Source organism: Apteryx rowi, unplaced genomic scaffold (assembly GCF_003343035.1).
Source record: "Apteryx rowi isolate R43461 unplaced genomic scaffold, aptRow1 scaffold_149, whole genome shotgun sequence".
Taxonomy (NCBI): Eukaryota; Metazoa; Chordata; class Aves; order Apterygiformes; family Apterygidae; genus Apteryx; species Apteryx rowi.
This window is the reverse complement of record NW_020447741.1, coordinates 1,298,414-1,370,502: the sequence shown is the minus strand read 5'-3', so window position 1 is coordinate 1,370,502 and position 72,089 is coordinate 1,298,414. Positions and strand designations below refer to the sequence as shown.

General features: G+C 37.5%; 1 protein-coding gene and 1 long non-coding RNA gene across 10 annotated transcripts; one reads left to right on the top strand and one right to left on the bottom strand.

Moving 5' to 3' along the window:
* Positions 1-14,236: 14,236 nt before the first annotated feature.
* RBBP8 (RB binding protein 8, endonuclease) lies at positions 14,237-52,755 on the bottom strand. Of its 8 annotated transcripts, none has more exons than XM_026058622.1 (22): positions 52,672-52,751; positions 50,934-51,069; positions 50,474-50,673; positions 49,746-49,852; positions 49,140-49,363; positions 43,763-43,805; positions 39,174-39,269; positions 37,300-37,412; positions 35,904-35,979; positions 32,551-32,720; positions 30,778-30,879; positions 29,576-29,673; positions 28,790-28,917; positions 26,937-27,822; positions 26,718-26,844; positions 25,480-25,580; positions 24,658-24,772; positions 23,558-23,728; positions 22,855-22,924; positions 21,746-21,842; positions 17,047-17,188; positions 14,237-14,457 (listed from the first exon to the last, which is right to left on the bottom strand). In XM_026058622.1, exons 5-22 carry the CDS (start codon positions 49,249-49,251, stop codon positions 14,360-14,362), a joined length of 2,745 nt encoding a protein of 914 aa, XP_025914407.1. In that variant the 5' UTR covers positions 49,252-49,363; positions 49,746-49,852; positions 50,474-50,673; positions 50,934-51,069; positions 52,672-52,751; the 3' UTR covers positions 14,237-14,359. The 8 variants fall into 8 exon arrangements, with proteins under 8 accessions (XP_025914407.1, XP_025914410.1, XP_025914408.1 ...); XM_026058625.1 differs by lacking the exon at positions 52,672-52,751 and adding an exon at positions 52,137-52,225; XM_026058623.1 differs by lacking the exon at positions 49,746-49,852.
* Positions 52,756-52,818: 63 nt separating this feature from the next.
* Positions 52,819-65,516, top strand: LOC112962471. Of its 2 annotated transcripts, XR_003252311.1 has the most exons (4): positions 52,819-52,974; positions 53,508-53,551; positions 63,332-63,533; positions 64,387-65,516. It is a non-coding gene; the product is annotated as an uncharacterized LOC112962471 (long non-coding RNA). The 2 variants fall into 2 exon arrangements; XR_003252312.1 differs by lacking the exon at positions 64,387-65,516 and having other exon boundaries at positions 63,332-64,111.
* The last annotated feature ends 6,573 nt before the right edge of the window (positions 65,517-72,089 follow it).

The following is a 72,089-nucleotide window of genomic DNA, read 5'->3' as shown; positions in this document are numbered from 1 at the left end:
GCAGCTCAAGCACAGAGGACACTATACACACCTGATTTCACCCAGATCTTTCCACCACCTTAGTGTCTTTTCTACACTTGAGTAGTCATTGGCACTGGAGCAGGACTGAGTCCTATAGAAATGCCTCTGGGTCCCAGCTCTGCAACGTGCAAAGCAGATGGGAGTCTGTGTTTGGTCCCTTCTTGCTGAGACGGATCTCCGCACCTTGACCCCACACGGGGAACAGAGCCTGGGCTCACCTCATACACACAGCCAAGGGAGCCAGCAGCGACAGCTTAATCTAGCAGAAGTTTGCAGTGCAGTAGAAGCCTAATCAGGGCAGTGCAGTACATGTGTGATTTTCTGATTTGCGTGCTTGCCCTTACTGCGACAACTGATGCTCATTTTCACATGCTGTCAAACGTTCAGTGCTGTTAAACTTTGGGAAGAGGAATCAGTGGTTTAGGGCATGGATTTCTTCTTTGTTACCTCCCATTTCCCAGCTGATCTAATCCTTTGGGCTCTGCAACTTTACCCTATGGAGGAGGGGTAACATTGGAGGTGTCCCAGGAGTCCAGGCTACTTTCTCCTCTTTGGTCACCTTGGAAGCTGTATGTGCCTGCCTATCTCTGTACAGCACCTTTTTTCCTTCCCTCCCTGGTCTCCTGTGAGCCACAGACCCCATGTTCATGGTGGCTCTGCTGTGTTAGGGAACTTATCTGAGGAGTGCAAATTGCAAGCCTCGTTGGGGGGAGAAATGAGGGACCATGAGACTTTTCCTTTCCTCATTCCTAGTGAAGAGAAACCATGCAAGGTAAAAGTGCTCTGGCTTCAGGGACGGGACCAGGGATGTGGGCACAAGCCAGAGCTCTGTGGAGATGGGCATCTTGGAAAAAGGCAGCAGTGGGCTGAGTTGTGTATAGCACTGCAGAAGGGGGCAAAAGACTTATAACACGGTGGGACTGGCATCTGACAGTGTTGTTCTCGGCTGTGAGTGTTTCTATATTGTACTACCTTGGAACTGGTGTATTACCCAATCTTACTGCATTACGACATTCAGATTGCTATGTTCCTTCAAGATTTAATCGTTTGCTCATCATGAGGCTTTTGGGTGCAATTAAATCCTACCTCACATCCTTCTGGGAGCAGGAAATATCAGTGGGGCTGAAAAGTGGTCTCCGCTTAGGGACAGTCAAGTTGAGATGTGCTCTATGGTCCTACTTGTACAGGTCTCAGATGCAGAAGGTGTTCCTGCTTTGCAGTAGCGATGGCCACACTTGCGTGTGGGCAGATAGATGTTAGTGCGATGTGATGCAAACAGAGATGGATGCCTGGCCCCCATCCCACGAGCAGGGATCTGACTGAGGGAGCTTTCTGCCTGCGGAAACACCTGCAGGAGCAGGAGCAAACAGGAGATGACAATACAGAGAAAGAGGAGGCCCAGTGATGTTGGCTGCTCAGCTTGAAACATCACCAGGTAAACCCCAAGCTTGTCAGCAAGCACACCTCCAAAGTGGCCTACCAGAAGTGAATTGTTTATTACCTCCTTTTTTTTTTTAATTTTGCCATCCCCTAATTTTCTCTCATGGAATGCATTAGAAATCAGGATACCATACCCTTCTTCTCCCCTAGGGCTGCAGCTGAACTGCTCAGTACAGGAGTATGTCACAGCCACAGCTGTGAGTGCATCTCCCAGTGACAGCACTGCCAATGCATAGCATAAAAAAAGGTTCGGAAAGTTAATTTACAGGGGATGTGGAGAGTGTGGCTAGCTCTTCACACTTACTGGTGCTTGCAGAATGAAAATGGCTCATCTGGGACCAAAAGGCAGACAAATGAATTAGGCTGAACTAGTTGCATGGTGTAATTTGTTTTCCTGGTGAAAGGATATGAGCATCACCTGTAATGTTTGCCATCTCTGCTCACTCAGTCAGTGGATCGGTTGCCTACCCTGACAGTCATCCTAGGGTGTGCTGAGATGATGTTTCCACTTGATATGACGTCTCAGGCATTTTAAAGGATCTGAGGAATTTTAAAGGGTTTGCATGCTTTCCATCTCTCTGCTTTCCCAGGAAGATTTTTCCTGCGCTTGTTTATGGCTTTGATACTCAGAGCAAACAGATGCTTGTTTAGAAACAGGTCAAAGTTCCTGGACTTGTAGGAAATACAGTCGTCTGCCCTATTTTCCACTGTTTAGTACCCAAAGCTAAGCATGTAAGCTGTCCCCGTGAATAACCTGAGCAGCTCCCCCATTCAGGGCACAGCCTCGTTGCTCATGCTGAGAAATCTCTCGCATGGCATAAGCAGTAGGAGACCATCTGTGCAAGAGCTGTAGAAGCTTATGTAAATATTGCTGCTTTGGAGCTGTCATTTAGAAGGTCCTGGGCTAAATGATTTATTAGTATGCTCAGCACTGAAGCTGAGAGGGTTCTTCTCAGGTTGGCTTTTATCACTGACACCTCCTTATGGGGTCTCACTTACTGGAAAATTCCTAGTAAGTGGATAGTGGCAGGGATCTGCAGCCCCAGGTCACGTAACTGATGAACTGGTGCAGAAGTTGTGTAACCCTTGCAGCATGAGCAAACGAAACCCACAGGCATGGTCATCCTGGAGGCCTGGCCCGAGCTAAATCTGATGGGAAAAGTTCCAGCGTTCACACTCACTGCAACTCAAAGTTTCTCGCTCCATAATTTCTTTCTATTATTTCTGCATAGGAGCTGTTAGAGGTTGTCAGCATAGCAATCAGGAGTGACTTCCCCCTTTCCAGCTCTCTGAAGAGCACGGCTCCGGCAGGAGCCAGGCCGGGGGCTCATGTCTCTGACGGGGTTACTGGGATGTCCCCGCCACCGTTGTGCCTCTGTGCTCCTCTGCATGTGTGGAGATGAGCCTCGTAGCACATAGCCTAACAATATTAGATCTGCAGTGTGGAAACCTTCTTGACCTCCCAGGTCATTGTGGGGTCTTTGCATGCTTTTGCTTAAATAGAAGCAGGATTTTACACCACCTTTTGATTGTAGGGGCTAAAGCTTTAGCAATGCAACAACTGTGGGCTTGGTGATGAGATCATGACCCTTGAAAGAACTACAGCAGTGAAAATGGGAAAGTGGATTGGTTTGAAAATTCAAATATCTAAATGCACAAACAAAAGTAGAAAGAGAAAGAGCTTGAAAGAGCTGTCAGTAGGGCAGGAAAGTCTTGAAGAAATTTCATACATGTAAATTTATCAAACCTCCTTGATACAGTTATACACAGACCACTTCTGAGCAATAAATGAGTCTCTACAACCTCAAAGCTTTAAAAAATTAAATAGGCTAGTGAGTGGGCTCATCTACTAGAACAGCTCACAAATCCTCCCTGGAAAACTCTTCCCTGTGGCATCAGTCATAATAAAAGAACTTTAGATCTTTTATGATGTATCTTTTTTCCCTTTCATAAGTATGACAGATCTGAAGAACTGCAGATAGTCTGTGCGAGGTCTGCAGGGACAACAACCACTGAAATAATCACAATATTTTTTTTTTTTACCTTTTGTTCCTGTTATTTTTCTACTTGTGTGATTTATTCTTGATTAGTATGTAGCATAAATATATTTAAAAAATGTAGCTCCCTCAGCCTAACTAGTAAAAAAATACAGAAGAAGAGGCAACTAAGGTTTAAAATATAGCAAGACAATTTGAAACATTTGATTCAACAGTCACCAAACCTTTATTGTGTGGTGGCTCAAGGGACACCACTATAGTTGGGGTTAATCCAGATTAGTCAGTTTTGAAATTGGCTATAGAACAGGACAGGATCTTACAAGAGGATTTTGCCCATCCTTATATTAATGTGCTCCTAAAATTCTGGGGAATTGGTGAATATTTTCCCAAAAGATGCCCTCAGTATTGCTTGCCCTCTGCCAGTGACCCAACCTAGAGCCCAGCTTTTTGAAATGAGATGGGAATTACAGCRCCTTGCTTTTTAATTGCTCGGCTTCATCATCTTTCAGAGCACCTTGAGTCTTGTACCCTTTGAAACAAAATCCCCTTTTGGAAGCATTTCAAGTTATCTACCAAAAGCCTGAATCCGGAATTGTGAGATATGGGGAATTGTTGAGGAAAATATTTTACCAAGGAGAAAGCAGCCAATGGCCTTGGACAGGCAATCCCATGCAGTAACACAGGCTACAGATATTAGTTTTGTTCCTGAAAAGGTCTGTAAGTGCAGGACTTGGGAGAGTTGACTAGATTTGGAAGAAGCGTGCAAGCTTCAGGGGATGTGAAAGATATTAAACTATGATGGTTTATTTATAAATTACCTGACTCTTCGTAGATCGTGAATATGCCACAGAAGTATTTGCGAGTCCGGGGATCAATTCTAGTAGGTTCAGCTGACAAAATCCAGTGCGGCAGGCAGCGCGGCGGGCAGAAATGAGGGAACAGACGCCCTAAAACATGGCCCTCCTGGGAGACTGTTACTTCGCAAGTGCCAACAGCACTGCTGGCTTCATGTTGTCCTTTCACTTTTGGGAAGTTTTGGGTCCCCGATGTCCCCAGCTGTGCCCGGGAGCAGCTTGGGTCAGTGTGGGTGAGCATCAATGGGACTSGGCTGGTTTGTCTCCTTGCAGGTTTCCCTTCTGGGCTCCTTGAATTTGGGAGTAGACAGTGATGAAGGGACTTAGTTAACACGCTCTTTAAGGARAACAGGGTGGTAACTCTGGGCAGCAAATTAAAACAATAGAAAAAAAAGACCATTTGATTTTGGGAGACTAGAGCAAATCATGTAACTGTACATTGAAGGGAGTTTCCCCTAACAGAATGATTCAGTGCTTATTGCAGCTCGTGGGTCTCTTTGCCCAGTGCAAAAATGGTGATTGTGGATTATGGGGACATGGGTGAGAGCCCCTAGAGTAGGTCAAGTCAAGCTTACACAACCATTTGGAAAATTCATTTGCAATCTCTTGGTAATAAATGGCTTAATTCCTAGTGTTCATTTTCTCATGTCCTTCCTAATTCAATCTCAGGGTAAACAGATTCTTCAGAAGTTTTCTTCTGAGCAAGCCCATGAAATCCTTTTTTATATATACTGAATTGGAAACAGTTTTCTTCACAAGGGGAAATATATTTTTAAACACTTTCAGTGCTAGTTCATATTTGCTTTAAGGAATATAAATACCATTATAAATGAATCCCTTTCTGTGGGGAAATATATATATATGCAGTAATTTTAAACAGCTGGCACAGCCTGGAGACCATCAATATTGTATACAGAAAAATCTTTTGAAAAGTATTGATCACTTCAGTCAATCAATTATGACATCTCAGTTTACATAATGCTACAGCAGAACTGTATGGTCACTTAACAGCTTGACAAAATTTTCACAGAAGTCTTCCTTATTTTTTCTGTAGAGAGAAAGAGCCACAACAAAGTCATGATGAATGCAGTCGTGGTGCGTCTTGTCAGCAAGCACCACTAAGCCAAGGCTCCCCCTCAATGATGCTCTCCGGTAACTAAGGAAGGAAATGTAGGAGATCAGACGTACAGGCAATTCTTTTCTCTGGGATGGATAACACCTTTCAAGAGTCACTAAGAAAATACTCTGTGTCAATACTCAGCGGTTGAGAAATGAAAGATTTTTTTGTTTAAACTCCCCTTTAACAGTTAACTCTTTCAACACAGGTTTGAGAAGAAGAGAATTATATTTCTGACAATTTCATGTGATTTTCCTCTGTAGACTGAGAGAGAAGTGGCAGGAAGTATGGTTAAAACCTTTTTATATTTCTTTTTTTCCTGCTTAAGTGTCAAATTATTAGGACTAGATGTCAAAAGTTCCATTGGTTTGTCTGAATGATCTGCCAATCATTTAATAATTTATTAACTATTATTAGAGTGCATTGGCAGGCTAGCAAACTGAAAAGTATTCAGTTGATAACCAGTAAGCAACACACCCAAGAAATGCCTATAGAGAGCACAGTGATTTGAGAGAGGATGTCAGGATGAGTTTGAGTTTCTTGTCTGCTTCTATTAATTTGTCAGTAATGATATAAACTGAATTGCGTTAGGACAGACTGAAATCCTTCAGCAAATTTAATATTTCAAAAATTATTTTTTAGATGTAATTTTGTGGAAAATTTTGACTTTTTATTCCAAAGTGGAATGCTAATATAATTAGAGCGACTGGATGTTCCCATGGAATAGAACTAGTAAAGTGACATTTCTGATTTGCTTCTGATTAGGACCAGTGTCTTGGTTCTTATTATATTCATCGTTACATGTGTGTGATAGAGTACCTGTGATTTTGCAAACTGACTTAAGTGAAAGTAAACTTGAATTAAAATATTTATCTCTTCTAAGACATCTGTTCAAAATTAAAAGAGTTTCAGCTCATTATCTGATACATGTTATCCAAGATACTGCTAGCATTTTTTTCATTTTATGCTTCTTTTCAATTGCAACTTAAATTCCCATGCTCTCTGAAATAGTTAGTCATTAGGAATGTCATTACAAAGACTGTATTTAATCTCTCTATCTTTTCCCACAACTGATTTACCCAAGGGTACAAGTAAAGCACATGTAACAGATTCCCAAAGGTCCGAAAATTATCATTTATTCCCCATCTAGCTTTTTTTCAATCTCACTTCATTTAACACCATTCTAAAAAGACTCATTGGATTGGCAATTTTGACTGTGAGGTACTGGGTAGCGTCTACCACCCCATGGATTTAAGCTGAAAAATGGAACTGGATTTTGTCTCCTCTGCTTCGTGTTTCAAGTGTGCCTGATCCACACTGTAGTTTCCTGTCTGTGTCTACAGCCTTTGGAGTACACACATATAATGTTCTTTTCTCTTCTATTAGTATGCTATTTTCTAGAGCCATCTCCATAGGAAAACACTGACTAAATATAAACAATGTGAGCTAAGGTATTAAGTCAGTGAAAATGAATTTATTCAAAACAGTAATTACCTAACTGTAAATAATTTGGGCTGAATTTGAAATAGGTAAAAAAATCAAAGACTCAACTGATTTCTATTCCAAAATTTAAAGTCCTATGGTAAGAACATCAAGGATGTCCTATGTAGACTACTGAGAAATAAGGAGATGAAAAAAGGGAGTTCTCCTGCATTTACAAATCTTGGTTAAAATGATATTCATTCTCATAAAGTAGTTGAAATGTATTGATATCTTTCATCACCACATCAAAGTGAGAAGAAGGGTGGTGGAATAGAGGTAGACCCAGCACTCTTCCCATCATTACTTTTGGAGATATTTTGCTCATTTTTTTTATGTGAATGTCTCTTATGTACCACCTGATTGTATTTAAGTCTTATATCGTACATTGTCTGGCTCCAAACATAGCCACTTATTAGTGTAGAAAGCATTTACAAAATGAGAGTGTTCTGATCTGGTAGGATATTCTATTTTAAGGACATGTCTTTATGGTAAATACATGCTTTTAGCTTAAATCAGCTTTCCCTTCTGTAATGAAAAACTTCTCTCCCATGACTCCCTCGAGCTCCAAATAATTTGCATAACTGGATGTTAAAAAGGAGCCTGGCCTGTAAATTAAACTCTGATAGCCTTGTTCACCCTGCAGCAGGAATGCAGAAAAAAACCACCCATGGCCAAATGGTCCTCAAATGTCCTTCTCAAAATTCCTATTTGGCAGGGGTGTCTCCCACAATAGTCACTGCTGGGGGAGACCTTTCTGTCCTTCAGCAGAGAATTGCAGAGCCTCTCTTCACAGCGAATGTCATGGAGTACGTCCCAGCCATCTGGGAGCCCATGTGGTACTGCTGTGATGATGTTTGTACCTAAAGCAGGTACCCCGGATGCCAAATATCTAGCCATAAGAGTATCTTAGAGATATGCTAAAGAGGAGAGGTAGACCTCTCCTCTATTAAGTTACCTTTTAAATGGACCTCTTAAATAGGCCTCTCCTCTATATTAAAAAGGGTGGGAGAAGGAAGACACATTGCAACCCAAGAAAAATCTCATATTTATATGATCATCAAGGGGAAAAGAGATTTATCTGTATTTATAGCAGCTGTAATTTCAAACTTCATGGTCAAAAAGCATTGTGTATTTTTATATTACATCCTTGTTCTAAAACATAGTGCTCACACAACCGTGAAGTTCAACCCAAGCTATGCTGACACACCACTTTGTAATCTGTATAACAATTCACAGAAGACAACACTGTTTATATTGTCTACAGCACATCATTTTTCCATGTGCTGGACACACAGGAAGACAAATTGTCCTCCAAGACTGCACGCAAAGTGCAGACGAGAAACAAGAGGAATTCTGGCGCTTTGCATTTCTTTTTATCCCATGAAACTGTTCTAAAGGGGCATMAAGCAGCTCCAGTCCATCTTCCCTCAAGCTGAACTTTGGGCTTATTTCTGCACTGTCTTGCTGCCTCCCTTGGGTAGTCAGCTGTTCATATGTGTACACAGAGACTGCTTATGTTAATTTTATACTCATTCTGTGCAGGAGCAAGGCAAAGAGTGAATCTGTTCAGACCGAGCAGTCTGTCTGTACTAGTACCTGCAAAAGAAAGGTATCATGGTTCCTTCTTCCAAATTTTCCATAACTGATTTGTTCAAATACAACATAAACCCTTTCTTTGAGGACTGGGGCTGAGGAGGTCAGGCTGATTTTATTACTGATTATTTCTAAGAAGAAGAGTCCACTGATACCCCATGATGTATCTACGGCTAGCACCTCACCACCATCTTCTCTCTCTGCTCTTCTCATTTTACAAAAAAAATAATTTTGTTCTCTTGTACCCTGTTTTTTGACAGAAGTTTCCATTAATCAGCAGGCAGACATTGTCTTTCTGCTTTATTAAGGACATGCCATGAATTCTTCCTGCTTGAGAAAGGCAAAGCTCAAAACACAACTAATTAAAAGTCAAGATGGCCTTGTGGGCAGTAAAGGAAATGTGGCCTGCCTATGGACTTTTGAATAATAATCCATCTAACTCGTGCTCCAAGCAGCCCAAGAAACACCGCTTATGAAGAAGAGCTTGCTTTTGGGGCTGAGACCTGTTCGTGGGTAGGACAGATAGTGCCCTGCACATGCTTAAGTTGTCAGTTGCCATCTTTATGTTCTTGGGAACGACCAGCTTCAGATCTGTACCATCCTCGGGCCCATACCAGTATCTTAATGTCACAAACTTGAATATATGCTAAGAATAACTAATAACACAGAGGCGACACTCTCTGTACTCCAGAAGAAGCTTTGGTGAAACTGCAGATCCAAGTTAAGAAAAGATGACTTCCAGAAACCACTTCAACCCATTCCAATGGGTGCAGTTTTTTATGACGTCAAATAGATCGTTTTTTTAGATATTATTGTCTCTTTGGGGATCATTACTCTGACAGATTCTAGTAAACAGAGGTGGGATGAGGCTATTATGTGAAGGTCAAGTCTTTAAATCCCAGTCATTGCTAATGTGGTAGCATTATATACCTATATATAATTCATATTCAAATTAATATATAATTCATTTAATTGGGTTTTAAAAAGATGCACAGATCCTAGCATTAATTACCCAAAGTTTTTCCTTAATTCATAAAGGCAACAGACAGACACATCTGAATCCGAATTCATTGTCACAGGCAACAACAGGAAACTAAAGGATAGTTGCAGCTGTCCTGGTTGGAGACACAGAGAGACAGACAGACACGTGGCAGGTATGACTCAACAGGTACTGCTATTCAAAGATTTCCATTTGCATGCTTCTACCATCCTAATACACTTGAAGAAATGTTTCCCCCTCTCTCAACTTATGAGTATTTAAACAATTAGCTCATAAACACTGTCCCAGTCTCCTCCAGATATACGTTAACCCACTTTAGCTTGCAGTTTATACCTGGAATTCCCTTTCTTGTGTTCACTGCTTACAGCTCACCATGAGGAACATGGTTCACCCCTCCAACCGTGGAGCTGACTGGGATGACAAAGTGCTGCCATTGAATAAAGAGGGCCAGGATGGCCAATGCTCCTTCTGACAGTAACAGTCTTTAAGTTAACCTTTAGCGGACTTTCTTTACTTGGGTTTGACTGGCTCTCTTTCTTCCTCCTTTTCATCTGGGCAAAAAATATACATTATTGCAAGGATATGATAAAAATATAGGCAAGCTGCAGTTAGAAATTGCAATTAGAAATCATTGCAATCAGAAATTTGTAACTGAATTTCTAAAATCTATTAATTTCAGCTTTATTTTTGTACATAAAAAGTTTCTCGGACTTCTAGTATTTCTTTAGGAATTTCTCTTTAAAAAGGAAATCATAGTCTATCTCATCTATTCTCTTTCTGTTCTTGTTTCTGTATGATTTTTTAAATTGTCTGATCTTTTAYGTGTCAAGATGAAATCTGGTTCTGAGTAGTGAAATATTTTTTGTGGCAGTAGAACAAGATCTTAGAAAAAGATCTAAATTTTTAAAGGTCACTGAAGTCAAAAAATTGGCTAACTGAAGTGGAAATAGTTCTTATGCTGTATTACTTGTAAAAACAGTTACTTACTGCCCTCTAGTGGAGTAGTACTATCCTCACAGACACTAACTGCCTTTCAAAAATATGTGTATAGATAATTCATTTGACGGTAGGCTGTTCACATTTATGTACTGAGAACCTCTGCAGATTCTCTTTTGTATTTTTCATTTGAAACAGTAGCGAACACTGGAGTAAGTAGAAGTTACTATCAAATGGCAGAGCCTAAATAATGGTACATTTCAACAATTCAAGCGTTGCAGCAACACAGCTGGGGCACAGGCTACTTGCTGCCCATTTGGTGACAGAACTCTTAACCTATTTGTAGGCTGACAGATGCAGACCAAAAATTGGGGTGCATCACATGTCAAAAGTGAAATGATATCTCAAATAGTAAGATTCTCTAGCAAATGTACTGTGGAATTTTGGCAATATCAAGAACCTAATGAAGCTAAGTATGGCCACGCTGAGAGAGACATACTGAAACACAGATACTTCCTCCACGATACTCTCCCGGCTTCCAGTAAACTAAACTTTAGGCACTCCTGAGTCAGAGATAGTATCCTTAGCACATCCTTGATGACTTCTTTCTGCCATATATTTATATGTTTTTTAACTTGCCTAAGCTTTTGGTATCCATAATATCCTGCAGCAGTTCCGTGGTATAACCCATGGGTGGATTATGCAGGAAAAGGCTCTGTTTTGCTTCTAATTGAACCTGCTACCTGAAGTCCCTTAGTGAGCAATCCTTCCATTTACTGTTTCCACATTTCATGACTATCATCTATCATAACCCTCTCCTGTGCCTCCTTTTCAGACTGATTCTTACCTTCTGCTTTGCAAAACCTCCCCTCTGGCACTCTTTTCTATATTCTATATTTTAGTCCTATTGGTGTCTCTTTTACAGTGAATAATTTAGCCAACTTTCCTACTTTGTCCTCCAACCCTTCTCAAAACACTTATAAAACAGGTTGAATACAACAGGTCCTAGGAGAATTCCACTATAATTTCCTCCCACTGTGGCGATTTGACTGTACCTATTCCCCCTCCCTGCCCCCCCAGTCCTTTAAGTAGGCATAACCTATGAGAGGACCTTTCTTTTTATACCATGACATGCTGGCTCTACTACAAGCATCAGACAAACCACTCTTGGACACCTTTGAAGACTCCAAAAGTCTAGAGGCATGACTTGCCTTCAAAAAGTCATGTTGACTCTTCCCCTTGTATTTATCCATATGTCTGCAAATCTTGTTTAATAAGAGTTAGCTCACCATTTCCAATGCTCCATAAAACTAATCAGGCTGAAGCTCCGCCAAGCTCCTTGGAGTCCTTTTTAAAAGCTGATGGAAGAATTGTCACTTTCTACTCCTTGAACATCAAGGCTGTTTTAAGCAACAAGGTCCAGGCTATAGTTAGGTTAGCAGTTTCCTTCTGACTTTTGAATCCCAGGGAATACCTTCCAGTACCAGCAGCTTTGCTGACACTCATCTCATTGACCTTTTCTGCCATTTCAGTTTGCAACAGCTCCCCTGACCCTCCCTGCAAAGAAAAGTTCTTAAGCACTTCTGTAATGAACATCAGTTTAAAAATTCCAACTTTTCTTGACGCCTTATCTTGAAATGTTCCCATTACATTTTGCTCATTTACTCTACCAACTCAATGTAAGGTTTGCTATTTCTGATACTTTTAAGAGGAGGATTTATAATTAATTCTAATTCTTTAGGAAACTCTTCCTCTCCCAGGTGTATACGTATAACCTRCTTTATAATGGATTTTACATTTGATGTGTTCACAATGCATCTCTACTTTCCTTCTGTGGGCCTAAATGCTACTTTTTAAAGGCTTTCTTTACTTAAATGCAGCCTCCAGCCTATTTTATTTGTCACTTTACAGTCTTTTTTTGGTGGATATACATTTATTCAGAGCATCTCATTGTTGCTTTTTAGCAGTGTGCAAGATACCTGCAAGAATTTTACCTTTTTGGCAGCCAGGTTTCTAATTTTCAGGAAACCAGGATTACCTTTGCATTTGTTCTTTAATTAATTGCCCCGAGAAACAGACATTTACAGTGGCTAAACATTTAGTGTCAGCATGCTTCAGTATACATGGAAGCAACTGAAGATTTCTGTCATTATTTGGCTTTCTGCCTGTGCTATTCCTTAGGATACTCATATGAAATGCTAAAGGAAATCAATAGCCTAAGCAGAGAGGATGGTGGCAATGACTAGTGATATACCTTCTGTTTTTCTGCAAAGCCTATGATCCTAAGAGGATTTTGTATTACTTAGTGGTACAGTTAAATTAGCCTAAGGTTTTTTTTAAAGCATATGCAAAAACCTCTCCTCCAGCATAGCCTACTGTCACTTAAGTACATATTTTTTTAATATGTATGTGAAATGTGAAAATGTTTGTATACTTTATATTATTTTGGTTTAAGTCACTTAAATAGTTGCCTGCTTTATGATCTCTGTTTAAACAGAATTCTCATTGGTTGAGACTCTCCCTGGCTACACACTGCTTGAACATATTATTCTATTCCTACATATAAGGATAAAGAGTTTTATTACTTCATGCTTTGGAGGATACAGCAGCCTAAAACGTATGCTTTTGCACCAGGATCAGAGTGGCAGGATTAAACTGGAGGACTAAAGAAAAATCATGCCCCCAGGCATACTGGTGGAAAAAGAGGTAGGAAAAAGGGGGGGGGGGGRAAAACAGAAGTGGAAAAGTTTCCTACAAACACTATACATAAAAAAGCATATTACATTATACCCTCACAGCGTTATTTTGTAATAATAAGAGTTCCTGAAAATGGTCTTGCTTTTCATTTAATTAAGCCTTTTCATATCACCAAAAAAGCACAGAGTGGACCTGCTGTGAAGGAGAACAGCTTGAACTTTCAAGAAAGCTGGGCCTTACCTGGGATTACTTCTTTCAAATATCTTCTAACAATCTTTGGCCTGCCTGTGTAAAAGCATTGCCCTGCCCGGTCATGCTGTATGTTCTTACTATCCATATGCCAGYAGGAAACTACCTATACTTCTCCTTGCTACCATGAACTCATTAAAAATGCCTCTAGAGAATGCCTTGTAATCTAGTGGACAGCACTGGTCATCACCTAGTAAAACCCCAAGCATAGCCGTCATCCAGATTTAAAAGAAAATGCTTATTTCCATATCAATAAATGACACATAGTAACTGAATACAAATAGATCCAAAATTAAAAAAAAAAAAAAGAAAAAAAGGAAAAAAATGGATATTCTAATTTAAATGCTGAGTAAAATGTGGTGCTACATATTTAACACCAAAAGTTTAAGAAAGACGCTTAGACTGAATGATTTTTATACCTCCAAACTATTAACAGTTGATACCTTTCATATTAAATACATTTTTATTACAAGTAGGTATAACAATTACTGCCAAGAGAGGAAGGCTATATATATATATATATATATATATATATAAAAATCCAGTGCAAAATGCAAGCACCCTACAAAATCTGCATTTCTGTTCCCATTGACAGGCAACATTTAGACCTTGCATGAGCAACTGTGATCTTGGGGACTTCAAAGCAGTTACTCACTGACACAAAGTTTAGATAGGAATTGCTAGAATTTAGCTGTTGACTTCAAAGAAAGAAAAATGGGAGACTCACTGTCTGACAGGTGCAAAAATCAATATGAAATGTATTAATAAAAATATGAAACAAACATACATTAAATAGTTTTGCTTCCTGGTACATACTTCAGATTTTCAAAAGAATTTTATAAAATTTACGTACTTAATGAAATGATTTATTGTTGTAGAAAACAAAGTTCTTTATTTCAAGTTTATATTAACTATAAATATCTAAGGACAGGAAGGATATCCCTCAGGTTGGCGTGCTGTATTTCTCCATCACTTATGTCTTCTGTTCTTTGCCTTTTGGAGAAAACATTACAGCATAAGGCTGCCGTCTCTTTGGACGCTGACAGGGAGCAAGGTCCTCTTTAATGTATCCTTAAAAGAATGAGAGCAAATCTGATGTAAGAAATACAACATAGAAACACACAACTTCTGTTTCATTTTTTTATTTACTCTCAAAAAAAATTTGACTTTTTTTTTTTCTTTTGGCAAATGGTTCTCACTTGAGAAAAAGTTAGAGATACCAGGGTGCATTAGACAGAATCTATCATAAATGAAAATATTTAGTTGCTTTCCAGTAAATGACTGCATAGTAATGCAACACAAACAAATAATATTGAAGCTACAGAGGAGAAGAGAGACTATGAACTGTTCATCTAGTCAAAGCAAAATTGCATGTTTCATTCTTTACTATAAAAGATTTTCTAAGAGTAAAAAATATAAAATTACTGCAAGCTGAGTTGCTTAATAAAAATCACTTCCTAAAATGTATTCTCTAGTCTTTCACAGGAAGCTTTAGGCACATGTGCCTTATGGGTCTAAATAATACAGCCCTCTGTTTTAAGAACATTCTTTCTTTATTAAAGACTCTGTCCATCTGGAAAAAGCCAAACAGTAACCTACAACTCAAACACACCTTGAACTGCTCTCTGATAAGAAAAATGTGTAGAAAATTTCCATAACATGCTCAACTTAGCTAACACTGACAGTAAGCAGAAATTTTATGCAAATCAGTTACAGCATCTGGCTTTTGTCAAATCCTTACTGTTTATCAGTGCTAACATCTGCTGAAGTAAGAATAGTAGAGTTGTACTTCATAGTTGGAAAAGAGCTTTCTGTTCAACTCTCAATTATTTAAAATACAATTGCTTCAAGATACCATTAAGAGACAGAAAATACATCCCCTGCACCCCACTATTTCTGAGTGAGAACTGCAATTGCTTGTCATGCTGTATGTACATCTTCCCTCTCTGTTTTCTGATTTCTTGTTGTACTCTTGTATAATATGGCCTTTGCCAAGAGAGGGGAGATCTAAAGTCTGCCTCTGATATCCTGCTGAGGACTGCAAACAACCCAACAGCTGTTGCTTTAGCAGAACAATGAGGCAGCTATGACACTAGTTTTAACAAGGTTGCAAGCAGATTCCAGACGGGTGGTAACAATCTCCCTAACAGGTTATCTTTATCCCTTGAAGTTATAAATGGACATGGCTTGTTCAGACCAGCTTTCTCATTGGCTGCAACGGGAAAAGGCAACCAGGCTGGAAAAGGAAGTACTGTGATTTGGTCTTCTTGGAAGGGATAATGATCAAGTTCCAGAGAAGGCTCCAGGGTGTTGAGATTTCTCCCTCTCTATCTTGTTGTCTAAGGTGAAGAAGTAATGGATTAGAAATCCTTAATCAAGCCCTGCCTAACTGCATACACAAGAGAGAAAACAGGTAACTCACTGAGGAAGTGGCAGTTCAGCAGCACTCCTGTGGTGCAGGCTAGCTGGATGGAAGGATTTCATTTTCCACACATGGTTCCAGGCAGAATTTAAGGCAAAGAACGAACCATTTCCTGCAGCCTAACCAAGCCCAAGGGTGCTTAACAGCCTAGTAACTAGCGTAAACCCTTGCAGCGGATATTTAATGAAGGGGAACTTAACTAAGGCTTCAACAGGAAATCTGACCCCCACAATGGGAAAGGCTTAAAATTCTGAATCCCATGTTTGAAATGCTTTTATTCCTTGGAACCACAGGTTCAAATTTAAATGAACTCAACTCAGTACAACTTGATTAAAACTCATTATACAACTCATACTGCTTATATAAGCCTCAAAAAAAAAAAAAGATATCTGTTCTGAAAGATTATTAAGGATGATATTGTAGCACTACCACACAAGAACACATACATGACCCTAGCTAAATTTTCCTATGCCTGACCTGAAACTATAGAATAGAGAAAAATAAGCAAAGATCAATATTTCATAACTAACAACATACACTTTAATATACAAGTRACTCAAAGAGAGTTCACCTAGGACTCCTTACATATGAATTTCACATCTTCTGAAGAACATCCATACAGTATAGTATAAACTCAGGAGGTTTTAAAGTCATTAGGAATAAAACTTAGTTTTATTCCAAGCTCCAGAGGCTTCAGAAAAATTATTTATGGAAAGAACAATCTTCTCTGTGAAGAGGAGTCAAAAAAACAGCTTCTGAGTTTCACTAATAGCCAGGGTGTATGTATTAAGGACTACTTATTCACACCCTATTCTCAACCTTTCCATTATTATGTGATACTAGGGAGCTCTAAAGATCCAGACAAAGATCAACAATGCTACCTGTCCGTCTTCAGCAAGCACCATCTCTCAGCCTTTGCCTCTTAAAGTGTCAACCTAGTTCTTGCTTTGGTTCAAAGACAAGTAGGGTTTTAATTAAATTCTCTGAAAACCTCAATTATTTCCACCTTCTCTATCTAGGCTCTGAGAAAAGCCTCCTTATAATCCCTCCTCCTTTGTGTTCTAGGAGCTGCTGAAAAAGGCAGTATTTGTTCAAAGTAATGATTGCTGATAGGTAACTGGAGCTCAACAGAACTGTGTGAGAAAGGCTGCTTTATGAAATACAGATAATTTCAGGAGTCCATTTTAGAAAGAATCAGCTGCAAGAGAAGTGCTTTATAAGCCATTTTATGCACAAACCTCTTTCCACACAAGTTTGGGTGGAAGGAAATCCAACCTCCCAGAAATTTTCAGGTGTACTTGGAGGAATGTAGCGAAATCTATGTCTTGAACAGGAAGCTAGTTTCTTTTCTCTCTCTTCTGCTGGAATGTCTGCATAATACTAAATGTTAGAAAATAAAAATTCTAAGTTAACAAATTCATACATAACGAGTAACTGCATTACACAATGAAACTATCAATCACTTTTTATTAACATAGTTATCTAAATACGTTGGTGAGAATAGCCAAGAGTAAAGATGTGTTATCTGGCCATTATCCTAAAAGTTTACGGAACTGACAGATTAAGTATAACCCTACAGTGTCTTGTTTGTTAGATTTATATCTTTTAACATAACATAGGTACTAAGTTTATGCATGTGTATAATTACTTACGTCAAAAGTTCCAGTGATTGATTTTATAAAGCTAAATAGCATAGGGGTTGAAATAGATGGGAATTTTATAATGAAGAGTCTAAACTTTAGTATTTGCAAATAAAATAGAAAAAAATGAAAAACCATGCTACAAAAATCTATGCTACAAAATTCTTCAGTGTCTAAATTTACAGTATTTACAGCAAACAAGTCAAAATGCTTCCTGGTTCATTACCCTCAAATTAGGAGTGTGAAAAGAGCTAGTTAAACATATGCTGACTGACACTGGGATTCCAGGAACTATCTGCCAGCTGGGGATTCTCCAGAGTATGTAAGTAAACTGGCTACCCACTCTCTTATCTGTCAGCTGTGCTGGAGGCTGCACTGAGAAAAGTGTATACTCTGCAGGCTTCTTTGCAGGGTGGTTCCCATGTGTAGCATCACAAAAAGACATTTTTTAGTGCAGTTTTCTAGTGTTTTAGACTGTGATTCTAGTTAGCATCTCCCCAAAATAGCAATTTGGAACCTACATATTATAAAGTACTGAAGTATTTTCAAAGCTGAATGCACTATTTGATTCAAGTGGCAAGCTGAAAATCCCAGTCTGGATTGCACAAGAAACCTGGCCCTCATAAAAGTAATAAAACAATTCTACCAAAGTAATACAGTATTGTGATCCAGAGAGGCAAACTACAGTTTCAAACCTCAGTCAGCTAACAAGTGATCTAGAGTGGGGATTACGAAAGGAGCAGAACATTTGTGTCAGAGTTTACTTTACTACCTGTCTCCATCTACTGGTAGAAGGTTCACAGAAAGCCTACTTATTTGGAATATTCAAGTGGACCAATAGATTGCTTTTTCCTTAATAGATGACAGGTGAAGTATAAAATAGGCATAAAAATCCTGTTCCCCGAGACAGTGATATATATACATATATAGATAGATAGTGGATGGATGGACAGACATGTACATACACACACTGATGTTTGTTTAGATAATAGAGTAATCACAATCGGGGGGGGGAAACATGACAAAGCTGCATGAAATGGGAAGAAAGGKGGGRGGTTTTTTTTTTTTTTTTTTTTTTAATTTTAATGTTTCTGTAGGCTACAGGAAGTGTAGCTCTGCCTGAAACTGAGGTAAATTTTCTTCCCCCAAGAAAGTAATGCAAATTTCTTGTCTCATTACAAAGTTTGACACCAGAACATATTTTCCTCTAAAAGCCCTCATTAGTACAGGAATTTTAATCTAACATGTAGGTTTCTCTGAAGAACAGAGATTCAGTTTGTTAGCAGGTTGTATCCAAGATACGAGATTACTGGTCTGTCTTCTACAAAGTCCTGGTACGTAGGGTAGAATGAACTGCCAGTTCCATAGAAAGCAGTCAGGAATGGTTATGAGCCCCTAGTAAAAGGTTCTACAAAATATTTGTGCACTAAGCCCACTACAGCCCCAACAGTAGAACCCCTTTCAGTTAGTGAATGTGGACAAACTTAGTTTGAAAGTGTTTGCCACTGTTTTATACAATGTTCCCTCAAACAGGAAAAAACCCAGGGCCTAGACCAGAACTTTTCAAGTGGACATCAGTGGTTACTGAACTGGACTTCAGAGACCAGCCGGAAAAATGTCTGTGGCACCAAGTTGAAGATCTAGAGATTGATGAGAGAAGTGAAATAGGTAATTATCATCTAAGTACACATCAGTTTCCACTGATAACGTTTAAAAATGACAGGGTGTTAAGTCAACAGAATTAACTGTAAAAATTCTGCAGTACATAATTAAACCAGCCAGATTAACAGCCAAGTTTTATTGAAGGATAATTAGCAGTAGGCTTTACGTTTGTCCTTCAGACAGCTTGGAATTCTAGAAAACAGCTTGTTAAAAATCTGCAGTGCTGCATTCTTTCTTTAGACTTAAAAAAAAAAAAGTTATGATTGGTGGGGAATTTTATGGATCAAACAATGAAAATACACAATAAAGTTTTGCAGGAACAGAAAATAAAAAGATAAATCAATAACCAACCTAAATAATTATTCAATAGAAATCAAAAAGCCACTGTTTTTTATTTTGGCTCCTTTAGAAATATATTGGCATTGACAGAGAATGAAAGAGTTACATATGTCTGCTAAACAGAAAAGAAAAAAGAACTGTCAGACATTTTCTAGTCTTTTGAATGATGATCAGATCGAGATCAGAGAAGTATTAACATTGATCTCTCTATCCACAGCACTTACAATCCCCCAAACATTCAAGCTATGTTCCTCCATATGTGAAAAGATATGGAAAATCCCATCCTGCAGGACCTTCTTTGTAAAGAACTGTTTACAGAGCTCTACATTTACTTGGAGTCTCAAGAAGATAACAGATCCTTAAAATGTTCTTTTCATTAGTTCAGTGCATCAAAGTCACTTAAGAGAGTCATTTCTGTAATCTAATTGTACATAAAGACATCTGATTCTTCTACTTATTTAAAGTCTAGCTAGATTGAATATTCACATTAACAAATGTTCCTTTTACAAGCTACCAGTAACTCCTGCATATAATCTTTCTCTGATTGCGTCAAAGTCATTAGACAAAACATAACAAGACTTCTTATCAGAGGTTCTATGCAGTAAAGTGAATGAGATGCTTCCACAAAGTTTTAAGATGAGGATGTAAAGGACTTAAATATCATTTTGCTAAGCAAGTACAGAAGTCAAATCTCTCACTCTTAGAATGAAAAGTAACTCCCGTACACCCCCAAAATACACTGCTTGCAGTGCCTTGCCAGAAGCAATTTACTGATTTCTATCCACTCCCTAAATATTTCCTCAGACTTTAGAGACTTTTCAAAACCATATGGCTAATAAGTAAGCCAAGATGTTTTAAACATCATTTATGCTTTGTCTAATACTCCCCTCTTCCATAAGCATTTCATTCAAAGCTAGTTTTCTTATGGTGTAATGATACAGCCAAGCATTCCATACATTCTGAGAAATTTGTCTTGAATGGCCTATCGTTTCTAAAGCTTAATGTAGAAATCTAGTATTGTAAAACAGAGGCTATAAATGTTTCCAAATACCATGGTTACCATTTAATTAACTTGCCAGAAGGTGAGAAGAACTGGATTTGCTGAGAGATCTATAGCTTGCAGAGACAGGAAATTAAAATAGTTAAGACACAACACTTGGCCAGAGAAATAGACTGAAGTATTTTTTTTAATCCTGTTTTCTTTCAAACTCTCTAAATTAAACATATTTTTAAAAATGGTATTTATAGTTGACTGTAAAACTTAATAATTTGCATTTAATGAGTTTTATCAGGACAATTTTTCAGGAACATGCTTTTATTCAAAATACATTCCAATAAATGTCTTCAGCTAACTAAATGTGACAACTATAAAATGAATAGCAGAAGAATCTAAGAAAAATGTTGGTTCTAAATAGGTATGGAAATTAAGTGAAAAGGCTCCAGAGGGAATCCGTTATTCAGTCATTAATCCACACTTCTGGAATGTCATAATGTATTAGATCATAGCCTAATTAACTCCAGGCTGCAAGTCTATTAATGACCAAATTAAACATATTCTTATTACATAGGTAGTAATCTCAATATTCTATATCTGTACAAAGTATCTGAATGCAGTTTAGTAATTTGAAAGACAGGAAAGACTTGCTAGAGTAATAAAAGGGAAACTTGTAATGCAAAACCTAAAATCTCATTATATATATATATATAAAAAATATGCACATACATACATACACACACTTTTTTTTAAAATCTGTAAATATTTTTGTATGCATTTGCACATATATACACATTGGCATCTATGCCGGTGYGGCTATCTGAAAATACAGACACCCCAGAACACAAGAAACAAAACAAAACGACGACATATAGGAACAATGGTTGCACTGGTTAAGATGGCTGGAGAAGACAAAAAGCTTTCCTAATTCAGCAGCTGTAAATTTTAGTAAAGCTTTTGAGCTAATGTTTAGAGCCTTGCAAATCATTCTTTGACTAGCTTATATATATATATATATATATATATATATTTTAAAATAATGAAAATCTTACTGGATCCATGATGTGAGAAGTTTCTATCTTCAAACAGATGTAAGAAAAAAAATCAAGACATTCCAAGTTATTTGCAGTTACTACAGTTAAAAAAAAACTTAATAAACAGCCTAGTAAACAGCATTTACTTCTTTGCTACTGTATGTACTGATGATGATGCAACCGTATTCCTAATTTCAACAGCATTTTAGAACTTTGATAGTAGCAGAGTTAAAATGCAAGAGTGACCAAAATTTAGAGCACTACTTACTATTTCACATTCCTTACAAGTATGGCCCAGCAATTTTCTTCTTTCTTCCTTCTTTCGAATTACCTCAATATGAGGGAAATCTAACACAGTATTCTTTCTGAAAAGCAAAAATGTTTTCACATGATAGTAGATCTATTTCCTTTACAAGTCTGGAAAATTTCTTTTTTTAGAACACAATGAAGGAGAGTCTTAAGAAAAGAAAAAAAAGAAAAAAAAAATTCACAAAATACCTGCAATATCCAACCACTCTCCATTTCACATCTGAACAAGACTATTTTTATAAGCAAAACAGTTCCAGGATTTTTTTTAATGTAATATAGTATTTTATACAGATGTGTGTCTCAGATTTTGATGGCTTTTCATAGGGCTAAAATACTTACTACRTCTAATTTACTCAAAAGTAAATCTTTTTTAGTTTAAAAAAAAACTTATTTTGCCTGGAACAGAAGTTCTTGCAATGATTTCTGAAAGAGGAATGTATTTTGGGGATCTAACAGATTGTTTTCAACTTTGTGTTTTCTTTTTCAAAACTGCACTAGAAAAATCCTTCTTCCCCTACAAAGAGGGCACAGGCTGAGGTAAAAAATAAGCCAATAACTGTTTAACTGAAGGGTTTAATATCATTATGAAATGAAGATTCAGATTACCRCTGATGATTGGACAGAAAGGCAACAGATGCAGCACTAAGAGGTACAGTTATTAAATATTCCTGATTTCTTGCCTAGAGGAAGGGGCAAAAAAGCCAGAGGTAAGGAAATGTTTTTATTTGGACAAGTAACCCATAGCATCTTTGATCATAAACTCCTGCATGACCACGTAACTATAAGAAACAGCATGGATTATGAAATATTGCATTCAATAAAGTTATAAAAAGCAAAAGTAGCAATCTCTTCTTTTTAGCTAATGTGATGGACATGCCTCTCAAACTGTTTATAGTTCTTTTTTTCCTACCTGAGCTTTTATCTAACTAACTAAAYTTTCTACTTGTACACCTACAGCTGCTAATAAGTTGCGTACGAACAGACTTACTTTATGGAAGGAAAAAATCTCTATGGGGAGGGAAAAAAAATAGTCTTAAAATGCCTATATTAATAAACAAACTACATTACCTTTCATCACTTTTAAAGTAGGGCTCCACAAAAGCTTTCTGTTTGGTCTTATCATGTTTATCCTCCTGTTCTGTAAATATATATGCAGAAAAAACCAACAGTCATATAAGGTTAACAAACTGCCTGGAGATGTGTCTATAAAATGATTAACCAGCTATTAAGAAATACAAAGATGACATGTACAGTCTGCTCTGAGGCAGAAAATTCAAACAGATACTAAAAATAATACAGAATTGGATCAACCAGAAACTAAAAAGCATAACTGGAGAAGCAGGAGGACAGCAATAAGACAAGTAAAGAAGAAAGATGAGCAGAATAGCAAAGGAAAGGTTGCCTAAAATACAAAACATTAAGAAATCAAGGAAGAGAGGAAGTAAACAATGCACAGTCATAAATTCCAGCCAAAACCTGGTATTTCCTTCAAGAGTCATCCTGCTATACAGCCCCCATATTAACATCCATCACAGCTCCCATATTTGGGTGGTGACTATATAAATGAATTCCTAAAATATGTTTTAAAGTGATTTATGTTATGTCCTTGCAACGAATGAATTCCCCCATGAACTTTTGAAAAATGAGCTTGTGGTTTTTTTGGCATATTTGATCCAAGAGAACTGAGCTTGATTTCAAATCAACTCTTGTAGTTTGACCAGTCTAATAGACAAAAAAAAAAAAACAAAAAAAAACCAAAAAACCCCCTCACTTTTTAGTTTTTTGCTTGCTGCTGCTATTTCTTTATCCTGCTCATCATCATGAAGAGTTTCTTTTTCATCACATGTAGACGGACTATCTTCTGCTAGGCAGGATTCATATTCTTCATGGCTTGTCCGATCAAACATTTCTGTTAAGGTATCATTCATTTTTTTTTCTCCTCCTATTAAAAAAACAACCAACCAACCAGACCCATAATAAATATCCAAATCAGTCTCCCAACAATTTAAGTCAAGAAAAACAATGCTTTTGTATATTTTGATTGAATGCATATCAAAAGAACAAATACCTACTTTCAGCTCCAGTACTGGTTAACTTAACATTGTTAATACATTTATTCTTTCTGTGTTCTTTTATGTCTTTTAAATGTGGATAATGCTTACTTATTTTTCATAAAGACACCTTGATTCCATTGGTAAACGTTGATTAATTGCTGAATCATTTTGATTTATCTTTAACCTTAACACTACACGCACAAATTTTTTGTTGTTGTAACTATGGAGATATCCAAGCACAAGGAAATACCTTCTGTGGGCAGGAGATAAACTATGGTAATGTGATCAAGTTGCAGCTACTTTTCAYACCCACCCACCCCCTTAGAAGTCACTGCCCTGCAGCCATAAATCACCACATACCATACATTAACTGTGATATAAACACATTCGGATTTATTTTAAAGGTACTAGCTCTATTTATGTTTCATTAAAAATGAAATCAGTCTTTCCACAGAAAATTTGATATGATTACACAGCAAGCTTCCAAATTTGTTTGACCTGCAAGCATGTTTGTTGCAGATGAGAACAGAAGTGAAATATAGTAAATATTTAACAACTTAAGCAATGTTAAAAGGAAAGGYACTAGTTCTGTCTCAACAAATCCTATCATTTTATTTTAGGTTAAAAAAATAAAAAGCCACTGATTCTACTAGGAAACAGACTGGGTGATCATTGTAATCTGCAAAAATACATCAGCACTTTATAATGCAAACCATTTTCTACCATCTATACACACAGAGGAAAATAATACATATTATTTTTTCCTCTTCCAAAAAAGCAAATGAAAGAGGGGAAAAAAAAAAAAAAAAAGTCTTACCTGGACTGCTTTCCTGGTTTTGCTTTTGGTTTTTCATTTTTAATAGCATACTTTCACTAACATATGTATAATCCATATCAACACCTTCCCCTCCAGTCCTTGACTGAGAACCACCCTGAAAAAACAAAGCAAACATATGATAATTGCACTCAGACGTAACTGATTAACTCAGTGTCACACTTTATATCTGAAAACCCTTTAATGACAGTTATTGCAACTTCTTAGACACTTTTCTCCGATATTTTTTCTGCAGTAATATTTGCATGATAAAGATGCAGAAACTAGGTAACAGAATAACTCAAAGTATCAATTAAGCATACAGAAATTAAGAAACAGACATTCTGAAGTCGGTATATTTTAGGATATCCCATAAGCAAAACAAAACAAATACAGCTCAGGAAAATTCTCAGCAACCCTGCTCTAACAGTAAAGCTGCATGCAAATCAAAGAAAGATAATAGTCAAGATTTACACATCTTCTACTGCTTAACATAAAGTGATATAACAGTGAACATTTTTTACAGAAAAAAATATGAGATTTGGAACATTTATTTGTCTAAAAAAATAATCAGTTTCATGTTTAGTATCTGCCTGCAAAGTTTATCAAATACAAGAAGAAGGTTGGAACTTCTTAGGATAACTTACAGTACTATGTACAAACAAATATTTTAAGAGTGAAACCGTATATCAAATGAGCTGAATTCAAAGTTTTGTTAGAAAGTGGTGGTTTTGGTCTATCTAGAATAAAGTTCATAATATTACTTTTTTTTYCCCCCCCCAATACTGTGGAACATATGGACTTGTTACAGAAAGAGCAGTTTACCTTTGTATCAATCACAGTAACATCCATTTTGTACTGTGTAAGGTCAGCTCCTGGATCTATGCTCCACTGAAGGTTTTCTAAAGAAGATTTATCTTTAAGTTCTGGATGCAGAGAATATGACAAAAAAGACAAATAATCAGTATCAAACTCTGTCAACAGCACCCAAGAGCATCTAAATTATGTCTTTTTTTTTTTTAAGATCAATTCATCTTTGGTTTTAAGGATTGATTATTCTTAAGTGATAAGCATACTAATCTGGTATAAATCATATTTTATCTAAAGATTCAGAAGCAATGAGTAATCATAAGTTTTTTGTCATATTTGGGAAGCACATTGCTCCTATCTGTTTGTATGAGATACATAAATAAATATTCTTGCAGTAGAAATACCTGTACTATGTAAATGAACTAATATTAAAATTGGATAGAAGATCAATAAGAATACAAAAGTTAAAGTAATAAAGACATTCCTGGTCATTGTTCCAGAGATGACTCTGGAGTCATTTGTGAAGTAGACATTTAGCTTCCTAGCTACATGACAACATGAATGGCTAACAGATTTTTTTTAAATTCCCAAGTATTTCTAAATAAAGGATGCAGTGTAACAGCTTAGCTAAGGAGTACAGAAGTAGCGATTCTGCAATCCCAGTTGGGAAAATTAAAATGTTAGGAATGGGATCACTTACTGTAAAGAAGATACAACACCTGCTAAGGGGATTATTTGGCAGAACCTGCCCATTACTAGTAGGAGCAGAAATTTCTTTCAAAGATCATCAGGAATCATAACAAACATTAACAACAGGGCTTATCCTTACACTTAAGTACAGTTTTCAAGCATTTGATGTAGACAGTATAAATCCAAACTTCCCGAGATTGTTTCAACATCTCTTACTCAGATGTTGCAGTAAGCCACTCTGTACAGTAATAGCAATGCTAAATAAACCAGAAAGAACAAGTTTCAGCAAGCCTGTTGAGTTTAAAGCTGAAAGCCAGCGATATATTTWTTGTACAGCGGAAAAAGAATACAAGATACTACTGAAGAAAAGCCTATGAAATATAGTAAAATTATGATACWGATTGAAAAGCTGGAGGTGATTTTGAAAAGTCCCAAATAACATGGGATTAAGTTGGAAGGAAAACAGAGGAAGTGATTACTGTGGGAGAAAAAAAATATGAAAAAATTCTATTCAGCCATAGCATAGGCTGGGGAGGGGAGGGAGAACATTTTCATAAAGTTACCTTGTTCATTTTGCAGTGCTTTATTTTTTGGTAGTCTACAAGGGTTTGGTTGAAGTACAGATGCTGGTTCAGACTCTCCATGTCCTGTCCTTGTTTTCTTTCTATTTGGTACATGGCCACTGGCAACCTAACAACATATTGCAATTTTACCATTTCCAAACACTTTAAAATAATATTCCAAAGAGGAAGAAAAAAAAAAAAATCATCAGAAAAACATACCTTCATGTCATCAAAAAGATGTTCTGTCTCTACAGTGTTTAGCAGTGGTGCAATTTTGAAGGGAGGAACATCATCTTTCATTTGGATCTGTTTTTTGTTTTCTGGGAATGTTTTTCCCAGCATTACCTCTGGTACATAAGGTTCCTCTTGTAAATCTCTGCCAAACAAACAACTCTCACTGTTGGTATTTTGAATGGATGGTGAACCCTCAGAAATGGGCTTCCCTAGCTGTGAAAAAACAGCATGCAGAGTCACCTGCTTCAGTCTATTTTTACAGGTTTCCTCACTTTCTTGTTTTTTCTCTTGGCAACGAACTCCAGAGAAGCGATCAGACAGATCCAAGGGTTTATCAACTGTATGTTCTCCATTAACAAGCTGAACGTCTGCTCGGAAAGGCATAGAGTTCTCTTTGTTGAAGGATGCTTTTTCACAGCTAATTGCATGCTCATCTTCAGCTTTCTTTCTCTTAGCACACCTGCCTTCTAGCTGCTTATGGTGTATGAGAAAGACATCATTCTTGATCACCTCATTTTTAGCTGCACAAGTGTTTCCAACACAAGTTCCAGCCTCGTTAGCATTCTTTTTCACAACCATCTGCCTATTGATAGAGGCCTGGCTGATAACTGAGTTGATTTCAGTTCCAAGGTTAAGTGGTGCAACAAAAGCAACATCTTCAGATTTTGATCTACTTTTATGAGATCTGGAACTGGAAGGATTGTTGAAGGGGTTGGTTTTGAGATTAGGCTTCAATCCTGAATCTAAAATACAAGGGGCATGACTAGTACTTGAGTTGTTCTTCATACTGCTAGAAGCTCCAAAAACGGGAGAAGCTACCTGAGAATCCCAGTCAACATGTGGTGGAGTGTTCTGAGACGGCTCTGAAAGACTGAATACAGCAAGAGATGAAATATTTTTCTGGTGTACACAGGGAGCTGGAGGGGTAAGAAAAGGGGATATGCAAGAGATGTAAGTTTCCTAACAGTGATACACGTTAAACCTGTCAGACCTGCTAGTAGTAACTGAAAACTGAAGGAAAAAGAAAAGAGAAACTTTTGGTCTAGGAGTATTGTTGCAAGAAGAACTGTAAAAGGCAGGCAAACACAAACCTAGTCTTTTATTTTAGTGTGGTGTCAAATTCTATTCCACATTCAACTGAGAATCAAGGACAGAATTAAGCCCACCTAGGAATCTCTCCTACCAAAGGGCTTCTCACCTTTCAGTGCAGTCATATGGAAGAAAGCAGGAAAGGTTGATACAGAAGCCTACCTAGGTTTCTATATAGATCTTATCAGCGCAACAACAGATTCTCTAACCTTCTGCAAATGAAGCAAAAATCTGCAAGTTTCTTTCAGGTACTCTCGCACACTCCAACACACACTTCAAGTAGTTTCCTGTCCTTCAAGATGACAAATGGGTGCTAAAWAAATCCAGTTTAGGCCACAACACCCTGAAGAGGGTGGAAAGAGCAACAGCCCACTGATATGACATCTTGTCAGCAGAAGAAAAGCTTTTTGTTCATTTTCTCACCCCAGGCCACTTACTCCCAGGTTTAGGGACCTCAGAAGATACCTCTCAATAACAAGAAATCAGTGAGGGTGGGAGGCTGTATATCAAAAGCCCATATCAAAAGTTTGAGAGAGAAGAAAAAGTCCACAGTTTCGCAATTTTATAGTTCCTTTTCTTCTAATGCTAACTTATTTACTTGAAAGAAGTTCATATAATATGAAAATATCTAGTTTTTTCCACGTCTATATCTTTAAAACAAACTGCTTTAAAGCTTTAAGTTCTACTAAACCCAGAAGTTCATTTAAGCCTGTTTAAAACAATGTTATTCTAACCAAGSAGAAACACACCCTAAACTGTTGTCATCATTTGTTGATTCAGAAGCTGGGTGTTTTCTTGACTCTTCAGACTGCATGCTCTCTGGATCCTGGTTCATAACAGTATTAGTGGTGGGATGACTCAGTACACTCTGGGACTCCTTGCAAGCAATGAAAGAAAACAAAGAAGGGAAATGTGAGAAGCTATAGAATTAAAAATTATACATATGCTAGGCTTGCACATAAGAACTCCAAAGTCCTATTCAAATTGAACCATTCAAAACTCTGAAAAATAATAACATTTAAAGAAGAGATGAAATTTTCACCAGGAAATTTTAAAGATGACTTACAGAAATTCAAAAACTTTTTCATTCAAATGCACACATAGACATAAATTTTCCTCTATTTATAAGAAAAATGTATGTAGTATGCATTCTACCATCTTCACTGCAGCAACCAAGCAAAAACATGGAATAATCTAATCTAAGCCACTAAACTGTCTCATCACCAGATAATTTTAGTGTCTCAAACTTGTATTAGTGCACAAATAGAGGCCGGCAGACCTAAGATTAGTTCACTGTCTTAGTCAAACTCGAAAGACATTTACAAGGTGGGAATTCCCTTCCCTTTGGGCAGGTCAGCACAGTTGTATTCCTTTTTGCTAGAGCAATTCTGTAATAAATGAGCAAAAGCAGACCAGAATGAGATTATTTGGGCTTCAACACTTTTGCAGAATTTTAAAGCAAGAGTAAAATACTGTTTTACAAAACAACTGGCATAAAAAGCTGTTTATATGAGAAATTTGGGAATATCACTTACAGATTCCTCTTGAACAGCAAGTCCAATCGTTTCTGCCACAACTGCAGCCAAGTTAAAAGATGGTCTTGGAACAGGATAGCCTCCGATCCTCTGTTTATCTTTGYGGGTAGAAAGAAGTTCGCTCAATGAGTTATACATACATTCTAATATTTTACTCCACTCATATAGATAATACAAACTCAAAACTAAAAAAGAACTGAACTAGAACAAATTAAAATCTGGTAATTATGGAAATAGGTTGACTTGTTCCATACAAAGTCAAATCTGGAAGCAGTGAGGGGAGGAGAGAGACAAAAGAAAGATTTCTGACGATAAGGAAGAGCTGTATCAGAGGAAGATATACTTCCTATTTGGATACAGCTCCCCAAAATCAACATATAGAGACAAATCAAAGTAAAAGTTGCTTTTCAAACTCCCAGTCCAGGGCATGAGTCGTCCGAGAACAGCAAGTGGAAGTGTGACAGTGTATATTTATAGTGAACTGTGTTGCGTATTTTCTAGGTAACACTTAAAATTATTCTTCTAACTTGTTTATTAGGAAAGTGAAGAGAGATGAGTTTCTCTTCTTTTAGGGGTTTAACATCTTTCAGTTTATTAAACTGGGGAGAAGTGATATGATGGGGAAGTACAAGAACTACAATCACTACGACCCTGACCTACACGAATATTCCAAAATCCTGTCACCTGTAGTCAAAAACTTCATAGAAAAAGCAACAACATAGAAAATTCTTGAAATGTTACATAAGCTTTCAAAGACTGGTTTCTGAAGAAAGACTTAAGACAGCAATATCAATTCACAATTGCAAAAGAGGGAATAATTAACAAAAGCACTTTTAAATGTTACATACTGACTTCAGACAGTAAATGCAATTCTTGGAATATTTTTCTTCTACCTTACAGTTAAAAAATCAGACATAAGACAATTGGGCGACTAACCCAAAATATAAGAAGTCAGTAGCAAAAGTTGCACTGGGCTTCTTTTTATTTCTTAGTTTTTAAATCCTGATGCTAGTCCACTAGATTATATAATTTTACAGGATATGCATTCCAGCAGAAATTCTGCTATTGAAAATAATTTTCTTTTCTGGCTCCTTAGTTCAGACAGATGATGAATTGAATCTCAACAGCTGATAACCCCTCATTTTACTATATCTTGTCCTTATTTTGAAAAGAATTAAAACTAAAGGTATTAATACACTTACCTGGCACAGGGGACAGCTGTGGATCACAAGTGTCTGCCACTAGTATCTCCTTTCCATGGTGATTGTTCACTTGAGTGGAACACAGTGGAATTTTTCCAAACTCTAGAAGATGATGTATAAACATTTTCACAGGGTGAAATGAGATAGCCTTCTGTGATAATTATGCTTAAATATAGACCCTGATCTTAAAAGCACTTGAASATGAATTTTAATATGTCAATAGATCCATTAAACTAAGCACATCTGACTTTTTATTCTGAGGTATCACTATGACAAATTGTTCACAAAATTTTCATGTTAATCCTCTCTCTCGCAGGTATGATCCCAGCCAGTCAGCTTCTGCCATAAATTAATGCTGACATATTATTATGTCACTTTCTATACTGAATGCACATACAGTAAATAGTCAGTCTACAATTTACCTCTTGATATGGCAGCAGGACTACTGATTAAAGAATAAACTGTCCAGGAGAATAATTTCCTGCATCAGCTAAAGTAATGAAAAAGCAAAAAGCCTGATATCTGAAACATAAACAACCTTCTTTATGCTGTGTAGTTCTTTCCAGCTGGACACCAACAGCTTTTCATAACCATTATATATTGTGATAGGTACTTATAGCCTCTTTCTTAGGTATTTTACTTTGGTTTGATTTAGTAGCTSAAGTTTTTTTTAATTCAGAAAATGGATAGAAATAGGTATATTTAGAAAGGAAAGAAAATTATTCACAGAACCAAAATTAGATGCGTAAAATAAAGGGTGTAAATAACCCACCCTCCTCACCCCACAATTGTGCTTTTTTATTTTTGGAAAGAAACTTTTAGTCAAGTCTTATGTTTTCTTATTTCTAATCAAATATACTTTTAAAAGATATTTTTTATTCTACAAGAAATAAATTAACATGGTAAGAGCACCTGGATTATTTATCATATTTCCTGTGTATCATTAAAATACAACCAAGAAGTCCCTTATTTCCTAAAAATACTTCTTACGGTTAAAATACATTATAGTTATTTCTATGACATACAGAACCAAGTTTGGATTAAATTAAATGTGCACAATACTAAAGGACACAAAACAAATGCAAACAGCATATCAGAACTAGAAAAAGAAACATCATGTAGGTGCTAGCATTAGATACCTATCAGTTTCAGGAGTACCACTTTGATAGCAGGATAACGGCTGAATGAGCCAAGACATATATTTCACTCTCCACTAGGTGGTGATAAAGGTGCGCACACAAGTCAAACCTGAGCATATTTTTGTCTGGATTTGCAGAAGAGATAGGCGTTGGAATATATTTGCATGTATACATGGATGATGAATAAGAGGAGGGAATGGTTAAGTAGGAGGTTAAGACAAGCTTTAAACATATTGCTGGTATAACAGTTACTGTTAAAACCTTTTTTCCACTGGGTCATATATTATAGCATATATGGAAAAAAGCCCCCCCCAACCCCCACAAAAGACAATTAGCAAGGGTTTTTTTAGATTTCCTCCTTGCAATCATATTTATATGTCATTTTTTTCCTTTAGTCCTTCCTTAAAAAAAAAAAAAAAGAAAATCTTTTGAAAGAAGACGCCTTTCTGGGGAATGACGGTGAAGTTGCAAAATGGAAACATCTGTATTTAGTTGGAATATTTAGAAAAGAAATCAATATTCAGCCTCCCCGGTGTTTGTGCGGGGACGGTAGTGCCGAAATTGTTGNATTTAGAAAAGAAATCAATATTCAGCCTCCCCGGTCCAAAACTAAGCACAAATACAATACTCTTACCACTGTTGGTTTCAGCAAGTTCCAAATCTGGGTGTGTATGTTCTGTGTATCGGATATGCCTATTCTCTTTTTTCCTTCTCATACGATTAACCACAGAAAATGAAGAAGTCAGAACTGGAGAATCTGGAATGACGCCTTCTTCTAATTCAACGGCTTGTTGCTTTTGCTCTCTGGAGACAAAATTAAAAGGTTAAATAAAACCCCAAGTCAGCAAGATGAAGAGCTTTAGTTGTAGCAAGTAGGACAATCATATGTTTTAAGCAAGCAAAAATTTAGAAAATACAGTAATCTTAATAACATCACAATATAAAAAAGTAATACTGTAACCAAGGTTTCAGACACATCTAACAGCAAATTCACAATTGCTCCATCAAGCCTGAGAATGGTATACAACCCTTGTTCTTCACAGCTGAAGTCAACATCTAACTACTGCATTATGGAAGACTTTCTCCTGGAAACTAGGAACTGTGAGGTTTCCAGCTTCTTCTCTGAAACCTGTACTACTTCAATGAAAAAAAATTGGAGCTGATGGACTACCAGGTCTCTTCCAGTATGGAAGTCCCTGTGTACTTCTAGAATATTAACTGTCTTCAAATACAAAACAAAAGCTTTTAGCAAATTTTAAATAGTAATGAATAGAACTTTGTTAAAAACAATCCCTCTCCAGAGCCTTTGATGTTACCTCTTACCTACCTCATAGGCTCTCTACAGAAGAGTGTGAAAAATAATGTAACGCAAAAACATGACATGAATTATGAACTTTATTTTCCTCTCTGTGACAAATTTAACAGTATACTGAAGAGTCAGTATATAAAAATCAGTGCAACAAATGACTGTCTTTTCTCTCCAAAATCTAAATTTACAGATAGAGCAAGGATGTAAGAACAAAAGTATTTATTTCAGTTCTTTTAAGTTACATGTAGTTTGTTAAGTACTTAGTAAGACCATTGCTCCTGTCATATGGTGGTAATGAGGAATGGAAGAGGCAGTAAGAAGAAAAACATAAGGAAACCTAACTTGGCCTGCTTTACCATCTTTCTTTAGTAGCATTCTTCCTTATCACACTCAAAAGAAAACAAGGGCCAAAAGATAACTTCCTAACTATAAAGAGAAGGATATAAGGTTTTGGATCTAAGAGAAGAGAAGGAAATATGGATATATTTCTGCTAGCATTAAAGTAAGCCACAGTATCTTATACAGAATAAGTTACTAATATGATGGAAAACCATGGAATACTGTCTGGCTCGAGTCAAAAGAATTTTTGCAAAGTTAGGCTTTTTACCATGACTAACTTTGAATATTTAATGAAAAACACTGATGCATTTATTTGCTTCTCTGAAATCTTGATGAATCCTAATGTGTGTTTTTATAATTCCTCTTTTCCAGAATGTTTACACAGAAACTACAACTGTAAAGCTGTACCATCTACTGAAAATATTTTAAAAAAAACAAAGCAAAATAAACAGTAAAACATTACCTTTGCAAGGTAACTGTATAAATAGAAGTTAGCTGCTAGAGTTCTATTTAAATTTACGAACACATGTGGCCCTGCATGAAAAATTAGCCTGCTATAAATATATTTTTCTGCATCTTTATTCTATGTCAACCAGGAGGTATTTCCTAAATACCACTACAAAAACCAAACAAATGAAGAAGCTGCCATATATGCTATACATTATAAATATGCATCAAATCATTTCTAAGTTACTAAAACATTTATTTGAGATCCCATAACAGATTTTTGAAGAAACTTCCATGCTGTTTCCATCCATGGATAATGAAATTCTAATCTGATAAAGGATTGGATAGTACAATTCTTCCTAAATTTGGTTTACTTCCTATTTATAAGGGACACTCAGATTTTTTTCTAGAATAGAAAATCTTCATAACAAAAGAAATTAGATGTTTGCAGTCTTACTTGATGGCATGCACTGGATAAAATCTGTTACCTCACTCCTGTGTGATGGTGTTACATTGATCTGAATTATTCATTCTAAATAATGCAACATGACTATAGTTCAATCGAAACAACTAAATGTAATGGATATATTAAAAACAGCAAGACTATCCTTGTTAATCATTGTTAATCCATACAATTGTGCACTCATTTAAATAAATACTTAGCATACTGAGCAAATAACTTAATGTTACATTCATAATTTTCAACTTTCCTACAGTGGCCAATATACCATGAGATGGTTACTGGAAGCTAAATTGCCAGACTGGGGCTCAAGGTAATAAACTTGCATGATTTTGTCTAGCGTAAATTAATTTTGCTAATGTTACTTCCTAACTGCTGTCAGGCTACATAGGAGACCCGTTATAGAATGGCAATTATACAGTGGAAGGCATATAGAAGTTTATTACTAATTGGTATTAAAAAATATCATTTCAACAAGATGAAATGCAAACAGGAGAAAAAAAAGGATGATTAAGGTACAAAAGATGGGAGAGCAACTGAGAAATACTAAGGAATAGAACCGCAGGCACCATGAACTGAATTTGCTTGCTCCTGTATCAAGCATGTTTTCAGACAAAGAAAAGAAAAAATTACACGCAGAAAAAGCCTCACAGATCAAGTCTGCCTCTCCATCTCCATTCTCCCCCTCTCCTGCCATGTAACGCAACTGCTTCCAGTCAAACCCAAACCCAAACCCAAACCCAAAATGAAAATAAATTTCAGGTGATGTCAGACCACAGCTATACAAGAAACAAGTACTACCTCTGCCTTACATAGTGCAACATATTTGTATATTAACCACAACACTACGTGGCACATTCTTGCTATCCCATCAGATTACAATTTGATAGTCAATTTGTTGCTCTTTATTTTTATGGGTTTCTTGCAAAATTTACTGAGATTTTTTTTAATTGTAGAATTATTATAAATTTACTTCAAAAATGTATCAGAAGATCCTGGAATTGCTTGACTATTGGATAAAGTAGTTTCCTAAAGTCTCATCCTAGGAAGAAAGAATTGGCAAAGTGTCTACAGAGGAATAAAAGAATGAGAAGTAAGGCTTTACTATGCACAAAGACCAAAATAATTTAGAACAATCATCAAAACAGAATTTCCGTGACAAATGTATCTCTGTTACCCTTTGCAAAAAACAAAAACAAAAAATCCCCCTATGCACACAGTTAAAAGAGCAAAATTTCTGTACATTAGCAAGATGCTAGTTTTCCATTTTTAATACAAAGTGGCAGTAGACTATCATTTGACAATCTATTAAGAGCAAATTCAGGTTTATTTAAAAAAAAAAAAAGCTGACCTTTATATTCCCAGAAGTTGTTATTGAGGAACAGGGGGGGAAAAAAAAAAGGAAAAAACAAACAAAAACCCCTCAACTTACTCCAACTGCTTCTGCAATTGCTGGAATTGTTCAGATATCTTTTTATTTTCATCTTGTAAGTTGTTTTTTTCATTCACTGCAATTTATATTAAAAAAAAAAAAATCAGTGCACACATGGTAGCAGCATGTTATATTTGATTTTGCTAGGTCCTTTAAGAAAACAGAATCAATTCTAAAACCACAATCCCCCTGCATCCAACAGTTTACCAAAATTAATTTTCAAGTTAGTCATTAAAAAGGTTACAAAATGATAGTTAAAAAAGACAAAGGTATCACAATTATTGGATTACAATATTAATTCCATTCAATCATTAATTACTTTTGTCCATGTGTGTATAAGTGAGCCAGGGCTGTAAAGATGACTGAATTGCTTACACAGCTCCAGGGACAAAATTGCTTCAGAGTGAAGGCAGCATATGAAGAATAAAATAATTAGAATATATTTTTAGCCACAGAAACAACCAGCTAGCTGGAGAGAGAGGAAAAACTATTCTTACAAAATCAGTTAAATATTTTGGAATTTAATAGTAAAGAGAGGTTAGAAATCTTTGATTTTATTTTTCTTAATTTTCAATTCATTACAATTCACAAACTTATTCTGTTACCTTCAGCCTTTTTTTCCATACTGTCTCAAATTAGTGGAATGAAAGCTCCCACCTTTTTTGTTCATTTTAATGTTCACTTTCTTGTTCCRAGTTTTTTCTTGCATATTTTACCTCTGGATTATTCTTTATTGATCTTTTTGCTTGGTTGAGGCAACACACRGAAAATGTCACAGATCTCAACCCAATGTCCATAGAAGTCTAACATTCTGTCAGACAGTGGTCAGTATGATTTGTACCCAACAGAGGTATCATCCTGATTTTTAAGACCCAGAGCTTAATTTAAAAGCTCTGTTTGTACTCTGTTTGTTGTTGTCATTAAACACAAGATTTCTGAATATTCTTGATATAAATATACAAAATTAATAGTCCTGACAATTTGATATAATCTGTATCAATACAGAATTTGGTATTTCCATAATTTAATCAAACACTGAAAAGCCAGTTTGTGTCTGTCATTTCCCACAATTTACATTTCACTGAATACCTGCTCATCCTTGAATGGTGAGGCAAGATGACTCACTGTTACAAAATAATTAATGATAAAGAGAGCATTAACATCTTTCTTCATGAAAAGATTTGATGCATCCTGCCTTCTTGTCATCTAGAACCTTACACAGATGTTTACTAGAACAATTAGTTTATTTTTTTCCTCTCCCATACGCACTAGCTCCTTATTTCAAAGTGAACTGGCTACAAGCTGCCTGGTGTGATGGGATTCTTTTGCGGCTTCACAGAAATTCATGAAGCATTAGTTTACAAATTTTGTCTTCAGATGCATGGATAAAACTCACTAAGCTCAGTGATAAGTTTAAGATTCTGCTGCCGGATATTTTCAAACTCTTGCTGTTTCTTTCTCATATGTTCTTCAGTTACAGCACAGCGATCACATAATCCTGCTCTTAATCTACAAGAGAATTAAGAGAAAGTACATCTGTTATGAAAACATTGTCATACATGAAGTGGATTATCAATAGTTAACTGGCTCTTTGAACAATGAAAACTAGAAAGTTTCTAAAAACTATGCAGAACATCACTAACATACACTGACACAGCAATACCTTGAGATTTTTGAACGACCTGATACTACACATACCATAGCTTGCACAAATGACTGCCAGTACCAGATACTTCTTAAACAATGTATATATCTTAGGTGGAGTGTGCTACACTCTGCCACTGAGAGCCTTTGTAAGGGGTTTTAATAAGCATTCCATCAGATATAAGTGAAATAGGAATGATAATTTGTAAGAGCAGTTCATTCAAACAAATGTAAACAAACAAATAATTTCTTCTTGAACTTGCAACAGACATTTCAATAATATTCCAGCATATATAAAAATCAAAATAACTATAATTATTGCTTTATCTAAGAATTATGCCTTAGCAAGATATCTATTAGCCATAAAGCAAAGCAGTAAAATTAAGAGGACAAATAAGGTCAGTCTGTAACCAATACCAAGTGAATGTGAAATTCTTTATCTAGGTAGTTAATAACTAGACACAAATATTTAGCAGCTTATCCAAATGTCCATGTGAGGCATAGCCTCCACTGTCTCTCATGGTTTAGACCACCCAGTGCTTAAAGCATACCATTGGGCAGAAAAGGACTTTGTATAATTAGTCCATTTTACCTGACACATTTATTCCTGCTACGAAATATGTGTTCATTTTACAGATAACTGAAAGTGTATTTTTTTCTTTTAGCAACAATAAGCTAACGGTATTACAAAAGTGAAAACCAGAATGTCTTTTGCCTGCCAAATAAGACACCTATTGGTTAAGAGTTCCACTGTTAAGTGTTCCACTGCATTTCCACTGTTAGCCCATGAAGCACAAATAAAGTAGCTAAAGTTTCCAATTCTGCAACTGAAATAATAAACTATATCTTGGTTTAAGAGCAGAATACTGAACACCTCTTCACACTCGATTTTCTGACTATCTGTGTCATAAACACACAKTATTCTCTCCTTGAATTAAGCCATTTTATACATTCAGGCTTCTGAGAGCCTATTAATAACAAATTTAACATACACATTCTGAAAAGTTACAAGTTTTTAAAAGATAAAAAATGCACTGTAATTGTCTATCGGTTTGGGGTTTTTTTGATATCAGATTAAACTGGGCCAAATAAGGGAAAAGCATAGTGGGGTCAAAAGGCAATCAGAATGGCTGAGTTTGAAAGAATACAAGAGACGAAACTGGTGATTAAATTTACATAAAAAAGACAGATGAAAAAAGGCCCTCAAATCTGAAAGATTTCCTAGTTAATTACTTCTGAAGTATACTGTATAGTTTGCCTTTACTTTTTGTATTTGTATTTTTTTCTAAGGGATCTTGTCCTATCCAAACGTTCCAGCAGTCTTCAGTTTAGATGTTTCTTGATTGACATTAAACTTACTTTTATATCCTTTTTTGTAAAAGTAGATGCTTTAAAATGGCTACCCTCTGCCTCCCAAGCTGACCTATTTAACTTCTCTTATCTTTACTGCACTAAGCATGTTAGCAGTTAGGAAATAACAAAACAAAAATGTAATTCAATCAGAAAAATCTAAATTCTACACTTTTATTTAAAACACACTATTTGAATTGTTTTAGAAAAGGAGTCTTTAAGAACAAAAYGAAACAGGACAAACTCAAAAATAAAAGAAAAAAACCACAAATTCACCTGTCTTCTAAAACTTTGATAGTATCATGAAGTGCTTTTTGCTGCTCTCTGAGCTGTTGGTTCTTGGTGTAAAACTCTTCAAGCCTCTCTGCATCCCTAAAATCAAATAGAGAAAAGTTACTTCTAGCTTTAACTTACAGCTATTATCTTTTCAGTACAGAATTATGGCTCTGGTATGTTTCTTATTCTTGGGAAATGTAATTGATAATCAGCAAAAAATACTAAGTTGAGGATAAATGAAACCAATGTTTTTGATGGATGGTAACTTAACAATATCTGAGTTAGAAAAGGAGTAGTTAGTTCCTCATTCATATTAGAGTTCAATTTTTGTTGATAAATCTGATTTTTGCTCAAGACGAATATACAGCTGACTACAGTCAAGGCATAAAAGCTAATGCTATTCAAGTAACAACTCCAGGGAATGTAAACTCAAGAACTTTTCTTTACTATCTACTTGAGCTGTTAGGGAACTAACTGGGAACTTCCTCCCTCAGGTCTCTGTCATTATACTCTTTCCTAGCAATAACTGTATCTTGTACCATGGCAAGCCACATTAGGTTTGTAAAGCTCTAATAAATCTTCAGATCCACCGGAGTTTTAGTTTCTCAGGCAGCAATTCCCAGAGTCTATAGAAGATGGCTTCTCAGAATATGAATACTGGGAAACAAACTCTCTTCCCAAATGTCTCAGAAACAGGACAAGAGCTTAGAGGAAATTTCTTGCCAAAAGCCAGAACTGTTTTTATTAATAAAGACCATCGCCTCCTCAAAAGAGCTAAGGAAAAGCATCAGTAACATCTACTTCACAACTTTAGCTTCATTTTAATTATCAGATCACAATGTGCTGTGTCAAGACACAAACAAGGTGTAAGCAACAAACACACGTTTTCTCTACAAAAAGAGCAACTTTCATTAAAAGCTAAGCAGCTGAATCCATGTAACATGAAAATAATTAACTTCTGAGAACTCATTCCCAGCTCTTCTTTTTACCATAGTATCCTTTGTATATTCCATGAATGCAGGTGTTTGTTTTCAGCATGCTTGAGACGCATTATTTAAGGAAGCCATGAAATTGGTTGACAAAAAGCTGCTAAGCACACACATAACATAAATGAAACCATATTTACTAGCTTGTTGATACAACTCTTTTACACAGATATACTTTCAAATAAGCACTATCCCTTTAAGATATGCTATCCAAACACATTTACATCCTGCGGATATTAAGAGTAATACAGGAAATTAATAACCATCATTCATAAAGTGAATGGAATAGCAAGAAGTTTCTGCAGTGTACTGTCCAGACATATTTTATTAATTCTGAAATTTAAAATTAGAAATGTTATTTTCCAGTACTACRCTCCAGACCAATATTGTGCCTTTAAGCTGCATACACAACATAAAAAATGGTTAAATATAAAAAGCATGAGGAACCATTTAGCATTTGTGCTTTCTACTTGGGAAGACAAAGTTTAAAGTTGATTAACCAAGTATAGGCAGGCAATGGTAAAACGGAAAAGCCAGAAAAGAGAGGTCTATATTTTTCTGATGTTTATGGGGAAAACCTCATGTTTTCCACAGTTTATGAAACTTAAAAGAAAGCCTAATATATCCAATTTTAAAAACTTTTCTCAAGCCACCTTTATATCATWATTCTATGGCATTAAGTTATTCATAAAAAAGACACAACATATACTAATACTCCATCCCTTCCATCTAAATCTAGCAAAATGATGCATTAAGATATTAAAATGACAGAAGGAACAAAACGCTTTCTTTTTTTAAAATATTCCAAAGCAGCTGACATACCTGATGGACATTTTTGGCTATGAAGGCACTCTTCATAATGAATGGTCTCTAACCTAGCATTTACAAGTCATTAGCTCCAATGCTGGAGTAAAACATAAGGAGCTCATTGTCAGCTGACAATAACAAGTCTGAAATATTAAACCTCAGGTATTCAGAAGCATCAAGGAGAACAAGACCTCCAATATAAGAGTACTGTATCTACAATGTGGTGATTGTAGAAAGATTCCAGAAAACAACAATTAAACCATGCGGTATGTGTCCAGTCACATAACTTAATATTCATCATCTAGAAAATGAACTGATCCATATAAGCTTTTTAGAATGTGGAAACAACTCATGACACACAAGGTTAAGTTAATAACAATAGCAATAGTTTACCCTTTTAGATTAAAAGTGAAACAACCACATTTTTTTTTGGGGGGGGGGATTGCACATAAGAACTAAAAGGGTGTCAGACTGATTTTTTCCCCCAAATTGAGTAAGTGCATCCTGTGATGATAAAACACAGCACCGAATATTTGTTAACTGAAAGCCATCTAATAACCCCAGTAGCACACCCATGCTCAGTAAAAAACTAGATTGCTTGTGGTACTGCATTATTGATATTAATGTTTAGTAAGCATGTCTTAAAAGATATGAACAATAGATAAGCTGTTTGGATTTTAATGAAATATCTGACAAGATTCCATGAAACACCCCCCCTTCTCAAAAGCTTTATAAAATCCATTTGAATTAATATTTCCAACAGACTGAAAATCTGCCGACAGACTAAACAAGCAGTGGGATTCTATTGCCACATCTCTTTTGTATCATTTGTCACCTCTTATACAAACCTGAACAGCAACTGCAAATTGTCAATATACTGTGCTCCAGCAATATTTAGACATCAAACAAGAAGCTGTAAAGAAGTTGACAAATCTTGCTGCTGCAAAGCAGATGCACGTGTAGGGGAACAGAGAATTAGCGACAAGGGTACTGCTGGGATTGCAGACCCCGCTGTGGGTTTGGGGTGAATGCAGGAAATCCTTATGGTTCTGGGATAAGAAGGATGTTGTGAAACAGAATAATTAATCCTTCCCTTTGTGTCCTGAACTGTTCCTTCTGCTGTCACGGTTATCCTCTGGCAGCTTTGCAGCAGCCTTCAATCCCCAGGAAGCACAGAGAAAACAGGGAGGCACCCACGCAGCAAGCATCAGAGTGACACCATGCAGACAAAACTCAAACCCATAGGCAAATGTCTATAGCCTTCACAGCTCAGATCGGTAAGAATGCAGCTGAAAAGTGGGAAAACATGACACTGCAGGCTCAAAATGCTACTGTGGATTATCAAATGCCAGCAGGAGGGAGGTTATTTAACTGAAATGAGCATAAAACAATGAAGTTCAGAGGAGGCTCAAGCACCACAAAGGATGGATAAAATATGAAAAGATATCTAGGGAAGGCAGCAACACAGGCACAACTGAAGGTAATTCCTATGAAAGCTAAATGAAAACAAATACAAACAAATTTTCTAGAAAGGAGACAGTTATAATTACTGAAGAGCAGTGATAATAAAAACTAAACAGCAAGTTAAGTATGTATTGTAGTACAGTAAAGCACACAAAAAGCCAATGTATTTTTAAGATGCATTTAGATATTTCATGCTACAGGAAAAGAAAACACTAATTCCACTAAAGGGACTTCACTCCTATGGACAGTCACCTTTGTTTCCCTCCCAACCATAAATATAAACATATTGGGGAGTTCATAGAAGAAATGCTAGAGCTTATTGAGTTACTGTTGTACAAAAAAAGGCTACATAATGACATAATTTTTCTAACCCAAGGGAGGGTTAATTCTTGTTTATACTGTTTGAAAAACATAACTACAAACAGGATAATTATTTATGCAGGTGAAAACTAAAAAAACAACAACAACCAAAAACAAACAAAAAACCYGCAAAAACCACATAACAGGAATGAATGAGGCAGAAAAATGGCTAGACTATGACAGACACATTGTTAATTTTGAAAAAGCACAATCTGAACACAGAAAACTACGCTTGAGAGCATTGTGGTGGCTCCATAAAACTGTGTATCTTTGGCTTCAGATGGCAACGTTGGGCATATAAGTATGCACCTTTTTTTGATTACGGTCAGAAGAGTTTAATTTTATTTCTTTAGTATGTTTCATACAATTATGTTGCTTTTCAAAATGGAAAATACCCAAGTAATTTTTTTTCCAAATTGTTTCTAATGAACAAACTCAAGATAACAAGTAAAAAATGACTGCAGAAGACTCACATAACATCTTTAAGTATGAGAACTGACCAAAATTTAGCAAGGTTATTACCAGAACCTTTGCTGACTATCTAAAAGCCAGGTTAAAGGCCCTGAAGCTGATATTAAAAAACAAACATCTAGCAAAAGAAATTTTTAAATATTGTCTTGTCACTTACAAATTCTCTTTTACAAATTTGAGCTCAATCTTAAAATGTCTCCCTGATAATTTTTCATATTAGAAATGTCAAGCATCCTTGATGGGCATCCTAAAAATATCACAGACAGGAAATCTTACCAGTCATTTGTTCAAGGAAGGCAAGACTAATGTTCAGGTTACACACCCTTTAAAAAGTTATGTACATCTTTAGATGACTTCAGCTGAATTATTCAGGTGAACAGAGTTGTATATATCTATGAAGGAAGCATCCATAAAACCTCAATTGATCTTACAGGTATTACAGCTTGTTAATTGCATTCAGAATCTCCTTTAATAGATTAGATCATCAGGATGTGTACTTACAAGCATCTTTCCTTTTTCAGTTTGGATATTTTCAGCTGTAAGCCTGAAAAGAGGAAGGAAAAAACATGTATTAAACAATTTTGATTTAACAAAATTAGTGGAACGATAAACAAACCTTCCTTTTGCCACTGATATCTGCAAGAAAGAAAAAAATCATTGATTTGGAGAGAAAATGGTTCATTCTGGACTTCTTGGATATGTTCTACTGGACATTGGAAGCAAAAACAGCCATTAAGATCCCTGGGAAATGGRAACTCTGTAATAAACTAAACACCCGCACTTCCACTTAAAACACCTTCTTTGTGGAAAAAAAAGCCCATACTTTACTGGGAGTACCAAGCGTTAAAGTATTTTCATTGAATGTGTATACACATAATACTTTGTGCTATCTGTATATACACATAAATACATAATTCTTTACTTGAAATCTAGTATCCAACCACTGAATTGAAAAATGTATTATAATGTATATGCATACAGGAAGCTTATTAAGAATAAATAATTTAAGGCTTTAAACTACACAAACCACAACATACTCCATTTGAGGTATGCCACAAGACCCTCTCAGCCAAAGCGTCTTTGGAACCCTTTTTGGGTGGACAGAAGAATGATACCTCATACGTGGCCCTTCTCCCACTAAGGTCTCCACACTCCAAAAGCTACACAACACCTGTCCTCTGCAGAAGTAAAAAAAGTTTGCAAATACCAACGATGCTCTTGGACAGGAATCACCAGCTGACAGACAGCAGACTTACCAATCTGCTTGCATTGTTTTGGGTGTGTGTGCACATGCAGGCAAAGGTACTTTAGGTATGGCAGGGCTTAATAGGTGGGCCACAGTACTATAGAAATTTGTGTTGCTACCCATACAGAACCATTACTATTCTAAATAAATGGCCAGAAACAATCAGACTACAACTGTGTAAAATTTTCTTATGCACAAATCCAATGGGTATTTTTATTAGACATCAGAAAACAATGTAACAGATTTTTTTTTTGTAATATTAGATTTACTTTAAACTGTGCAAAGTTGTGAACAACTTCAGTCTGAATGTAAGGTGTCTTGCAAAAGAATTAGTCTCTTTGGGGAAAAAAAACCTAAACTTATGAAACTAGAGCATTTTTCAGAAAAATTCTGACAATTTTGAATTTGAACCAAAACACCTACCCAGTATTACACCTTACCACAGCAAATGCAAGGTAAGACAGTAAACAGATTTCTTTCCCTTCTCCTCCACCACCCCCCAAATGGAAACAGCCCAATGGGGAAAAATACTTGCTGGGGAAGAGTTCAATTTTCAGGGCACCTAAAAGTAATAGACAGGCCAGCCAAAGACTCAATGAACCCACGCCACAGACTGCTACAAGATGCCAGTGAGATGATGAGATAAAAATGTACAGAGACTACTTCAAAAACAGCTCTTGGGAAATACAGCAAGATTTCTTTTATCTCTAAGTGTTCAACACCTGTGAGATGTTATGTTCTGTCATGCAGATCAGCATAGAAAGAGGGTTTATTTTTTTTAAGGAGTTGCTATTCATCAAGTCAATTAGGCATCTGCAATTAAAACCCCTATAAAGCGTGCTGCTTTAATGCTGCTCCACGCCCATCGGAAGGAATGAAGCTGCACAACAATGCATCTCCTGTATGAACAGGTAGTCTGTTCAGCAAGTCTTTAGGATTGTAACATTGGCAACCTGAGCCACGAATTGAAGAGGCAGTGCTCAAAAGGCCCAGTACTGTGCTACAGGTAACACTATCTCCCCTCTCACCTGAATTCAGGAGGAACCAAACTAGTTACTTAAAGGTTGTCCTTTTTTTTTTTCCCTTAATTCAAATGACTGCAATGAGAAGGCGGAATCCAGTTTGTTACATGTATCCAAGAGCACTGAATTACTACATTAGCTGTAATCTCTTTCTTTTGCTTTTCCGGAGAATTGGGAGGCTTCAACCGCACTGATTGAGACAGCTTGGCTTTTTCTTAGTATTTTTAACCAGTATGCAAGAATTTTAAGATTTCCTTATGTAACACTCTAGTGAGCATACATATGTATGTAAAACTACACTATGTACATTACTAATCAACTTTCTAATTGATTTCCCCTCTCTCACTATACAGTTCTATGAAATAGACAGCTGCAGACTATATAAATCTAAATTATCTAAAACTCATAAGAGCTTTAGTAAATTGCCTATATTAAAATGATGGAGATTATCTTTAAACTGTCATTAGGCAGATTAACATAAATACAAAACATTTATAAAATTTGCAACTTCACTAAATTAGGTACATGTAATATTTTGATTAATGGATGTGACAATTTCTGTTCTGATAAATCTTCAGACACAGTAGGTTTACTTTACTAAAACTGACAGTGCCTGGGAAGGCACTTCATCACTGAAGGTTTCTAGGAACGAGTTGGACAAGCTTCTGTCAGGAATGACATAGATATAATCCTACCTTAAGGGTATAGAGATGGACTAGATGACCTCCTGAGATCCCTTCCAGCCCTGATTTCTATGATTATTTACTTTTCAGTAGTCTCCGGCCATTTCCTTTCCTACAGCAATCTATCAAAAAGATTGCTTTCCTCAATTTTTTCTCTACTTCTACAACTATAGCTTTTTTTTCCTCATTGATATCTCCTGCTTTTCAGAGGTAAAGGAGTAACTGAAAAGAATTTGGCTGTTTCTTGTTCTATTACACAAAACTGTCTTATCACATTTTTACGCTGAAATACAACAATTGCTTTTAGTATAGAGCTTCAGATGCGAATGTATCCTCAGGAACGACATTGAAAAGACACATATGCACTATTGATCCAGACAGTTATTTCAAGCTAGATGCAAGTATTAACACCTGCAGAAACTAGTCATTTTACAAACAATATTACTGAATTTCTTTCTAAATTGTGTGACATATAAAACTATGCCACACATTCTACAGGTATGAAATAAAAGCAGAAATAGTTTTTAATGACCCCTATTCTGCGTTTCTGAGCACTTCCGAATTCCATAAAACTCAGTTGACTTCAGCCATGTTCAACATCTTTGGAAAGAGCTGTAGGAGTCTTACCCATGGTCACATAATGAATTTGAGAGAAAATGCTAGCTATTTTGTCTGGAGAGAGTCAGCTTTAGGAATTTCAATATTTTTTGTAAGCGATCTGTTTGAAAGAATAAAAAGCTTTTACTCTCTAATGAAAAAGTTGCAAGACTGTGCTTGTTTAGCTAACATGGTGGAAAAAATACACACTTTACAATAAAGTAATATGAAAATTCAATAAAACCCATTTCAAACTTGACGTGTTTGAAATCTTATATGAATATTCTATAAATATTCTAATTTGTATAATATGCCTATTTCACACTCATGTGTTATATATCTGCTTTTCACAGATTTGTAATAAGAATTCCACATTTGTCACCGCGTCCAGTTCATTGTCTACCTCGTTGAAAAAGTCTTTTCTCCAACCACTAGCTTCTCCCCTTAATACCACCATCTTTAAAATATATTTTTGCTGACATTTAGATTGGAAACTCATGAGTCAATTTTAATTCTTATTTATAGACTTCAGAAACAAGCAAAGTCCAGGCAAGTCTGTGTTTGATGTTTCTAAAATATCTTCCAGTACCATTTTCTATAAGAGGATCCCCACCTTTTGAAAAAATTAACTATCCTTCAGGCATGTCTTTGATGTTATCATGCAAGACCTAATTTTACCTAACACAGTGCGGGACATACTGACAAAAAACTAGGCATGAAAAAGTCTGCCTAGTGGCAAAATTAGCTGGCCCCACCCAACATGCATTCTAAAGAATATCTTCATATGCATAAAGAAAACCAAATGTTAGAATCACGTGCTTCATATCCCCCAAAAAACTAGAGAAGGGGTCACTTAACATCACTCTCTGCATTAGAGCTTTTTGTTTTTCAAGTTTTTGCTGTTCAGACATGCCAKAGATTGCCAGATCCCATTCTGTCAGTACTTCCGCGTTTATCTGCAGTTGACATCACACCCACTCTGGAATGAGCCATAAGGAATTAAAAAGAAAAAAATAAAAAGTCATAAAAATAAGCAGTAAATTTGGGGGGGTTTTTTTGAACACAATATAAAATTATAYTTCATATGACATGAACTATTTTTAAAACAAAGTGCTATTACCTGGTACATCTTTCCTTTCAGCTGCCAAACTGATGAAGTTTTCCAACACTTACACAAAATGTCAAGGCCCAGTGCTGCAGTGTTGAGTCAAGCCTTCTCTGACTTTCAGTGGGAGGTATGAAACATTTATGCATTATAAATTTTCAAAACCTGGGGGGGACTGTTAAGAAATGAGGCTATAACTAGACCTAAATGGACAGACCTGGACCTGTCTCGAGGCTGCTGAAAATGACCAAGGCCACTGGAATAGTCTGACTATGAAGATGTGTTTGTTTGACTAAAGTCCTTAATTCACAAGAGTTCACCAGCTTTTATTCCAGCATAATAAATACTATTTCATGCATAAGGATGGGCTTTGTGAAGTTTCAGTCATGTTCTAATTCCATTCAAAAGCATAGACAATGTGACTTACACTTGCAAGACCAAATCTTAATTTCAGACCATGTATTTTTAGCAAAATATTTTTATGAATGCTATTTATGAAAAAATGTTACAATAAGAATATAAATCTATGATGCAATAATTCATCTTTACTTTGAATGTTATTAATCTCCTATGCTAGTGTAAAATGGAAAGGCAGTAACAGTCAAATGATAGTAAAACTGGTATCACACAGGTCACAAAATACAATGTAAAAGAATAAGCACCTCTTGTATAGATTTTGTTGTGAAAATGTAGAACACCAAAAAAAAAAATCAAATAATTATTTTTCTCTTTGGTAATCTTAACCTGCAACAGGCTGTGATATGCACTGTAATTAGGCACAAGTTAGGGGAAAAAACGCAGACATTTGTCAAGGCCACAATTTTAATATATCTGAAGTGACTAAACCCAAAAGAAATAAAAAAAAAAAAGAGAAAAAAATTAGGTTGGAAAACTTCATTTTGAAACTTTGAACCATAGCCCTTTAATAACAACGTAACATTTAAACATTTTCTAAGCAAAAATAAATGGCATCTAACACTGTGTTATTTCGTGTCACTGATCTAGCAAATCATTTATACTTTTTCATAGTTTATATCCAATACTGCTAAGTCAAGCTTAGGTTGTAAACCTCTAAGGGACCTTTTGTAATCATCCAATCCAACTTCCTGTATAACATAAAACATTACAAATCTATTTAGTTCTATTCAGATGGAGTGGTACACTGGTTCAAAGTTTTTCTACAGTAACGAATACTCTCTTGTGAACCCAGACTTTAACAATTTACCTTGTACTTCCTTATCGTGACATTCTTTCAGTTTGGACCACAGTTCCTTGAAGAAATCTCCAGTAGGTTCTGCAGAACTAGGGCTCCCACAACTTCCTCCAGATGCATTCATCTTGCTTTTTCTGCTCCCAAATTCTTTCACTTAGCTACAAAACAGGCTCACTCTCTCACTTTAAGTTTTAAATTACATAGTTATGAAGCTGTTTCAGAAGACAGGTGTATGCCTGTAATGACAGATCGACAACACTTATGTTTGCATTTATCAGAGTATAACTTGCAGCCATGGATGAAATACAAAGCTCACTGTCTATCCTTGTCAGGTTGCGCTTATTTACTGACCCTGAAAGTGTGGGAGATGCTAAGTACTTTGGTGGGAGATGCTAAGTACTTTGGTACAAGCAATTATAAACTAACAGAAATTGTTTTTTTCCACCTTGAAAAGCAACCAACTTAAAACTAGACTACAATTTTTAGGAATCTTCATTTTTTGCCCTGTGTAAAGCTATTGTTCAACGGAATTCCAGCTTGCCAAAAGCRTCCCAGGCTTCCAAAATTTTGCTAACAGCAAATACTGTTTCACAAAGCTTTTAACATGCATTCACGTACATGCATTCTTTACATAAACATGGATTTGAGTTACCCCCTTCTGCAAAGAGAAGTTCAAATCTCCTTTGGAAATTTTCTTGATTCTACATTGGAATTGATCACACTCCCTGATGAAACAGAAATAGGAGATTAATCTCAAAATTTATAAATCCCCCCAAACATGAATATTTTAGAACTACCTATCTTAAAAGCCAGACTCTGCCTACACACTCTGATAGAACAATCTCACCCATAATTTTTCTTTCTTTTGAAGGGTTCCTTAGCACAGATGATACCTGCAGGTAAACTACAGGGGAAGCATGGTACTCAAATGTGGGTATGAGCCAAAGATAAGATTTAATTCTAATTGCTACAATGGGTGTCCAGTATTAAAATACTCCTGTAATCCCTCTGTCCTTCAGTCCTCTGTGTGTGAAACTGGAGATTATAATTTTTCCCATTCTTTATGCAATCAATTTTAAACAAACATTTTTAACAGGAGCAGGGTATAATTACGAGATGCACACTGCAACATGTATTACTTTGTAATATAAATTACAATAAGAAAAAAGAATAGTCTGAAGTACATTGTGTTAGTCCTAAAGTAACATCCTGACCACACACAACACAGACTATTCCTATATAGAGAAATAAAAGTAGCAACTGGCTCTCAAATTCTTGAGATAAAAGTTATAGTTGCATTCAGACCAAACAAGGCTTATAATTAGTCAAGAAGCTGCATTTCCTACCTTAAAAGTCTTCAAGCAACCTAAAAGATCTGAATTGCAGCTACAGGTTTAGCTGATCTCCCAGACTCATCATGATAAAATGTTTAGTCCAGTGGCTAGTGACCTAGTCTAGGACCTGGAGGCCTTGCTTCATTCATGTCTCTTCTCTCATACCTTTGTGTACAGTCTTAGGTAGGTCACTTTTCTCTCAGTTTGCCCATCTTTAAAATAAAATAACAGAACAGATGGAACAAACAGTTATTCTTGACAACATAGGGATATTGGAAGCATTTTTTTTTCCAATAGTGCAAAGACACTCAAATGTAATGGGAGCTATGAAGAGCTCTTGGTAAGGGTAAAGTAGCTCCCAATTTGCTTTAACATGCTCTCTCTAGAAAATTCAGTGCCCATTTCAGTACCTCGTTTCAAGTTAGCTAGTGTTCTTATACTGAGACAAATCTTTAATAGAAAATAAAATTACCTTTTCGAATGAGCAATGCCTACAAGTCACCAGCTGAAGCTGAATGATAATCTCCTTGCATCTTTGCAGCTGAAATGCTTCACTTTGTGTAGTCACATTAAGCCATCTTACAATGCTTCTTTGGGGAACACATTGCCTAGTGACATTAGGAATGTCTTTTAAACACTTATTTTTCTACCTTCAACCACAGATACCTAAGAAACCATCTTTTTCTCTGTCAAGCACTAAGACAGTGAAATCAGCAAACTTGCTCTTGCTTATCTTAGACTTGAATCTTTTGGATGAGTCATTTTCAAGGAAAGGGCATCTGACTCTAAAATTGTTTCTGTTTCTGTTTCCCATCTCTTCCTGCAGAGATGGTTATAAGGAAAAAAAATACAAAACCCGCAATATTTGCTGAGTTACTGCAAGTGATTAGTACGTCGACTGAATATAAACAAAAAAGAGCAATGGGTTGCCTTGAACTTCATCTGCTCCAAGATCCCAGATGGTACATTGCTCTCTACATGTGTTCAACAAGTCTTCAAACAGACTGCCCCAAACAAGCGATCGAAGACACCTTTTGGCAGGTCTCAGCAGTTGCATAAATGCAAAAGGCATTCACTGATGTCAATCTTAGCTTACTTTCTAGTCCTAAGGACTTTCCAGTCCTCAGGGAAAAAAAAAWAAAAAATAAAGCTTGAGCTGCAAGTATGCACTTAAGAGAATTAGAAGCTGCTTGCCCCAGGAAGGGAGCGCACCAGCCTCTCTCTGAAATGGCCTGCTGTGGGCAGTTAGCACAGTGGCTCTCCCCGATGGGGCTGTGTGCCTGTCTCCCCGACTGCCCCTTTCACAGAACAAGTTAAACATTTCTGTTTTCCTTTTCTTCCAGCCACTATTTCTGGCATTGCAAGGCTTTGCACAGCTTCATGAACGACTGCCTTCCTACACATGCCTTCATCAGGAATGGCAGTTAATRCTGATAAAACACTGTAACTGGTTATCTGTACTTATACTTCACTGACACGAGCACAATTGCCTCTCTGACTCTCAAGAGCACAAACACTATTTCCCGAAAGCTTCCTGAGCCCCTGATGGAAATGTCTGAACAGATCACTAAGACTGCTACCAAGAAGCCCAACTGCTCCTACAAGCTGAACTCTCCAGTATCTCCCAGCAGTGATTTTTTCTCCCCTCTGCATAAACATTTTACAGAAAACTCACTGCTAAGACATGACAGAGCACTCTGACAAATCCTGCTCCACCAGACGCCCGACAGCCTGCCAGCCCCAGCACAGAGGTGTCAGACGGGGCAAGCACCATGTCTCAGCCGCCCCAGCTTCAAGCCAGGCTGCTTTGCGCTCAGGGGCTGCAAGAGAAGGAGAGGACGGGCACGTCCCAGCCCTCCCCTTCACCCCCGCGGCGGCGGCCAGCTTGCGGGGTGGCGGTGGAGAGGACTCAGGGGCGGCCCGGCCGCTCTGGGCCGCCGGTGCCAAGGGAGGCGGCGGGGTACCCTCCTGGGCGCCCCAGCCCGGCAGCCGAGCCGCTCCGAGACGGGGGGCCGGGGCGAGCGCGGCTCGCCGCCTCCGGCGGAGCTCAAGCGTCAGCGACGCGCCCCGCAAGTCCCCGCGGAAGGGGAGGAAGCGGGCGGCGGTTGCGCCCGCGCGCGGCGCGGCGCGGCGGGGGAGGAGGGCGTCACGCGCGCGGCCGTTGCCAGGCGGCGGAGACGGGGAGGGGAAGGCAGGGCGCGCGCCGTTACCTGGTTGGCTCCCGGCGGCTCCGCGCGAAACGGCGGGAAAAGGGAAACCGCGGCGGAGCACCTTCCCCGGGAGCCGGGGGGGCGGGGCCCGGCGGAGCTCTCGCGAGGATTCCTCCCCTGCTCTCGCGAGAGCGGGCGCTGCCGGCTTGGGCCGAGCGGCCGCGGGTGCTGCCCCAGGCCGTGGTGCGCCACAGCTCCCACAAGCTCAAATATCCATCGAGTCAAACGCCCTCCTCCTCCTCCACCGCGCAGCGGGCCTGGCGTTTTGGATTTCCGCGGCCCGAGAGGAAGACAGAGTGGCCTGTAAGAGCCGAGGGGATGAGCCAGGCCTCCGCGTGTGCCGCGGGGAAGTGTGGCAGGCACCGAACATTCTGGAAAAGCAAGTGTACCTGTGAGGGCCTGCATTAAAAAAAAATGCTCCCCACATAAGAAGAGCCTGCCTGAAAGAAAAATTGGGCTTGCTGGTTCAGATATAAAGAGGATCTTTGGAATATACCTGTGCTGGCAGAGGTAGCCTTGCTAGAGTTCAGGCCGTGCTGCAAAATCTACCTTTTCCCCAGGATCTGTGGTCTGCTGAATGCTGGGGTTTACACATGAARGTTAAGATGTGCTTGGAATGCTTTTTTATCCCCTTCCTGATCTTACTAGGTTCAGTAAGTTCACCATTTTAGCATATAGCAGAACTGCCTAGAGCATGCTTTAGTGTTTTGTGTGAGTATAAAAACCTATAGGCTTATATAATTAGTAAGGACATAGTGGCATAAGTCAGCTGATCTATGTGATGTATCCATTTTTGAGAATTTTACCAACTTTTTTTTTTTTTGCCCAAATTATAGATCACCATTCATTCTTTGGGATCAATCCTGCCATCTGCCGTGAGGTAACCTCTTGATTTTTAGTCTGTAGTTTTACTTAATTACAAAATAGAAACAAAACACAGCTTTTCACTAATATTATTCTGCCTTCACACAGTTACACTGTACTGTTTTGGTACATGTAGAAACATTTTCAGATACAGTTTAGTGGCATGCTTAGAGCTCACAGTGGCGATCTGCTTTTAAAGGCCAGTCCTGCAAACATAAACTTTCTTAAATACTATTAATAGCTATATGAATAAAGTTAGATGTGCAAGTATTTATTTTACTAGTTGTTAGTAGCTGTTTCATCTTCTTAGGTTACTAGATCACAAACTTGAAGTCTAGAATCTCAAGAAAGTGCCATAAATATGGAGCTATAGCATAAATAAAATGGATGTAAAATATTATTTACTTATATTATTATTTACTTTATATTATTACTTCCATCATAGACTGGTCCATTTTCACATCAGTACATGTGGAAAAGAACTAAAATTTGCTACATCTTATGGAAGAAACTGCCCTAATAGGTTAGAATAGACACTTTGGTATTCTTAAATAGTGACTGCAAGCACTGTCTTGTTCCCTGCTTTTTTATTATACTTTTGAATTTTCTGTAATCTAAAAGTTAGTGATGTAGGAGAATAATCATTTCCTCAGACTTAAGATAAACAGATGTCTTTAAAGATATATACAGACCAGATAAGTAGCAATATAATTACCTTCTTGCTGACTGGTCAGTCATTCTATGGTGAACTGGACACTTCTTTTTATTTCTAGGAAACCCTCTAGAAAATAAYTGTCTTCTTTCCAAATAATCTATGTGGCCATAATTCTACTATGTTGAACTTTACAGCAATATAACTCCATTGACTTCTGCAGTGTTATCCTAATTTACTCAACAATAAGTGAATGCAGAATAAGACCAAAAGTTGAACTTTATCTCCTTTCCAAATTTATTTGATTTTATGCAGAAAAATGAGTTCCATAATCACATACTTGACCACAAATTACTGAATAGATCCGTGGCTCATTAAACATTCTAACAAACTACTGAAGAGTCTGATATTCCACATTCATTTGTATTGGATGTTTAAGCTGACTAGTCTAACTGGAACTGCATTTCATTCATCTCGTTAGAGTAAACACCCACACCGAGACAATAAAACTGTGGTGAAAAAAAGACTTTGCCATTGTAGCACTTGAGCAGATACAAAAGTTCCTGTGGAATCGTGGCTCATGTCCAGATTTCAAAGTAACCCTTAATACGGCACATTAAACTAGATAGCAGAATACCTGTCTATGAACAACTCTGAAACAGAAAAGGGAATCTARTTTAATCACAGCCCATTTTAGACCCTAATGCTTAAAATGTTTAGCTTTACTAATAGTATATGAAGCTGTTGATTGTCAATTATAGTTTAATGGTAACACCTTCCTTCTTGGTGACTGGACTATTTACCAGCAAATCAACTACTGATTGAATTTCTTTTGTAAGAGTACTGCAGTGTTGCACAGATATAATAAAAAAACCCCCTTTTTTTTGGTAACACAGAGGCTGCATTAGTGTTTCTAACCAGTCAGATAACAGTAAGTGACCTACCCCTCTGCATATGCATACAAAGTAGCTTTAAAAGAGAATAGTGGTTAGCTTGTTTCTGTTACCTTAAATTTAGATGCAAAGATTAAAACCAGCTTTGAATGACAATTATCATTGAACATATACAATGATAAATTGCTCTTTTTGTGTAAATACATGTAATAGTGAAACCCTTATTTACTAACATAATATATAGCAGATTGCACATATACATACACGACCAGTGTGCTCACAACTTCCCTGACATGCTGGATCTTCACTGAGAGATAAATATGTTGCTTAATCTCTAGGCACGTTCATTTCATGAACTTCATGTTGTAGCTGCCAATAAGTACATCAAATGAGCCCAACTTCATATCCAGTTGCATGCGAGAGCATGCAACACAGTTCAGCAGCTACCTTCACGGGATTTGAACCAGGAGTGTAGAAAGTGGCAGTCCTCTGAATGGTATGATTTCTTACAACTGGGAGAGCACACAGAGCCTGCGATCTGTCTGGCACTGATAGCATTTGCTTTTTCTGGAAGAATAGGGAGGAGCTACTCCATCACCCCCACTAGTTGAATTTGAGTCTTCTCAAGCAGCTTGCATAGCCACTTTTGAAATCAAGCCAAGGGCAAATTCCCATGTGCCAGTAACATTGTTCACTTTAAGGAACCCTTTTCTTTGAAGTGCTTACACTGCTCCTCATCTGTAGTCTGAAACAGCCAGGGTTTGTTCAGCTGGAACTCTCAGGTCCTTTACAGAGCCTTGATGGAGGAAAAAAAGCAACCTGAGGGAGGCTGTTTTAGGACTCCAGTGTAGCGTTCCTGGTCCTCAGACTCTAAGGAGCAGCACCTATATGTGTTAGCTGCAGACTGAAATGGTTTGCTCTTCCTGATGTTACTCAGGTTGATATGAATTGTCTGAGTAGTTTTGCATATTTATATTAGCCTTGGAAGGCTATTTCAGGCTTGGAAGGCTGGAGTAAAAGTTTGCAGATCTGTGTATCATGCCACCTACTTTTTACTGTAGTGAATGACAAGAATTCAGGACAGGAGGACAAGCAAAACAGAAAAAGCAGATGGGAAATGGTATTTTACTGATCTTTTGGGGAGATAAATCCCTAAACAATGGCCTCTGCCCCAAAGAAAAAGCAGCCAAGCAAGAACCCAAATAAAATAAAACATGTAAATTGCTGAGGGAGAGGGTGGCAAGCAGTATTTTGAAAAATGATTTATTTCATTTGAATTTTACCAATTCTATAGCTTCAGAAAACAGAGCTCTTGGAGCATTTTATGATCCCTACAGAGTGTCCCTGGTCAAACCATACAATTCAGCCACTTACATTTTTTTCTTTTGAAAATGGTGTATATTCCTTAGTCTAAGCAAGTTTTAATTCCATATTTGACAGTGAAATCAACAGAGATGCTAAAAATTAATTTTTTTTCCTGATGCATATTTTTAGCTTCTGTGAGAGTGCAAAACTTTCCCTATGTTGTTTTCCATTCTCCCACACTTTGAAGAACAATTTTAACAAACAGATAAAGTGCAGCCAGTGAGAAAGTCGTTTCAGTCTCTCATTCATTTTCTAAGCTGCTCAGGAGGCCTTTTTATTAGTAGTCTACAAGAGAATAATAATGTTCATTTTTACATCAACCTGGAAATAGCAGGCAGTTAACACCTCCATAACTGAAGTTTCCTGTTGTGTGACTTCCATAAATTCTTACATAATCCTACATAGATCTTCATGTATCTAATAGTTTATATCCACTGGATATAAACCATTTTTACATCATAAAAGAGAACTGTAATTGTTTCACTTACAGATAGACTAAAATAAGATTTCCTGGGCGATGGAAGTGTCTATATGATTTTTCAAGAACGGAGTTACACAGATGGTGAGAAGATTCAGATTTACTTCAGTTAAAGTTATTTTGTCCCAACAGGCATGACAAAACCTGTCTTCATTCCTTTCTATTCAGCTCAGCAAGTACTTCTGTTCTTCAGTAGTTAATCAGTTACTAGATTCCACAGCTTTTGTTTTCACACTATTTAATATTTCTTTTTTGACACTGTACCTGTGAATGGATTCAGTTGCAGATCCAGATAAAACTTTCAGGGCTGCCTGCTGTTTTTGATTAGGACTGTTTTTTATTATAATTGCTACCACTGTTACTCATTACATTCTAAACAAGTAAGTTTCTAATAAATATATAGAAAGAAAGCAGTAAGAATGACAAGTACATTTCCTATCTTACCATTAAGTCAATTTTGGAAATGTAAATCTAGGTTAATTAGCCCACTCCATAAAACTGAGCAATAAAAAAAAAAAAAAGTTGGCCCAGCAAGTATTAGTAACCATACATCTTACTGTAATGGCACTGTGCTTTGTCACAACATTGCTATTATGAGACAGGGATTATAAAAACACTATAAAAGAGAAGACCAAGAAGGATAAGTTAACTGACCAGCTCAAAATACTAAGTCATTGGCAGTGGAGTTTCTGTCTCGCACTCCTGCGCTTAGTTCATTAAACTGTCTCTCCAGTAAATATTCTTGAAGACAGAGCAGATGATGTTGAGCTGCACACAGAAGGGTCAAAAAGCTGCAGTCAGAGAAATGTCAACAAGCGCCATAGAGGCTGGCAGTACCCAGACACATTAAGGAGACAGCCGTTCTACCACTTCAAGCATAAAATAAATTTTTTGCTTTAGTTTATCTTAAATTAATTTTAAAGAAAGACTTTCAAAACTCACCCTTCTGTTTGAATTGTGAAAAGTTCTGTTCTTGATCGGGGTGATAAATATTTACTATTGACTTCCCCTCCAGCTATAAACCTCAAGTGTAAGTAAGATGAGGAAGCCACTGTGGACCACACTAGAGAATGCTGAGAGGAGATCTGCTGCACCTAAGATATATACAATGTGCAATGGATAACCTAATATGCCTTTCATTTAACTGGCTGGGCAGGTTTCTGCATTCTGGAGAGCATGGAATCATACCAGAATTTGTTGGCATAACAGGCCCGTCAGACCGGTTCCCCAGGCGCCCAGGAACCTGCCCAACCAGTCTGCATCAAAGGCCGGCCCAACATGCTGCATCTCAGCTCAGCTCGGGGAGGCTTCATACGCGGTGAATTATTCACGCCTCTGTCAACTCTCAACATACTACTCAGATAGAATGATGTAGCCTCCAGCGAAAAAATTTACCAAGGGGTGGGGGAGTGATATATCCTTGTTAAGTATAGCAAGATCTTATTATAAATTTTCTTTCATTTTATATGCGGATGCACTGGGCTAGAGGTCTTGCCCAGCATAAATACAGAGGGAAATGGGAACAAAAAGGTCTTTTTTTATATATCAGTAGTCATACAGACTTCTTAAACTAGACTAGACTTAAATTAGACTTAAACTAGACTTCTTAATAACCCCAAATTTTTAGTGCGATCAGCTAAGAGAAAAAAAAAGTTAAGCTCCAGTTCTGCTATAAGTGTGAAAGAATACCCTACGCTAAGATTCAGCATAGCTTTGTTGCATGTGGGGAGACTCTGAGTCAGTGTAATCTTGCCCTGCATTTCCACACACAATATTTGAAGGTGAAACAGGTCAGAGAATGTGGAGTGTATGGGACATGCTTCCATAACCATGAACTACTTGTGAAGCAGCTCTCTCCTCCTGTGAAGGATACAGCAGCTGCCCTGGTACAGCAGCACACGGGTTGCAGCAGCAGCTGCGCTGCTTCTTATTCATGACTGGGGGGCAAGAATACTTGCACATCGGTCCTGCATATAGCATATTTATTCAAGCTGTAGACAGAGATCACCAACAGAATCCTGCATCTGTGCAAACTTACTACTTTCTTTCAAACACCATAATTTTCAGATCTCATGCTGTCGTTCTTAGGGTTGTTGACTAAAATCAGTAGGAGCTTTAGATGTTTAGCACTTTTGGAAATGTGATCATGGGTACATAAAACTAACCTGCTAAACCTATGCTTAGGTTCCTTTAGCTTTTATTTAGCCACCTAAATTTAAACACTCAGGCTTGGAAAAGATTGGCTCCATTTAGTGTTGTCTAAGACTGACTAACTTTAGAAGCTTGTGTTTGTTCATTAAGCAATCCCACTGTGGTATCATTTATCCTTCTTTCGATCTTCATTTCTTATTTATTCATTTTAATAATAGCTACTAGAGGACTAGTGGTCAGAACAGGAACATCAACTTCAGCCTTGTGCAACATAATGAGCAGTTTTTTGTCATTGATGAGAATAGCTAACAGAAGAAATGCTGATATTTTCRTATGCTGTATTCAGACTATTTTACCACAGGACAGTAATATTTCTTATAAGATTACATTTTATGACGGCCTGTAACGGAAGGCTTAAATCTGAAGATGGCAACTGGATTACTAACTGAGCTGAAATGACAGATGTATACTGTTTGTGCTTGCACATACACCACCTTAGGCTATGATTTCATACAACTAAACAGGGCTGGGCTTGGTCAGTACTTGGATAAGAGATTCACAAGAAAGTCCGTTGCAGGAAGTGGTTTTGGTGATTCAGTATGCTGTACTAAATAATTGGGCATCAAAGCCAAATGTCATGGAGACATTGGGTTCTGGACATGTCATAGCTTTGGTGTCCTGAAATGGGTTCTTTTAAAGACTCCAAAGCCCTTTCCATAAGCAATACATTTTGAACTGTAAATCCTTGTCCAATGTGAATATAGTTTGTCTGGAAACACTGCCTTCAATTTATTTTTGAGTGTTGTATAATTGGATGAATTGTCTAGCTTATTAACATAGGTAAATCACAAACCAAAACAGCTGATAAATGACATACAATGTGGAAAAGGTGCTGCTTGCATAGCAGACTAAAGAAGGGCTGGCGTGCTTGAAAGCTTGTCTACTCCTCCCAGCTATGTCAGCTGGTCTTATAAAAGATACTGTCTTTGAGATTTTGCCTCTTGTATCCTGAGCTTATCATGGCAACATGAAGACTGAAGAGAGAACATTTTGACCATTTTTAAATGGATAGAATAAATGCCAGCTTTTTTGATGCCCTCCCTCTGGATTAAACCTGGAGCCAGGTAGTGAATCTAATAGTTGGCCTTTAAAACACCCTGGGCTTGTTATTTAACTGCTTGCTAGAGTCTGAGGAGTGTGGGGACAAGAGATCTTTACTGTATCTTCCTTTGATTTGGTAGCTTAAAGGAGAGTTTGAACACCTTTCCCCCACTCCAGCCTCTTGCTCCCCCAAACCAAAACCACCATGTACACATATTACACATTCAGTACAGACTTCTCATATAAGGTTGCTGGCAACATTGAGGTCTTAAATTAGGCTTTTACATTCACTTCCACAAGTTATAGAAATTTAGTTCTTAGTACAAGAACAAAGGTGTAGGAGAACAAGGCCATTGTATGTATCAGTGCACTGTTGGATAAACATCACTTATCTGTTATTCTCAGCCTTGTAATTCATGACAGTTCTAAAAATACATATACCACAGAAATGAGTATTATAGTATCAGACTTGATCAGAGCTCTCTGTGACAGAGATTGTTTTTCCTCCTAAGGAAGGCAGTATAATTATTTGAAGTACGGAAATCCAAATCCTCTCTTATTTCAGGTATAATTTGCAATATGGAGATATTATAGATAAATGCTCTTTCAAATTAAACCTATTATTAAATGCTTTTCCAATTGAAAATAAAATAAATTATAAATTGTTTATCATCTTCAGCTTCAGTTAATAAAAGCCACATAATGCCTCTCTGTAAACTCTTCCAATTTATACAATGTTCACATAAAATCTTCTTGAGGGGAAGAGGCTCAGAGATGTGCAATTCTGAAAAGTAAGACAATCTAAATGGTGCAGGCTTTGACTTGTTCTTATAGTAAAGGTATGCACAAACATTCATGTCTACAAGTATTCATTACAGAGAGTTTACAACATACCTCCCTGTAGCTATCAAAAGCTGCTCAGTACTTTCACAGACAAACTCAGATAACGCACATGCCCCCACACCCCTATCAGAGTTCAGTAATATCTTTCTCCTCTTGACTGGTTGCGTAGCAGTGTTAAGGACAGTGAGACTGCTGGTTCATAAAGAGCAACTTGAAAAATAGGCCAAGTCCCACCTTGAGTGGAGAAGGAAGGTAGTACTTCATYTCTCACCTAGGCGCTAGCTAGAGAAAGATGCCTCGAGGTGAGCCAAAGGATGCAAACTAAAGCATTTTTTGATGCTTTTCTGTACAAGAACAGCTTTAGAATTTGTTGCTACTAATTTGCTGCTGATGACAGTTTCTCAGGTTTTACCTAAGCTGAGACTGCAGGGCTGGGCATTGGCAGAGTATCAAAAAAGAAATACAACAAGGGAACTATCACTATTCTCAATACAAGAGTAAACTTGATATAAAAACATGGCTATTTTGCTCTGAAAGGAAAAAGCCCTAAAATGCTTTTTTTCCTGGTTGTCAGTCTGCCTCTTTCTCCTCTGTCTTTAAGAGTTGGTGCAGTTCAGTCATTCAAGAAAGGAAATCAGTTTTGTGAACTTTTGGGTGTACAGAGGTCTCCCTATGGGCTATTATGCTACAGGAATGTTGTGAGGGAATTGTTGTGAGAGAAGAATTAATTCCTAGGAAATTCCAACATTCCTTTCAGCTCTCAGAGAGGAGGAGGGAAAAAAAGGAAATACAAAAAGAAAGTAGCAGAAGCTCCGCAAACCATTAGACTGGAATTTCTATTCTGTAATGTGATTGCATAAACAGCTAGAACCTCCAATTTTGTGTAATTCAAAGAAGACATCCTTAAAAACAAGATTTTCCAGCAATCTCTATATAAGTAGAGTGTTCAGTTAGTACTTATTGCAAAACAGGCTGCCACAGACTGAACTATCAAAATCCCTTGTAACTGGATTTTCTTCTTGTCTATCGTCTGTATTTGACCAGGTCTGAATTAGTATTATGCAGCATTCCAGCTAATCCTCCTATAGATATCTAGGAGCACTTTGCCTTTTTTTGTGGAGGTTAATCTTTACAGTAAAGTGAGTATTTGTTATCAAAATGATAAATCAGGAACCAGAACTGATATCTCCATATTTTTTTCAATCTGATTAATAAATACTTTTATACYATTTACCTGCTTTTTCAGATGGCACTCTATTAAGAAACATGCCTCCTATATCTCCCCTATATCAGGTACCTCAAAGTTAGCTTTCCTCATGCTGAAATGGGATATTTGATTTCTCCAGTTTGTTTTCTACCTCTTCACTTTTTCTAAACATGAGAACTACTTTCCCATCTCATGGTGATTTAGCTTGTATTTACAGCCTTTTCCGCAGTCCTTTATCAAAGACTTTAGAAAGTCCAAGTAAATTATCAACCAGTTCCCATTTGTTGTCTGTTTTGCTAATATACCAAATAGTTTTAATAAGGAGCTACATTTTTCTATTGCAGGAACCTTGCTGAAATGTCCTTAGCGTATTAGGTTTCTCTTTGTGTTTTGTATTGCTAAATTTAATTATAGTTTAAATCAAGCTGTTACTGAAGAAACACTAACTAAAATTTCTCAGGATTACGCATTAGGTTTTTCTTTTTTAAAGAAGAATATATATTTGTTGCTCTCTTGTTCTTTGAGTATTAGTGAGAAATATTTGATATTAGTGAGAAAATATCTTTTTGGTTTGGAACTTGATATTAGTGAGAAAATATCTTTTTGTTAGAAACTTGAAATGCCACTTTGTTATTAAGCTTCTTCAGAATTCAGAACATCAAGAGAAACCCAACCATCCTTGTGCTCTGTTACTTCAATTCAGCAGTTTCTTCCAGCATTTTCTCTTCTAATACCTAAAGCCTTGTCAGTCTCTCATGTTTCTTGTACCTAGAAACAGTGTGTGTAGGACAGTATAAGGAAAATACTACATGAAAGTAAATGTGGGTTCAAACTTTAAAAAAGAAAAGCAGACCTTTGCAATTAATACCTTTCAGGTAAAAAGCTGAACTTGCTGAAGTTAGAAGGAGCTTTGCTAATGACTTTACTGAAGCCAGATTTTTAATCCTCTTATGCTACTTTTCTTGTATAGTAAATAATCAAACAAGTTTTGGAAAAAGGACCTTTCCAGAATATGCTTATGGCCTAAACTTTTAAAAGAGATACTTGCTCTTTGAGGCAATGGGAAAGATAAACTTCAGCAGCTGTTTCCCTGTGGTATTGGCCAGGAGGCAGGACACAGGGTCATGCTGTGTGGTAACCCCAGAACTCCTCCCAGGCCTTGCATGGCCAAAGCAGCAAAGCAGGACACAAACCCAGCAAGTTTCCAGCCTTGACCTTCCGCCTGGGACTTCAGCCATAGGCGTACTTGTATCAGAGCAGCGCATCGTCCRGCAGATCACTAACCAGCTGTAACCCAGCGACCATCTGGTGAGTTTGATTCTGTGGGAGAGGGGTGGCAGCACCCTGCCTCTTGCAATATTGCCTGTTACAATAAGAAGGAAGGCATGACAGTTAGCAAAGCCATGTGCTCACATAAGCACATTTGGGGGCAGACTTCCCAGCTGCATCGTAGAGTTTTTCCATCATACCTCTTGCCTGTTAGGTAACATCATGTGTCACCTGTGTCTTCTGTCTTCAGATGGGTTGAGGTACTGTGTTGCGCTTCAGAAGAATCATGAGAACATTTCATTAAGTACTTCATTGTATTTAGTTCTTTTGTTTTCTTAATGACTGTTCTAAGGCTAAATGACCACGATTTTTCAAGGACTTTTAACATATATGTAGAATAAATAGAATGAGAACACTCTTGCTTCATCAGTCCATCTCCAAAATAGCTAATCTGCTTTTTAATCCATTTTGCAAGCTACAAGATATTTAAATTACAAGGTGCTATGAGAAGGGATTCTTAATCTGAAGTTAACCACTGTTGTTTCAAAAGTTTGTCGCTCAGAGCAAACCAGTAGCCCATAGAAAACCGGAGGAAACTGGCATTTACATAGCTCATATGTCTGATTGCTTAACAATGTTCTGCATTTCTTATGGATATTCATAATTAAAAAGAAATAATAAATATTCTTGTATTTACTTTATTTGCTTTGTGTGAAAAGAAAAGACACTCTGACTTCTGTCAGCCTTTTTTGGGGGTGTAATTTATCATCATTTCTTACATTAAATTCAGTTTTGTGACCTCTAATGTGTACTCACTGTTCCCACTTAAATATATGAGCTGTTACTTAAGTCTTGGCTTAGTCACACTGAACTAACTTAATTTCTTTTAAAGTTAGTGGAGCTGAATGAGATGAATTGGGCCTCCTCGTTCCATCTGATCTCCTCTGCTCCCATTTCTCCAGTTTCTCTCATCTGTGGTCAGCAACTACAGCAACTACAACAGAGTTACACTGTCATTGCTTAACCTGTCAGCCGTCAGCTCTCTCAGGACTTCAAGTGGAAGAAGTTCACACCAGTGTGGCAGTGTTATAGATACAGGTTGAAGAGAGGGGCTTCTTTTTATAGTTCATCTAGTATTTCTTCTATATCCTGCTTAAAATGCCGTTCTGGCCCATCCCAGGAGAAGCGACTGCTGGCGGAGAGAGGGGGAGAGCAGCAGGATGTGAGAGAAGGGGAGGCCATGCTTTCCACTGGCACAGCTCTCTGCAAAGCCTGCCCACACCCTCCTCCCAGGCACCCAGCTGGAGCCCTGCCTTTCACTGGTGACACACAGGCTATGGCTCCCCTTTACAGCTTCCCTAGAAGCCAAGTCAGTTTAACAGGCTCCTCAGCACCGTTGTCCCTCAAGTTGTGCCAATGAAAGTGTTTGTGGTCTTTCTTGGTAGAGGACATCAGTGAAATAATCTGGGTAAAAAATACTGTACCTCARCAAAAGGGACTTTTTAACCTGAATTAATTAATACAATAACACAGCCCACAAACCCTGCATTATGATAGCTGAAGGATTGATAAACTCTGGCAGGACAGGCAAAAATGATTGGCCCACAGATTTTTTTTTTTTGAACAAAATCTATGTTTCATTTTAAAACAAAGCCTCTGTAGTAGCACATCTGTTTGAGGGGGAACATACTCGGTACTTTTTAATATCTGAAAAGGATCTAACTTTTGGAAACCTGACCCATGCACAATAACTAAAACCATATTTTCTGTGATACTAATGCTGTTCAGGCCTTAGCTTCATGAGGAAATTGTATAATGGACTTGCAGCAACTGTGCAGGTGCATCACTGGACTAATTCTAGAAATGATATAATACATTTTCCTCACTCCCAACTTGTTTATCACTGAAGAGATGGGATCAACAACAACAAAAACACAGAAAAGGYAGTTGTGATTTGACAATGTCTTTTGTGTTAGATTGTTTTCCTCCCTGAGGAAAGTTGTATGGCTAAAACAAACTTTTCACTTGCACAGGAAAGAATTAAACTTTGAAGTGATTCTTCATTACATGACGCTGGTCAAGTTTCTTTCTGCACTCTGGTTACTGTGCTGTGCATAACACACAGTGTTTTGAATGCTCTAGTGATCAAAAAAAAAAAATCCAACAGACACAATGTAAGTATTGTTGTTTCTTTAAGTACTTAGGAGCTTCTGAAAATTCCAAAGGAAGTAGGAATTTGCCTTAAGGAAGGCATATTTTTCTGGTACTTCCAAAAGCTCCTGACATAAGACAATTCTGTCATAACTGACCATTCAGAGAGCCTTTATCCAAGCCTCCACCTGAGCAAGATCAGAATTGTGAGTCATGCTYTCTGAGGAAACACCACTATTTTAATGTAGAAGGACTTTTTAACTGACTCAGTTCAGCTAGAGCAAATTCCTCTGCAGCCACTTCTATTGATTTCCATCCCTAAAGGCTAAGCTAAGCCAGGAAGTCTAGCTGGAATGCAGACTTCAGTGACCAGACAACTTTTTAAATTTGCTCAGTGAAATCAGTTTAAAATCACATCTTCATGGGTTTATCTGACATAGGAAAATTACAGAGAAGTAAGCTAAGGTGTGAATTTACAGCGCTCTATCTACTTTGCACTAGTCCCTTCTGGGCTAACACTTGCAGTAAGCGTGAGATTATTCACACAAAATGGAAAAACTAGTGCATTGTGATGGTGTTCCCTACTGTGCTTTGCAATAGTTACTTTATATAGCTGAGACCTAAGTAAATCTATGGAAAAGTATTCATATCCCATGTATGAGATTCATCTGTGTTTATGTATGGTTAGCACAAAGTAGATGGAAATTTCAGCAAGCCTGACCTGGAGTGTCCCCTCTAATGTTGGTGCTTATGCAGCTAAAGTGCGCAAGTGAATTGGGTGCTGTGAAATTAACTTTTTCTAAAAGGGACATTTCTACCATCCCTTATGCTAGTTCTCCCAATATTTTCTTCTTAAGGAACTAAATCATATTTTAACATATCATTTTTAGAAAGTAAAACGATTGGAATTAGATCACAAGTTATAAAACTGGAACTGTCTGTAGAGTTTGTAGGCCTTGTGTGTCTCTGCCAATCAGCAGTGTGGTTTTTTTCTTATAGTTTTCTTCATGTAGAAATGGCAAAATCTTAACATGCTGGTGAAGCTATTCTTTGGCCCAACACTGAGAAAAATAATTCTGATGCACCCTCTAGAATTAACATAACCACATTTATGAGGAAAAAAAGCCTGACAATCTATTTCTAGCCAAAACTAATTGGGTAACCATCACTCTCCATAGCTGGCCCAAACACAGACTCTCCACCTGCCTTCTTATAACTGGGCTGACTTGTACGTAGTCAGGACTAGACAGTATGCTCTATAAAATGATGGCAAATAGGAATCTAAAAGACAGCAAAGAATATTGTCTAACATCCCTTTTGATTAAATGAATGGAAACATGTAAGCTAGATGAAAATCTGGGAGAACACCTTCCTCCATCCCAGGCATTTAAAAACATTTATGGACTAGTGAACAAACAGGGTATATGTACTTCCAATTATGAGTGTTCCTGACACTCATGTCTGTAGTTCACCCCTGGCTCATATTCAAGCAAATATAGAAATACAATTAGCTCTAAGAACAAATATCAGGAACTTCCTATTTGAGTTATGCTTTAAACAGCACAGAAACAAAAGCACAAGGTGTTAAACCACATTGAGGTTCTGATCTAAGCTCAGCGACCATTTAAGCAGACTTCCTCATTATATATTAAGGTACAAAGTATTCAACAAATGAAGTACATAAAATTATTTTTCCAGGCTGAAATGAGTGGTGTCAGTATAGATGAGGGAAGAATTTGTTCTGTCATGCTTTTCTCCTTTCATTTATTTATTGCTCTTTAGGTTTCATGTTTTAGGACTCTTCCAAGAATTGTCTCCATTTATTCCGTGGCAGCACACAGAACCAAGGGATGAAGTAGATTCCCCTGTTTTATGAGCTGGACTGGCAATGAACCCACTGCCTAAATTCCTGTGCTGGAAGAGACAGGGATTGCTTGTTGCCCAAGCAGACAATTGCTGCTGCTTCTGTGCAGCCAGATATCCAGCTGCTCCTCAGTAAATGGCCAAGGAAATAGTGTCTTTTTTGGGGAGAAAGCAGGGGGGAGGGAGAGGTTATCCCTCTTTGCAGGAACAATCACTACTTCCACTTTCTTCACAGCAGCAGGAGGGGCAAAACACACAGCTCTTGAGTGTTGTCGGCACAGGTGAGTTACTTACCCTCTTTTTTAGAGTGCCAAAATCCAATCTTGCCCACATTGCTGAGAATCCCTAGGACAGCTCGGTGTCAGCAATGCTGGTTTCTAAGAATTCAACAGACTTATATACTTACTGCTCAGATGGTATCTTTGTTGTTTTTCCAGTCATGCCTGCCTCTTATATTTTAAATACAAAGCAGTACAAGGATTAATGTAAGTGAAAAGTGCATGCTGGAACATGGCCTATTTGTTACAGGAAACTATTGTCACGCGTTACTGACAATATGACATAGACTTAATTGTCTGAATTGCTGTGTAAAATGGGAAACTTACCTTTGAGGAAATATATACCATTTGTCAATGGGTAATCTCCAGGCTKTTTTCTTAATGTCAATGAGAAACAATAATTTGACGACAGAAAGAAGTTGTTTTTTGGTGTAAGCACTCTACCTAGGTTATCAATAATACCAGGTAGATTTTCTTCAGAAAAAAACTTTTTTGCATCAGCCGTACTCATTTACAATGGTAGGCAATAGGAATAGCACACACAGAAGACATTCTGGTCACAGTGAGTTTCGTTGCACAATGATGTTGTCTTCGGCTGATACTGGAATTGGTTTAAAAAATGAAAACAAGCACTTCAGTTTCCCCTCCCTCCCCTTTTTCTGGAGTTCCAAACCCTTGCTTAGCTCATTCGTGGGCTGTGGAAGAAAGGAAAAGCTCCCTTATGCACTGTCTCCCCACCGCCCGTTGACTTAAGAACTAGGCAGGATCTGGCCTGGTCTCTGTAATTCAGATTGAAATGTCTGCTTTTGCTTACTCAAAATACGCTCACTCTTAGGTGCATTTATTTTATTAGACAATAGCCTTAAGAAGCAGTTCACAAGTACTAATCAGAGGCAACCTACATATTCAGTTTCTAAAGAGAAGTTCATCTCGTTTGTGGAATTATCACCCTCTGCTAGCAATATTGCAGTCCTCAGAGAAACCAGACAATTCCAACATCTGGAAAAAAGTAACATGGATTTTTCCAAAGTCACCAGTGTTTTCAGCAGTATCAATCAAGCAGCATCCTTAAGAAATCAGGAAAACATCTATATGCAAGCAACTCATTTTCATTTCAGTTCTGTGTCATATTTTCCTGTGATTCAGCTCCAGGATAATCACCTTATGGCAATTGTTGGGAAAGCTGGAAGAGTTAAACCAGAGGTGAATATGGCCCTTTTGTTTGTACTATCTGTACTTTTTGTACTCTAAAGCCCAGGGTGACACTTGATATTGTACTCCATCAAAGCCTTTCAAGCAGTGCTCTGCGTATCAGATTAATGATGCTCTGAGTTACACAGGCAGCAAATCAACCAAATCAATACACATACAATAGTTCAGGTGGCTTTTTGTCAAAAGAATGAAGGGCTTGCTGTGGCAACAACACCGGAAAGGCAGAAATATGTGGGCAGATGGCAGTAGGGCCTCATTTGGGCAAGTGAACAGTCTGAACTACTGTCATCTCACCCAGCATGTGACCTGGGAGAATTTGRCTCTGAGTTCTTTCCTCCCTTTTCCGTGGCCCTTTGTTCATTGTCTTTCAGCAGTGACTGATGTTGGAAATCCATATGTTACTGCTGCTTACGGATCTCTAACACCAGAAGAAAGCAATCTGAGCTTTAGATACACTTCACAAGCAAAAGGGCATAATGTCTATCTTGGGATGGGCAAGTAGGCTGAGTGCTTATAAAATCAGGCTCCTGAGAACACTGAAGTTGCCTGATTTTGAGCAGCCATTACCTTGCATTTATTTTGAGTGATCACTTGGCTCAGGTGGGACCTCTGCACTTCTATCATTTTGGCTAGCCACCTCAACCCCTAAATACAAATTGGGGTGTGAAATACTTACTTCTTGAAGAATCCTGGTCCTAAGAGAAAAAACAGATAAAACTACTCATTTTTATTTAAATGTTTAGGTCAGAACACAAGGAAGGATTCAGTTCTCTGTTGGTAGCCTGAGGGGTTTGCTTCTGCAGGGCCGGACCACAAGCGTTCCAGAGAAGTTCTGATGAGATTGTTGTTAAAAATGATAAATTGTTTTCCTTTTTTTTCTTTTTTTGTTAGGTTATGTATTTTTTTATAAGGCAGGAAGATTAAAAGATGTTTAAGCACTGTGAAAGAAAGGTAGGAAAAGACCCAAGTGCAAAGAACCTGACAAAAGAACACTGGGTCACTGACCTCAGGGAAACCAAGCTGTCTCCTGGCTTGGTCTGAGATTTCAAGGTTAAAAAAAGAGAGTTAGCTGAACTGGCTGCTTAGGGAAGGCAGATATAGAACAAGCAGAATTTTATTTCCATGCTTGTTGTCCCCATGTAACTGAAGGACAACTAATAGCATAAATCCATTTGCCTGAGACCCACACAGGAAGAGTGTGTATGAGGAAGGAAGTTGGCTTCGTATTCTGCAGTATTTTCCCTAATGTGTTACAAAGCATGACAAATAAAATAGCATTTCCATGATACTTATATGTTTTATAACACATGCTAACAGTAGAATGAAGGCCAAGTGCCAAGATAGTTAATTAATTCCACTTTCTTGAATTATCCATGAGGTTTAAATTGTCTGTGGCAATTACCTCTTTTAAACTGTTAAGAGCGCAGAAAGTGATTGTTGCCTGCTCTCTTTCTACCTGGCCAGAACTGCACTGGGGCAGGGGAGTTGAATCCTACTGTGTGTGTCAGTGTGAGTGAAGAAAGGGCTTGTTGACTTGGAGGCACAAGGGTGCCATGCGCCTTCCTGCTGGTATTATAGGCATGATGAGGTGTGCCGAGGGCCCCACTGTACAAGGCTCTGCCCGTAACTCACCATCTGAGGATTTCCCATTCCATGGGGGATGAGGCAGAAAAATGTTAAAGACTGTTGCCATTGTACAGAGGAAGAGAAAAGAGAGAGAGACGTAGTGGCAGGTCCAAGGAGACTCTGGGGAGCTGGTGTCACTGTAAGGAACTGAATCCAGATCACCTGTTTTAGCCCATGTCTCCATTTTGGGACCTATCCACAGAGCTCCATGCTAAATCACATCAAATCTTGCAGTGGGACTGGCTTTCTTTTACAGGCCAATTTCCTCCTGCTGCTAAAACAATGATGGTTCCATGCAACTTCATGGGCTTCAACAACTTAAGCAAACATGGGAAACCACAATCAAACGACAAAACTTGCTACTCCTGGCTTGGGCTTCTAGTCTCTCTCCTTCTGCTGAAGGTGCCTGGTTCTTTTTAATTATCTTCATCTGATTAGCCTTCACTGGACCTGATGGATAATAATAAATGGGAACTTTAACCTAATAGTCTCAGGCTGCTGTCTGACCGTGTAGGGTGATAGTGTCACAGAAATTGGCCTTTTGGTAACAATAATACCTCCCAATCTTCTTGCGGGACATGTTACTCTGTACTGGAGATGGTTGATTTAACTGGTTCTGGTGTTTTTAACTGGTTCTGGTGTTTTACACCAACAAATCACCACACATCCTGTGGCTGGTCCTACACCTCACTGAGCCATGTGTGCGGGCCCCGCTGCAGGAGCCGATGTCCTTTGGGCTGTGTGAGCTGCGTGAGTGCTTTGTTCCTAGGCTCCCTGGCATACTTTGAAATCAGCTTTCTGTCATATTACAAGATAAAAGGATGATGTATTCGAGCTGTCTCTACCAGCCAGACCACCATCCATCCCAGCAATCCATACACGTGGGCAGAACAAGAGGAAAATGTACAGCCAGCTGATGAATCTCAGCTCCCCCACAGACAGATGGGCAGGGAGGAGGGGGTAATCTCCCACCCTGCTTTCCTGGGGAGCCACAGCAAAGTGTGTGKGGGGGGGCAGGAATCCAGCTCAAAGCTTTTAAAACTGGGGTCTCTGAAGAGGGGTGTTATAAAAATGCACAGACTTAGCCTACCAGGAAAATAAAATAGCTAATGGTGAAAAATTAGGGTGTTTTTACAATTGCATTTAAAACCCTGGGGGAGCCTATAATGGGCTAAATGGACTACTTAGAGAAAAGCCCTCATGTTTTCCACTTTTTTGTGTGTGTTTTAATTTACTGTGTGTAGTTGCCATTTTCCATAAACCAAAACTTACAACTCTGTTACAACAAGAGAAAAGAACACTTTATTGTCTGCTGCTGGCAGATCACCCAAAGTCCCCTCCCAACTTAACAAGCGTTAAGCTTCAATAAGACACAAGACACTTCAGAAAAAAACATCGCCACAAGGCTAATGATGACAACAGCTGCCAGCAAACTTTCCATTGCAAGCAAGTAAAGACTTGAAAC

Bases quoted from the DNA above. Each gene is read 5' to 3' on its own strand.
- RBBP8 (XM_026058626.1), bottom strand. From the start codon at position 49,251: ATGAATGCATCTGGAGGAAGTTGTGGGAGCCCTAGTTCTGCAGAACCT. The intron at 30,880-32,550 runs GTAAGAGTATTG...ATCATCTTCTAG, and splicing joins ACTTGCTGAAACCAACAGTG to AGTTTGGAAAAATTCCACTG. The intron at 17,189-21,745 runs GTAAGTAGTGCT...TCTAACATTTAG, and splicing joins CTTGTAAGGAATGTGAAATA to TATTATGCAGACATTCCAGC.